This window comes from Ovis aries, chromosome 3 (assembly GCF_016772045.2).
Source record: "Ovis aries strain OAR_USU_Benz2616 breed Rambouillet chromosome 3, ARS-UI_Ramb_v3.0, whole genome shotgun sequence".
Lineage (NCBI taxonomy): Eukaryota > Metazoa > Chordata > Mammalia > Artiodactyla > Bovidae > Ovis > Ovis aries.
The window spans coordinates 23,425,972-23,498,060 of NC_056056.1; positions in this window are offsets into that span (position 1 = coordinate 23,425,972).

Below are 72,089 nucleotides of genomic sequence, written 5' to 3' on the forward strand. Positions count from 1 at the left end.
AAGAATATGAAAAAGAATATATATGTACATGTAGAAGTGAATCACTTTGCTGTACAGCATAAACTAACACAACATTGTAACTCAACTTTACTTCAGAAAAATAAATTTTTTAAAATCTGTGTATAATGTGTAAGTCAGCACATACAAAACCACACCAAAAATAAATGGGAGACACCCTCAGCAAAACAAACACTCAGCATGGAAAAAAAACAGTAGAATTATGAAATCTTTTAGGAGAGAGTCTGAAGGCTTTCTGTACTCTTCATGTAAAGATAAATAAAATTTCATTGGTACAAACTGACCCAGTGCCAACCAAACCTTACTTGGGTGTTTTTATCCTGCGCCTTTGAGGGAATTGGAATGGAGAATTGGGAGATTGAGAATGGAGAAAGAGAGCTTCCTTACTGGCTCAGTAGCAAAGAATGTGCCTGCCAATCCCAATACAAGAGACCCAAGTTCAATCCCCAATCAAGGGAGATCCCCCATGGCACAGAGAAACTAGGTGTGTGCACCACAGCTGCTGAATCTGTGCTAGAGCCTGGGAACGATGGGCCCCAGAGACCATGCTCAGCAACAAGAGAAACCACTACAATGAGATGCCCACACGCAGCAACTAGAGAGCCACCCCGGCTTCCCGAAACTAGAGAAAAACCCATGCAGCAATGAAGACCCAGCACAGTCAAAATTAAATAAATGAAGTTAAAATTATTTAAAAAGAAATAAAAAAGAATGGAGAAGGAAAGACATAAAAATTGTCATTACAGTTGAATTTACTGCTGACTTGAAGATTAGAGCATGTTCACACCTAAGCCAGATTTCTCCACCTTTCCTAAAACAGGTAGCGGCCAAAAAAGTTCATTTGGGTTTTGCCATATACTGTTATCAAAAACCCAAAAAAACTTTTGGTCAGCCCCAATATAAGGGCCGATTTGAGGCAGGACAAAGAAGGACTCTGTTTCAGGTGACATACAAGTCTATTCCATGGCAGTTCAGTTCAGTCGCTTAGTTGTGTCCAACACTTTGTGACCCCACGGACTGCAGCATGCCAGGCCTCCCTGTCCATCACCATCTCCTGGAGTTCACTCAAACTCATTTCCATTGAGTCGGTGATGCCATCCAGCCATCTCATCCTCTGTCGTCCCCTTCTCCTCCTGCCCCCAATCCCTCCCAGCATCAGGGTCTTTTCAAATGAGTCAGTTTTTCGCATCAGGTGGCCAAAACAGTCTTCTCCAAAAAGGAAGAAGAAAGAGTGTCATGGTAGGGGATTCACCTCATCTTAAAGCCACCTGTGACCGCACCAGGACTCAACAATACTGGCCACCAACCTGTTAAGGCAGGTGTGTCTATGTTCTTTTTGGCTCCCATCTTTAGCCACGACCTCTGGGGCAAATGCAAAGTTGTGATTAGGATGGTGAGTGGACAGGCGGGAAGGGACCTGCTGGAGAGAGACAAGGAAAAAAGAAAAGATGGTTCCAGAATGAAACCTGACCAGCCAGGGCCAAAACCAGTGTCCAGGGAATGTGGTCAGCCCTGAGGATGAGGAAGGAGAGGGTTCTGCTAGGAAGAGTATTTTCCAGAGAAATTAGGAATGCAATTTCAAGAGATTGTTGTCAAATGAATCTTAATGCAATGGGCAAAAAATCATAATTAAGTATTATAAAACACATGAATTAACTTTAAACAAAAAGCTACTAGCAATAGACAGACCCTCATCCATAGCAGATTTAGCATTAACAAAGAAAGGAAGTAAGGGAAGGAAAAGTAGCAAAACCACAGGCAGGGGTTCTCTGAGGGGTCACAGGGTACAGGCAGGGCAGAGAGGGGAGGGCATTTCTCTTTGAAGTTTGGATTTTTTAAACCCATAAGGAAATTGTGGTTGAAGGAAATTAGAAGACTTCACAACAGTTGCTGTCCTAGTGGGTGTCAGAATTTTGAAACCTGATCAGTTTCGTTCAAAGTAAGATTTTGAAATCTCCGTGCAACAACCAACATAAATAGTATGCAGAGAAAGAATGGCAAGATATTTCTCAAGAAGCTCAAATGTGATTTACATGGCTCAGACAGTAAAGAATCGGCCTGCAATGCAGGTGACCTGGATTCGATCCCTGGGTCAGGAAGATCCCTTGGAGAAGGGGAAATGGCTACCCACTCCAGTATTCTTGTCTGGAGAATCCCATTGACAGAGGAGCCTGGTGGGCTACAGTCCATGGGGCCCCAGGGAATCAGACATAACTGAAGTGACTTAGTGCACACACACACACCTAAGTGTGCAGAGGAACCTGAAAGCCTCAAACACATCTCTCCTGGCCTTTGACCCTGGGCTGTCTTGCAGATGAGCTTTCCAGGAAGGAGGAAGGCAGAGCAGATGGATGGTTTGCTGACAGGCTCAAAATACTTCCTGGAGCCCAGAAAGCAGGGTGATTGCTGTTCATTCTGCTCCCACAGAGGACTGCGCTCAATTAAGAGAATTTAAACCCAATTGTCATCAAGATAGATTATCTGATTGTGGAGATTTTCTGCTGATTTTGTCTTAGGACTTGGTCTCCTATTTTCAGCCATGATGGCTGTCAGACTGTGGATCTAGTATGTCCAGCCCCCTTGGCATTCTTGCTTATTCTGACCTCTGCTTCCTCTACTTAACCTTCAATATGCAAATGTAACACCCACAGAGAAAAGAGGCAAGACTCTCTACCAGTTTGAAGATGGGTGGCAATGGCCACTGCTTCTTTTATCCAACTGGCGAGATTGCTATTTTTCTCAGGCTGGTTGGAAATCTTTCCAGCAGCTTCTCAGATACTCCAGACCACAAACTACTGAATATCAAATTGTTTTCCAAACCCCTTACTTTCCCATACAGAAACAAGGCCCAGAAAGAGGTGACTTTTCCAAAAGTTTCTCAGACATTTGAATCTAAAACCAAAATGTCTTTCCCCCCCTACACAAAGCTCTTCTTTCTCCCAGTGCTCAGAAACAGCCAGCTGACCCTAAGGGACCCTGAGTCCCACTTTCCATGGGGAAATGTGGACTGTCCGAGCTGGAGTCCAAATCTTCTGCCGACACACAGAGAAATCGAAGACCGGAGAATGGAAACGATCACACAGTCTGGTCAGGCCTGTCCCAAGCATACAGCAGGGGCTCAACTCATGGCAGCCGAGTCTGAATCTACAGTGGGAAATGACACCCATTTATGCTGAAAGTGTGGTTAGAGATATGGCCCTTTTTTATGGAATCTCAAGCCCGGTTATGAATGGTAAAGACCTAGAAAAGACCCTGATGCTGGGAAAGATTGAGAGCAAGAGGAGAAGGGGCAACAGAGGATGAGATGGTTGGATGGCACCACTGACTCAATGGACATGAGTTAGAGCACACTCTGGGAGATAGTGAAGGACAGGGAAGGACTGGTGTGCTGCAGTCCATGGGGTGGCAAAGAATCAGACAGGACTTAGGGACTGAACAACAACAGAAAGCACAGAGCCAGGGGCCTCTCAGCAGAGCTGCCCTCTCCACTGGCTACACCAGACTCAAAGGAGCATCTCCTTACGAGTCTTCTGATGGCTAATGAATGCCGGGTTTCCTCCTTGCTCATTCTCGCCAGAAGGCTATTAGCATATTCACCAGGTTCTCGCCCTATAAACCTGAGTTGGAATGCATAAGTTATCAAATGAATCTCTCTACGGCAGAGCTTCTAGACACAGTCCTAATCAGACTCTCGCTTGCTCACAAAAACCTTTAGAATGAGGGGCTGCCAGATAACACTTATAACAAGCCTTACTATACCTGTATCAAAGAGACACGGAATTATTTCCTTAATTCCATGCATGAGCAGAGCTGAAAGAGCTAGTAACAATATAATTTCTTAGCAATTTAATGTATATTTTCACATTAGAGCCTAACTTTATCCCAGAGGCTAGAAACATTCTTTAGTGGCGAATAATGAGTGTATCTTCTATAAAATTAGCTACCCTTCCTAAGAGCAACAGGATTCTACTGCAGTGTCAACCTAGAGAATTCATAGAATTACAGCCTCCAACATTTGGAAGAAAACATTCAGAGTAATAATAATAATAATCTGGATTTATTAATTAATTTCCCCCAGTAATCAGTGTGGATCCTTATGCATAGTAAATGCTCAAGACATCTTCATGTAATTAGTCATTAATTAATTAGTTAATTAATGAATGATCCTCAACTCCATTTAACATCTGTGGAAACTGCATCTCCAGTATGAAGCGTGATTTCCCTAAGCTCATAAAATGTCAGAGCTGGAATTTAAACCTAGGTGTTCACATTCTTAGGAATTTACTTTTCTTACTCACTTTGTCTATCATACAGTCCCTCCTATTTTTTAAAAAAATAATTTTTCAAATATTCCAAGAATAGCCTCAAAGTAAGCTATTTTATTTCTTAATTTTTTTCAACTCATTGAGGTACAATTAACATATAACAATGTATAATAGACACAAGATATTCATCATGACGACTTGATGTATGTGTATATTACAAAATGATTATCACAATAAGGTTAGTTAACACATCTATCACCTCACATAATGACCTTTCATTGTGTGTATGGTAAGAGCTTTCTGGGCTTCCCTGGTGTCTCAAATGGTAAAGAACCTACCTGCAATGCAGGAGACCCAAATTTGATCCTTGGGTCAGGAAAATCCCCCAGGGAAGGGAATGGCTACTACTCTAGTATTTTTGCCTGGAAAATTCCAGGGACAGAGGAGCCTGGCGGGCTACAGTCCATGGGGTCACAAAGAGCCAGGCATGACTGGTGACTTTCCCTTTCTTTCAAGAGCTTTTAAGACCTACTCAACTTTCAAGTATATAGTCCACTATTCTAACCTGTAGTCACCATGAGGTGACATTTCAGAATATATCTGTCTTATAACTGGATATATACCAAGGTCTTCCTTGGTAGTTCAGTTGGTCAAGAATCCACCTATGAAACATGAAGGGCAGCTTCGGTCCCTGGGTCAGGAAGATCCCCTGGAGAAGGAAATGGCAACTCACTCCAGAATTCTTGCCTGGAAAATCCTATAGACAGAGGAGCCTGGTAGGCTACCATCCATGGGGCAGCAGGAGTCGGTCACAACTTAGCCACTAAACCACCAACTGGATGTAACAATTTTCAAATCCAGTTTGAGAAAGCGTCCTGTGTACACCTTTGTAAGCACAGCAAATAGACTGTAGAAGCCATTCAACCAACCAAGTTCCAAGGTGAGGAGCCTTCCTGTTATTAAAAAAACTCCTCCTTCAGGCAGCGGTGAGGATAAATTATCAATTCATTCAGCTGATAAAAGGTTCTAGTCCCATACTAAAAATCTCACACAGTACAAGTGTTTCAGAAACAGTATCTCATTTAGTTCTCACCCCAGCTCTGCAAGCCCAGCAATATCCTCTGTACTGCGCCATTGACAAAACTGGGCTCCAAGTAGTAAGGGAAGTGTGTGAAACCATGCAGCTAGTCACAGACAGAGCTGGATCTTGAAGCCAGGTCTGGGTGACTTTCAGAGATATGGGTTCACCTTCTATGAAGTTATGGAACAAGAGTGAAACGTTGCCCTGCCTGGGAGTTCTCTTCCTCTAGTGGGGAATATGCCAGCTAACATGTTGACAGCACAGCATGGTGGGCTCTACGATGGAGGTAAGAAGGAGCAGGGTGTGACTTGGAGGACAGATGGCACACCTAGATGAGGCTCCTTCCTAGGAAAGTAACACCTGACTTGGGTTTCCTACATGAAAATAAAAAGGGAAAGATATTGTTCCTTTAATTGCTGTCCTGATGAATATCCAGATGTAGTTTTCTGGACTTGGATGTCTTTGAGTTGTCACTAACTATTGAACAGCATGAGTTTTAAAAGCTTTGTTTCTGTAGAATTGAAGAAGCAGCTCTTCTTCCTGCCCAAGGTGCCTGAGGGCTTGGGAAAGGAAATTTGTTTTTGACTGGTATCTACCATAGCCAGAAGGACTTACCTTCAACCTAAGACGAATGCTCCACGTACAGCCTACAGGTCACGATCTTGATTTTGATTCTATTTCAGACTTAGATTTGTACCATTTTGTCTCCATCAATGAGTTTGAGTTTTATCCCATAGTTGACCTACTGACAGAGAAGAAAGGAAAGGAAATAGGTAGGAAAATGTTTCGCATTTGGCGGTAGAGCAGATGGAACAGGGAGGGATCCAGAAATGGCACAAAACATATATACCACTTTCTCTAGTCCTTTCCTGCCTTAAAGCCTCTTAGCACAACAAATCCCTGTTCAGTTGCTCCCCCCATCCCCTGCCGCTACCATCACCAACCCCCATGGACTTTGTAGTTGGGGCAATTTATCTGCTGTACATCTCTTGGAAAGGCATGATGGGTTTGTTTCCCCGTTTCTAAATTATGCCAGTAAAGCAAATCTGAGCTTGGGATCAGCCAGAAGTTCCAAGTGTAATACTCTCAGGGATCATGTCAGTCAAGTACAAGGAACCTCGACCTTTTTCTTAGTCTATCCAACTTATGATACTGGGGACTTACATTTTCTCCAAAGTTTGATCCTTATTCACTTAATATAAGAACTCTGAAATCCTCATTAGAGATAAGAATGAATCTTCCTTGTTGAACACTTCCTCTATGAAAGACACTATATAGTAAGTCTTGACATTTTTCATTGCATTTAATCCTCAAAGTCACCCTAGCAGGTAGTTATCATTAGTTCCATTTTACAGATGACATTAAGTCATTAGGTAACTGACCTTGAGGCTGGTAGAGAGTTGTGTATGTGTTAAACACCTCTATTGTCTGACAATGAAACGCTCACTCATTTATAACAATCTTCCTATCTGCCTGGACTCCCACATATCTTAGATGTCCATGGAATACAGTTGGGAGAAAAGTGTCTTCACTGCATAAGCGGAGAGGTGAAAATACTGATTAAATATTTTTATTATCTGGTTTTAACTCCAGATCGTAGAACAACTCCTCACTCTCTCTGCCTGCCTCTCAGAAAGGACCCTGCCTCTCTCAGGCATCCCCAGTGAGCCCAGCCCAGGGCATCCCACCAACTTCCTGCCTTGTTCCAGGAACCTGGCATCCCAACAGCAGCAGCACCTTAGCAGAGTTCAGAAATGTTTCATGAAGAGCCCATGAAGTGGTGGTCCCACCCCTGGGCTCCCAGAGTGGATTGCAACATGAAGTCAGCAGAGGGATCTGACAAGAGCCCTGAGGGCCACCAACTTCCTCGTTTCTTCCTCTTTCAGGTGACAGATGTGGATGGCGTATTAATCAGCTCAGATGCTACAGCAAAACATACCAGATAGACTAGGTGGCTTCCAAACAACAGGAAGTAATTTCTCACAGTTCTGGAGGCAAGAATCTGAGATTAGGGTGTCAGCATGTCAGATTATGGTAAGAACCCTTTTTTCAGTGGCGGATTGCCCACTTCCTTTGTGTGTGTGAAATATAGTAAGCTTTCATTGAGCGTTGTTCATATACTTTAACAGGGCTTCCCTGGTGGTTCAACAGTAAGGGATCTGCCTGCAATGCAGCAGCCGCAAGAGGCATAGGTTCAATCCCTGGGTCGGGAAGATCCCCTGGAGGAGGGCATGGCAACCTATTCCTGTATTGTTGCATAGAGAATCCTATGGACAGAGGCGCCTGGCCAGCTACAGTCCATGGGGTCACAAAGAGCTGGACACGACTGAAGGGACTTAGCATGCACACACACGCAGATACTTTAACACTCTTATTCATTTAATATTTACCGAATACCTGCCAAAGGGTCAATACATGTCACTCTCCTTCAAGTTTATCACTGCTTCCCGTCACTGCCCAGTGCGATGCTACTCAAAGTCTCACCTGTAGACCATCAACAGTGGCATCCCACCAACAGACTTCCACCACTTCCACCACGACAGGCTTCCACCAACAGACTTCCCACTTCTCACTGTGTCCTCACATGACAGAGAACAGAAGGGGGACACAACTGCCCTGTATAATATTTATAAGGGCACTAATTCCACTGTGGGGCTTCACCCTCATAACCTCATCTAATCCTAATCATCTACCCTGAAGTCCCACCACCTAATCACATGGGGGTGGGTAGGGTTTCCATCTGTGCATTTTGGGGAGGATGCAAACATTCAGTCCATAACAGGAGCACATAGATGGTTTTTCCCCTCTTCCTCTACCTTTGGCTGTTTGGAAATTTAATCATGCAAATATTTGTTTAGCACCCACTCAATTCTAAGCCCTGGGCTAAGCAAGAGTAACCCAATGAAGATTCAGGGTCTGGTCAAAGAAAATATAAAACAGAAAACACTAGGCTAATGGGATGAGCACCACAGTGAAGTCCTATGTAAAGGGCTCTGAGTACACAGGGGAGGAACTGGTTCATACCGCCTGCCCTCTCAGGGGCATTTCACATGCCACCCTGGTCTCCCCAGTGCCAGTAATGCAAGCTTTTAAGCTGAGAAGCAACATTGTCAATTGTGTTTTGAGATAAGCTTTCTGGCAGCTAGCACTTTGAAGGTCAGAAACACCCTGTGCCCAGCAGAGAATCTGGCAGAAAGTTCACCGATTCCAGTTAACACTGATGGAGTCCCTACAATATGCCAGGCTCTGGGCACATAATGTGCAGCAGTGAAGTCTCTTCCCTGAGCGAGGAAAACAGTCAAGTCAACAGGATATTAAGGGCAGGGAGATGCAGGCACTCAGGAGAAATGACTCACCCTGTTTGGAGAGTGTCAGCCCGGCTGCCCAGACAATATTTAAGCTGCATCAAGATGGGGAGGCAGGAGTTAACCAGGAAAAATGGGGCAACAGTAGGAGGAAGTGAGCAGGGACGAGTGTGCTGGGCAGAAGTAGTGTGAACAATTGCCTGGAGGCAGGAGAAAGCGTGTCTCGGTGACTCTGGTCCTGGTGAGCGTGGCCAGAGTGTCAGGTGAAGCTGAGACAAGGACAGCGCACCTTGATTTAACTGAACTACAGTGGCTACAGTGAGAACAAAGGTCTGGAGGAAATAGCACAGAGGCAGGGAGGCCATTTGGGCCAGAGCGAGGTGAATTATATGGAAGGAGGAAAATGAAAGTCAGGACTAAAGCAATAAGGGTAGAGATGGAGAGAGGGCGTAAGAAGAGAGCAACTGATTGAAGATGGGACCATCAGAAAGACGCAATAGACACAGGGAAAGGATCCACATTTATTTCAGTAAAGCACACAAGAATGGCCCTAAGAACACTGTACAGAGCAAGCATCCCAGCAGGACTGTCAACGTGGAAAAGGCAATGCACCTTTGGGCTTTCAGATTCCAACCATGGAATCTGCTAATCGTGGAGCTGTCTGATCTAGATGAAAAACTTTTAGTCCCACGGATTGGTGGCTGGAGGGTATGCTTTTGGCCAGCCCCAGCTTCCCCCAGCTTTGGCTACCCTGCCCCCTGCCTCCCCAAGTACAGAGAACCTGTAAGAACCCCTGCCCATTACTGAGACCAGTCTCTTAGGAGTGCCATTCCCTTACCAGATCCAGGCTGCAGGCCTGCCTGAAATCAAGCTCTGCAGGGAATAAGGTAAGGGAAAAACAGGCCAGACTCCCAGTATGGACTGTGCTGTGAGTAACAGAGATGGCAGGAAGAACAGGTCTAGTTGGAGATGGTGGTGGTAGACAGAGGGAGTGTAGAAGACAGAGAGACAAAATTGATCAAAAAGCAGACACCCCTGAAACTAACCATGGGAAGTGATGCTTCCTGCAAAGCAATGTGGTGCCATGGATAGGGTGGGTAGACAGGTGCCTGGGTCCCCAGGGTCAAACTCCCTGAACCTCAGAGCTCCAGCAGTAAAATGGGACCACAGTTCCTACTCAGTCTGGGGATCAGTTAGGGCTCCTACTCAGTTTGGGGATCCAGTTCTAAAATTATATGAATTGATGGACTGAAGATCAAGTTCTTCTGGGGGACCTTGAGTTCTTCCCCAATCCCACCTGCACCCATCTTTCCAGCCACGCTTCCCTTCTAGGAGCTCCTCTTCAATCAGGCTAGGCTCCTCCCTGGCTCCTCCCTACGTCCATGTCTTCTCAGCCCCACTGATTCCAGCCCTTATCCCTGCCTGTTGATTGTGAACCTCAGCAGATCACAGGAAAATAAAATTCAGCCCTTACACCTGTGGATTGAGCACCCAGTTCCAGAATATCTGTAACTTCACTTCTCCAGCACTCTGAGCAACTTGAAGGTCAGTGACATTAGAGGACGTGCCAAGTTCGCTCCATCAGTAGGTAGCAGATTTGTATCCAAACCCATGTCACATTGATTCTGGAGTCTGTGGCCAGTCTCCTCCAAGGTCATCTAACCTTCCACACCAGAGGCTATTCCTGACTCCCTAATAGATTCTCACCCATGATGACTGTGAAGCCAGGAACTGTACCTTACACACCTTGTGGTGGCCCAAGAGTCACATTTAATTTAAATTAATATTGTCTTTATAGAGACAGAAGCCAGGATCCCACAGTGGGAAAAGCTCAGACTGAGAGCAGCAGACCTGGGTTCCATCTCTCTCTAACAACCAACCTTTCCTGTGTCCTTGGAGGGTGACTTTCACTCTTGGAGTCTGTTTTCTCATCTGTGAAGGGTTGGATTTGATAGCTAACTTTGCTTTTGACATTTGATGCTAAATCAGCAGAACCTTTGAGAGCAAATGCTAAGGGGCATCAGAGCTGATCTGCTTACAGACAGGGAGGCTCCGAGGAACCGGCTGAGTAGTTTAACAACAGGAGGGGAGAAGCCAAGGGGGCCCAAGTGGCAATAATAGAGCAGATTTATCACTCGATTCCTGAGATTTATTTTAGAGGAATGAAAAATGAAGGGCGGAGACCTGAAAGAGGACAGAATCTTTTCGGAGCAACAGAACATGGATATCTGTTATAAATCTTCCACCTTTAATTACTCTTAAAGGTAGTCATGAATTTAATACTTCTATAGGGCTTGGCTTTTGAGAAAGTAGACAGTTATAAAGGGACTGATGATACATATAGAATGACTTCCAAAAGGAACATACAGGCTGCATGCCCTGTCCTTAAAATGGAGACAGGACCCCATCAAGGATATTATGGCCTCTTATATAGATCAATACATAGCAGGGCTCTGTGATCACAACTCAGAGGACCTAAAGCATTAGAAACTGAAAAGTAAGTTCCAAGGAAAATAAAATGGATCAGGAAAGAAGGAAGAGAAGAGATGGTAGAGGCCATGGAGGAAAGGTGAACTGACATGAAAGAGATTGGGTGGTCCAAGTTTAGGATTTCTGGTTCATGTCTTTCAGGATGATGAAGAAGAAAAGAACAGTGAATATAGGGCAAGAAGCATGGCGGTCAGGCTCCAGGTAACTGCTCTTGTCCATGCTCCACTACCGATTGGCTCTGTGACCTTGAACAAGTCACTTCACCTTAAAGAAATTGCTTCTTCATTTAAAAATGGAGCCATCACACTTATCTGCTCTAAGCAAGCTTCACTAGCAGCAGGCAAGGTCTATAACACACTAGGAAACTAAGATAGACTGTACAAATCCACAGTATCTTACAACAGAGAATCATCCTTTTCACCTTCTGGTGGCATCAAGCTCAACAGTTTACCAGTCTGCGCAGCATCTGCCCTGCTCCAGACCTCAGGATCTTCGCTTTGACCACTGCAACTGACTTCTGTTTTGCCATTTCAATCCATCATCAACTAGAGCAATCTTTTCAAATTGCAAGTGTGGTCAAGTCTCTCCCTTTCTCATAACCCTTCCCATCATTTCTAGATTACATTTTAAGAATGCAGATGACCTTCACAACTTGTCTTCCAAACTCCATTTCCAAGCATTGTTGACCACTTGCTGTCACAATCCCTATATTACAGCTAAGTTGAGCTATTTGAAATTACCTCAAGATGCCTTGATCTCTCGTGACTCCAGGCTATACTACAGGCTCATTTCTTTTTCTGGAGGCCTTTCCCATTTGACATGTTCCAACATATCCTTCAAGACCCACTTCAAATACTATTTTCCCTGAGAAGCTTTCTCCAACTCCCCCAGGCTGTCAATATTTCTGTTTTCTTTGATTTTTTAACCCAAACACTTATTTGTTAACACTGGAATTTCTGCCATTTCCCTTAGGAAAAAAATGTTCCATAAACTGCTTCTTGAGTTTGATTCTCTCCTTTTTCCTTTGTAGCCCTGAACATTCTACCTTATTGACAGTTCCAAGGTCAGTGCTTTGACCTTGTAAAAAACACAGTGTAAATTATGGGTTAAAAAAAAAAATTACAGCAGCTGCTAAAATCAAATGAATATGGGGTAAAATGAATATGATTTTTAGGTCACCATCTGCTATATGGAACATTTCTTTACCTATAAGCAATTTGATAGGGGAGAGCAAGGGGCAGTAAATTCACCTGCTTTGGTTAATTCTGGAGAGTCAGTACCTGATTGAAAATTCCCTTCTGTGCCCTCATGATGCTCTAAGCACAGCTCTAGCCAAGCTTTTATCTCCAGACTTCTCATCACTACTTACTTCTTAGCCTCCCAGAGAAGGTGCAGACATTGTATGGCCAGGATGATGGATCCCTCTCCGTATTCCCCAGCAGCCAGCCCTGTTTGTGAGACACGCTTGGGACTCAATTTAGAAATGTTCATTGAAAAAAAAAGAAAAGAAATGTTCATTGCATGAATAACAGTAGCTAACATTTGTGGATGGCTTATTATGTGCCTGACAGGCACTGTTCTAAACACCTTCTGTGTATCAACTCATCTAATTCTCAAAATAACCCTATAAGGGAGGAATTATAATTATCCCCATGTTAAAAATGAGCAAACAGAAACCCAAAATATGTGTAGAAGCTTGATTTAGAACTTGAGTTCTCGGCAAGAGAGCCATACCTCCACCACAACAACACGCTCATTTCAACAAAATACTGCCTCTCATGTTGAATAAACAAACCATTTGTGAGTTCCATTCTAATGGAGCAGTTCCTCCTTTTATCAGTTTTGAGAGGCAAGATAGGCTGGTCTAAATGCTCAGTAATTCCATTCAGTGTTCACTGAATGATCACTTTGTTACAAATATCTGTCCTGATTTCTTGGGGATCCAAGATGAGTCAACCCTGTCTCTGGAAGAAAAAAAAAAAAAAAAGAATGAAATCTGGCCTTCCTTCAAATCCATCACCAAAAGTATATTTCCCAATCAGGCTACCTGTTTTTGAGGTAGATAGAGGTTATCATCTATCATCCCAGAACCAGGTCTTAAAGAAGCAACAGTCTTAAAGAAGATGCCCCGAAGACCCTCATAAGGAGATTATTGATGCCCAGGGAAACAAGATGGAGAAAATATTCTCCCAACAGCTGGTCCAGAATTCCTCTTAAGAGAGTTTTTGTCAGAAGAGTTGAGTTCTTGTATGAGTTTCAGCTCTCCCATAGTTTCCATAAGGAAGAGAGGAGGAGGAGAATAAAAACTTGCTGCTTGCAGGAAAGCAATGTTGGAGGAAGGGGCATGAGGAGGGAAACTGAGAGAGGAAAGCAGAGAACCAGGATAATAATAAAAATTGTAATTTAGTTCTAACAGCCTTCTGACGTTGGCGCTATTATTTTTCCCATTTTACAATCGAGGAAACTGAAGGGTTAAGTTAGCAGAAGTATAAGTGATTAATTTTCTCTTTGAATTCCTTAATTTTCCCAAAACTTCACCAAAATCTTTCAAAAGGATAGGTGAGTACAATTCTGGGTATTTTTGTTGAAAGTGAATATCAGCGCTAAGTTCCACGTGTGGGTTGAATTAGAGTGAAGAGGAGGCTGAGGCATCAGCCTTGTAGATACAAGTCTGGGACCTGGGAGAACTGATGTGACAGCATACATTATGACTGCACTTATAGCCACCACCACACAACCCTGAGGAGAGAGTGTTACATGTGTGTGCTGTAATTGTGTGAATCAATGAGAAGCAAAAGGAGTGTTCTTCAAATCTGCAGGGATTCAAGCTAAAGCAACCCCAGCATGATGGGAGAACTTCCCATCATGTGTGTGAGCACAGAAAGTTTTTTCCAAAACAATGGAGGACTACAAGGATGGTTTATGCTGAATGCTTGCCTTCCTTCTAGGAATCTGAGGTTTTGGTAGGTTCTAAGGATGGTTGCCTACATGATCAGCCCTCAATTAAAACCTAGGCACTGAGTTTCAAATGAGCGTCCCTGTTGGCAGTGTTTCGCATATGTTGTCACAACCCCTTGATGAAAGAATTCAGTCAGTCAGGTGTGATTCCACTCAGCAAGGACTCTTGCTAGCTTGAGCCCAGTTTCCTTCACACTTCACTACATGTGGGGTTTTTTTCCCTTTGCAGATTTTGCTTTGAATGCTTCACGGTAACAAATCCTAAGAAGGATTGTTGAAGAAAATCTTGCTCATCATTTTTAAAATGGAGAATTCTGGCTATCAAATGCTGAGATATTTAGAATCCACCAGATACATTTAAAAGAGTGACATAAAGTTTTTGTTTTTTTTAAATGTCAGTATTTATAATTTAGTGAAGATTTAAATTTATAGAAAAGTTAGAAATGTATAAAGGAATATACGGATATATTTCTAAAATTTAGGGACATAAATAAAATTTAAGACCATATGAGGATTACTGTAAATGAGAGGTTCTTGTTCTTAAAGAGAGTCAAATACTCTTTAGAGAATCTCATGGAATCTATGGAATCTCTCATGAGAAAAAATGCGTATATACATACATCTCTAAAATTCTATATATGAGGACTTCTACTCAAAGTGGAATAACAGGGACCAGATTTATTCTAATGACAAAAACAAGAGAAAAATGAAGAATTATAAAACAACAGTTTGGGACTGTATATTAAGCAACAAAAGACAGTGGTCCATGAGATAGGAAACAAATGAGGTGAGCCCTACGATTGCCTCAGTTTGCTACCTCAAGAGAGTTTCCAGATGTAATGCAGAAAGGGAAAACCCAGGCAGACCCTCAACAATCCCTGAAGTTAAGGAGCTGGAGCCAAAAATCTAGGTAGACATGAGTGGCTAACACGCATAGAACAGAATTCCAGGGAAGAGAGAAATGCACAATAATATCTGGAAATTTGCAGATTCGTTCCCAAGAATTCAGCAGATCAGTACATCTGTATAAGGAAATAGCTTCAAGGAATGAACCATCAGAAAAGATAGAGGAAACAGTCCTCAGTGCTTGCAAGAAACAAAAAGAATACCCAATCCCACCAGCCAGATTGCAACACTTCATAATTCATGGAACACTGGGTAGACTATTCAGAAGAGTCTTGACTTGGTATTGGAGAATAACTGGCCCAGACTAAACACTGTTCTGTTACACCAAAAAGAATCTTAAAAGCAAGACCTGAAAAAATTCAACTGTTTCCAAGTAACTTAGGAAATTCCCACAATAAAAATCAAGAATATTTATAAGTGTACAATATCCAACACCCGAAAAGGTAAAATTTATGAAGATTAGCATCCAGTAAAAAATTACAAGGCATGCAAAGAAGCAAGAAATAGGATCTGTAATATAAAACAGATCAATGAATTGAAACCAGCCATAAATTACATGTTAGAATTATCAGACAAGGGCATCAGAATAATTATTATTATCACTGTATTCTGTACATCCAAAAACTTAAATGTAAACAGGGATAATATTAATAATATTCTAATCAAATTTCCAGAAATGAAAACTACATCTGAGATTTCAAAAATCCATTGATGGGCTTAAGGGCAGGCCAGATATTACAGAAGAAACTGTAATGACAGAGAAGCAGGAAAAACAGGAAAATGAGGACCCATTCATCAAGGAAGTGTAAGTGCTAGTCGCTCAGTCGTGTCTGACTCTTTGTGACCCCATGGACTGTAGCCACCAGGCTCCTTGGTCCATGGAGTTCTCAAGGCAGAAATACTGGAGTGGGTTGCCATTTTCTTCTCCAGGGGATATTCCCAAGCCAGGGATCAAACACAGCTATCCTGCACTGCAGACAGACTCTTTAACCACTGAGCCACTAGGGAAGCCCTTGCTATGCAGAAGAGTAATTATATCTTCATCCCTTGTCCTGAAGATCCCAGACGAGCCTCCAAGATGATAGCTCACAGTGAACGATGTCAGATTTGTGATCTCTGAAGAAGATTTAACTTCAGGACCAGGGACCAGGCTTGATCACTCAACAATTGTAAATGTTATGTACTTGATAACAGAGATTCAAAATACGTAAAGGAAAAACTGATAAAACTATAAGGACAAATAGACAAACATACACTTATAGTTGAATGTTTTCATACTCTATGTTAATAATTTGTTTAAAAAATTAAAAAATCAGGAAAAACAGAGATGACATGAAAATAATTCCAAATAGCTAGACCTAATTAACATTTCAACGACTCAATGGACGTGGGTTTGGGTGGACTCTGGGAGTTGGTGATGGACAGGAAGGCCTGGCATGCTGCGGTTCAAGGGGTCGCAAAGAGCTGGACACAACTGAACGACTGAACTGAAACTGCATTAACATTTGTGGAATATGCTACCCAATAATGTGATACACATACTTTTCAGGTGCACATGAAACATTGACCAAGATAGACCACATTGTGAGTGATAGAACAATTTCGATAAAGTTTTAAAAGATGCAAGTCATACAAAGGATTTCATTATAACAAATGGAATAAAATTAGAAATAAAAAACTGAGAGATCTCTTCAAAAATCACCAAATATTTGGAAATGAAACAACATACTTCTAAGTACCTTGGGCATCAAAGAATAAATCAAAAGGAAAATTAGAAAGTATTTTGAATGTAATAAAAACAGAAACACAAAATGTATGGTATGTTTGTATGGAATGCTGATAAAGCAGTATTTAGGGGGAATTTTATAGCACTAAATATATGTATCAGAAAAGAATAATGTCTCAAATCAATGACCTCAGCTTCCATCTTATAAAACTAAAAAAATAAGCAAATTAAACAGAAAAAGGCCGAGGAGATGAAAGAATAGCGATCAGAACGGAGCCAATGAAATCGAAAATGGAAAAGCAATAGAGCCAATCAATGTAATCAAAATCGAGTCCTTTAAGAAGACTAATAAAATTGATACTCTTACCCAGCCTAGTCAATTTTAAAAAATATAAATTACAATATCAAAAACTACTATAAATTCTATAGATATTAAAAGGATGATAAGAAAATGTTAAAATATTTTTATGCCAATAAATTTAATGATTAAGATGAAATGGATAAAGTCCTTGAAAGACACAACCAACCAACATCTACTCAAGAAGAAATATATCAACTAAATGACTTAACATCTATAAAATGAGTGAATTTGTAGTTAAAAACCTTTTCAAGAGGAAAACTTCATGGCCAAATGACTTAACTGGAGCATTCTGTCAAACATATAAAGAAGAAATATTACCAATTCTATGCAATGTATTGCAGCAATTAGAAGAGGGAGAAATACTTTGCAACTTATTCTGAGTCTAGCATTGCCTGGATAGCAAAACAAAACAAAAGAGCAGTTTTTTTAAGGAAAAAAAAAAAACTGTGAACAATATATCTCATGAATGTAAATGCAAAATTTAAAAAAAAAATTATCAAATTGATCCCAGTAATATTTTTTGATAATGCATCATGACTGCTGTGAGTAGGACTATATACCCCCTGACAAGATATGTTCGGGTTCTGGCCCCCAGTACCAGTAAAAGTGACCTTATTTGGAAATAAGCTCTGCAGATGGAACCAAGTTAAAATGAGTTCATGATGGATTTTTCTCTTTTTTTTAGTTAATCAGTTGTGTCTGATTCTTTGGGGACCACATGACTGTAGCCCACCAGGCTCCTCTGTCCATGGAATTTCCCAGGCAAGAATACCGGAATGGGTTGCCATTCGCTTCTCCAGGAGATCTTCCCAGCCCAGGGATTGAACCTTCATCTCCTGCACTGGCAGGTGGATTCTTTACCACTGAGCCACCAGGGAAGTCCCTCATGAAGGATTAAGGTGATCTTATTCCAATGAATGATTCCCTATAAGAAAATGGAAATTTGGACACAGTGACAGAAGATACACAGGCAGAACATCATAAGACAGTGGAGGCAAAGACTGAAGAGATGTACCAATAAGCCAAAGAACGCCTGGGATTGCAGCAATCACAAGTCCAGGAGGAAAACACACTCTCTAGAGGCTTCAGAGAGAGCCTGGCTCTTGACACCTTGACTTTAGACTCCTAGCCTCTAGGACAATGAAAGTAGGGCTCCAAATATAATAAGAACCAGGGACACTCATCAGCAGAATTTCTGAAACTTGCCCAAAGACAAGATTCATCTGAGTGACTTCCTAAAATAAACTTTTTAAGCATCATTAACCCATGCTCCTATTCAATCATCTTCTCTGTGGGAGAAATTTGAAAAAGCGAAAAAAAAAAAACCTGAAAGTTAGTCACACAGTCATGTCTGACTCTTTGTGATCCCATGGATTGTAGCTTGCCCAGCTCCTCTGTCCATGGAATTCTACAGGCAAGAGTAGTAGAGTGTGTTGGGAGAAATTTGGTCAACACCAATTTTATATGTATCCAATATAAGCCTTATCATCGAAGGAAGTTTAGGAAACACTGCCCTAATGGGTATATGTTTGCTTGAAAATGAATATAAAATAAAGTAAAAAAAATTTAAATGACCTATTTTGATCTGTAATGATTCCAATATATGGTATGAAACTCGTTTGTTTATGAAAGTCTCTACAGCATAGTGTTTAAGAACCCAGACTTCACATCTGGACTGCTGGAATTTTCACCCACATTCCACCGAGGGAAGTTAAATAGTCTGTCTTCATTAACATTATGGGAATAATAAAAGCATCTAACATGTTTGTGAGCAATGAAATGAAAAACATCTTCAAGAAAAGCATTTAACACAGCACCTGAGACATAGCTTCCCATAAACTGGAGCGCAGATCATTGTCACATAACAAAATCCACCCACTAAATTCTGTGTTTTAACTGCTCACAGCCTTCTATGAATGATGGAACCCTCATCAGCTTTCAGATACCTTTGATCAGTTTGGGTGTGCTATGCTAAATGTTTTATAATGAGGAGATTATGAAGAGACGAATCAGGCAGCTGAACCCGGCTGAAAAGGGGCAAAGGATATCCTACCCCCGATTTTTCTCATGCCTATAGGGTAGTCTGTCCAAGACAGGTCTCTGAGAAACAGAAATGTGTAGTGAATCATTTTACATTTTACTGGGGAATTATGATTTCAACTCACTCCTCTATCTTATCCATTAAAAATCTAAGTCGATCATTAAGATTTTCCTGAACATCTAATCTTTAAAAGAAACCATGAAAGAAGGGCCGCATTGATGGGCTTGACAGTATGAAACAGCAGCTCCAAGAAGCAGGTGACAAGTGGCACTGGCGCATAATAAAAATACTGAAATAAGCAGTTACTTATTACTATTTTAGCAATTACAGCTAAATAGCAGTTACAGCTACTATTTTAAAAATACATATTTTTTGGTAATATTGTAACACTGTACTGAAATTTGTTCCAGTGATAAAGCCTTACTCCTAGAGGCGGATGTAAGGCTCTCCTCTCAAGGGAAAAGGTGTTCCTGACTTAGTCTCCTGGGCCTGGATTCAAGGAATCTAACACTCTGCGAGCATTCCAAGTAGATGCAGGAAGATGAGGTTGGCCAGATGAAGGTGGCCTGGGAGCCTATAGATAGGAAGACCTCTGCTAGGAGGCTTCAAACTTGAAGACAAGTCACCATGTCTTGTGAGACTAAATATAGAGGCAGGTGCCATTCATTTCCAGTTTGTTACCATCACGCCCATAGTAAAACCTCATCCAGCTTCTCCCCAATGCCACGGGGCATTAAAGCAAGGATCTTTGTCCCCTCCTCCATATCATTATTTAAGGAAGAGCAAAGCCTCCTGGAAGCCACCAGGGTGGTGACAGTAATGGTACAAAAGTCCAAGAAACAGTGAATCTCCAGGAAGAATCACAGCAGAAGATCAACTGTCTAGTCTCTAGTTAGTCGCTCAGTCATGTCCAACTCTTTCAACCCCATGGACTGTAGCTCACCAGGCTCCTCTGTCCATAAAACTCTCCAGGCAAGAATACTGGAGTGGGTTGCCATCTCCTTCTCCAAGGGATCTTTCTGATCCAGGGGTCGAACCCCGGCACAGCAGGCAGATTCTTTAGCATCTGAGCCACCAGGAAAGCCTGGAAGATCCACTAGTCCTTTCCTATTTTCTCTTCATTGCCTAAAATGCGGGTTTAAATTATATTTGCTTCTCTCACGACTACAAATTTTAGCCCTTGCTGAACTGATGTCTTGAGTTGTTTTCTTAATTCTTCATAGAATTTGGTTCAGCTCAGTAATCAGTTGAAACTTATTAAAATTTAATAAATTAAAATTATCACCAAATTCATTGTTTGGATTACTTTATTGATCTGAAACTGCCAAAGAGGCATCGCTTCCTAAAATCCCTTCATTTTCTCTTTGTTTCCACCTCCACCAGCAACCCATTGGCCTTCTTTCTATCATGTGCCACAGAGAATATTTCACGCCATCACAAACTTGACTGCTCACCAGTAATGAGTAGGAAACGGCAACACGACTCTGAGATGTGGGTGCTGCCAAGCCAGTCAGGTCTACTTACGGCTCCACGGATTCATGAAATTCATGTTTGTGCTGAGCTAGACTACAAGTGACTACACGCAGGTCATGGGACTTATGTGTATCATGAGTCATGAACACTAAATCCTCAAATAACAAGACTGCACTGAAGAACACCTCCCTGTGGCAAGCTCGGGGTCCATCCCTATGGCTCTTATATCTCCATCCCCCAGACACGTCAGTCATCAGTGCTCATGATGATGCATGTGATGGGATATTTAAAGAAGCATAGAAACCGTTCTATTTCAACTCCACAGTTCTCACAGTGCCTAACACAGAGATCTGTACATAGAACAAATGTCAGTCAATACCTGTCAAATGCTATACTCTGCTAAATAAGGTAGATGAAAAGCAATGTCTTCTAAAATTTAAATTATCATTCTAATGAAATTAATCCAAACAGAAGTGGATATCTATTATACCTATTACATATCTTATATATATATGTATATGTATCAAATATATATCATATATATTAGATCTTATATAGATCTAATATATATCATTAGATCTGATATAGATCTAATATATATCATATATACGTATATGTATGTATATTATATCCATATAATAATATGGACCATTTAAACACAGGATATCTAATGTACACTTGTAGGCTAAAAGAACTTGCATGGTGGACATAAAGAACAGATTTGTGGTTGCCAAGGGGTAGGAGGGGCAGAGGAGGACTGGACTGAGAGATTGGGGTTAGCTGATGCCAGCTATCATGTATTATTTTCGGTCACTAAGTCTTGTCCAACTCTTCGCAACCCCATGGACTGTAGCAAACTAGCCTTTCCTAGTCCTTCACTATCTCCCCAAGTCTGCTTAAATTCATGACCTTTGAGTCAGTAATGCTATGTAACAATCTCATCCTGGTGCCCCATTCTCCTTTTGCCTTCTATCTTTTCTAGCATCAGGGTCTTTTCCAATGACTCAGCTCTTGACATGAAGTGGTGAAAGTATTGGAGTTTCAGCTTAGTATCAGTCCTAATGAATATTCACAGTTGATTTCCTTTAGGATTGATGGGCTTGATTTCCTTGCTGTCCAAACCACTCTCAAGAGTCTTCTCCAGCACCACAATTCAAAAGCATCAATTCTTTGGCTCTCAGCCTTCTTTATGATCCAGCTCTCACATCCATACATGACGACTGGAGAAACGATAGTTTTGACTATATGGACATTTGTCAGCAAAGTGATGTCTTTGCTTTTTAATGTGTTGTCTAGCTTTGTCATAGCTTTTCTACCAAAGAGCAAGCATCTTTTAATTTCATGGCTGCAGTCACCATCTGCAGTGATTTTTGGAGCCCAAGAAAATAAATTTGTCACTGCTTCTACTTTTTCCTCTTCTATTTGCCTGAAGTTTTGGGACCAGATGCCATGATCTTAGTTTTTGAATTCTGAGTTTTAAGCCAGCTTTCACTTTCCTCTTTCACCCTCATCAAAGGGCTCTTTAGTTACTCTTCACTTTCTCCCATTAGAGTGGTATCATATGCATATCTGAGGTTGCTGATATTTCTCCCAGCAATCTTGATTTCAGCTTATGATTCATCCAGCCTGGCATTTCACGTTATGTACTCTACATATAAGTTAAATAAACAGGGTGACAACATACAGCCTGATGTACCCCTTTCCTAATTTTGAACCAGTCCATTGTTCCATGTAAGGTTCTGCTGCTTCTTGACCTGCATACAGAGTTCTCAAGAGGCAGGTCAGGTGGTCTGGTATTCCCATCTTTTTAAGAATCTTCCACAGTTTTTTGTGATCCTCACAGTCAAAGGCGTAGTCTATGAAGCAGAAGTAGATGCCTTTCTGGAGTTCCCTTTCTTTCTCTATAATCCAGAGAATGTTGGCAACTTGATCTCTGGTTCCTCTGCCTTTTCTAAATCCTGCCTGTACATCTGAAAGTTTTCAGTTCACATATTGCTGAAGCCCAGCTTGAAGGATTTTGAGCATGACCTTGCTATAGCAGGCAAAGTGAGCATAATTGTCCAGTATAGTGAACATTCTATGGCACTGGCCTTCTTTGGGATTGGAATGAAAATTGCCCTTTTCCAGTCCTGTGGCCACTGCTGAGTATTTCAAATTTGCTGGTATATTGAGTGTAGCACTTTAACAGCATCCTCTTTTAGGATTTTAAATAGCTCAGCTGGAATTCCATCACCTCCACTAGCTTTTTAGTAATGCTTCCTAAGGCCCACTTGACTTCGCACTCCAGGATGTTAGACTCTAGGTGAGTGATCACACCATGATGGATATCTGGGTCATTAAGACCTCTTTTCTGTAGTTCTGTTGTATATTCTTGCCACCTCTTTTTAATCTCTTCTACTTCTGTCAGGTCCTTAGTGTTTCTGTCCTTTATCGTGCCCATCTTTGCGTGAAATGTTCCCTTGATATATCCAAATTTCTCAAAGAGATCTCTAGTCTTTCCCATCCTCTACTTCTTTGCATTCTCACTTAAGAAGGCTTTCTTGTCTCTCTTTGCTATTCTCTGAAGGTCTGCGTTCAGTTGGGTATTTCTTACTCTTTTTCCCTTGTTTTTCACTTCTCTTCTTTTCTCAACTATTTGCAAAGCCTCCTCAGACAACCACTTTGCCCTCTTGCGTTTCTTTCTCTTTGGGATGGTTTTGGTCACGGCCTCCTGCACAATGTTATGAACCCCTGTCCATAGTTCTTCAGACACTCTGTCCACCAGGTCTAATCCCTTGAACCTATCCAGTACATCTACTGTATAACCACAGGGGTTTGATTTAGGTCATACCTGAATGGGCTAGTGGTTTCTTTACTTTCTTCAATTTGAGCCTGAATTTGCAATGAGGAGCTGATGATATGAGCCACAGTCAGCTCCAGCTTTTGTTTTGTTTTGTTGTTTTGCTGACTATATAGAGCTTCTCCATCTTTGGCTGCAAAGAATATAATCAATCAGATTTTATTATTGATCATTTGGTGATGTCCATGTATAGAGCTATCTCTTGTTTTGTTGGAAAAGGGTGTTTGCTATGACCCATGTGTTCTCTTGACAAAATTCTGTTAGCCTTTGCCGTGCTTTATGTTGTACTCCAAGGCCAAACTTGCCTGTTACTCCGGGTATCTCTTGACTTCCTACTTTTGCATTCCAGTCCCCTATGATGAAAAGGACATCTTTTTTGACATTAGTTCTAGAAAGTCTTGTAGGTCTTCATAGAACTGGTCAGCTTGAGCATCTTTGGCATCGGTGGTTGGGAAATGTGTGGTATGGGCGTGTACTCAGTTGTGTCTGACTTTTCGTGGCCCCATGAACTGTAGCCTGCCTGGCTCCTCTGTCCATGGAATTTTCCAGTCAAGAATAGGGCTCCTATACCAGGGGATCTTCCTGACCCAGGGACTGAACCAGCATCTCCTACATCTCCTGCATTGATAGGCAGATTCTTTACCACTACCACCACTTGTGAATGTGGATTACTGTGATGTTGAATTGTTTGCCTTGGAAACTGAGATTATTCTGTCATTTTAGAGATTACACTATTATGGATAGAATGAATAAACAAAGTCCTACTGTGTAGCTCAGGGAACTATATTCAATATCTTGTTATAAACCACAATAGAAAAGAATATGAAAAAAATATATATATGTGTGTGTGTGTGTGTGTATCTGAATCATTTCACTGAACACCAGAAACTAACATAATATTGTAAATCAACTATATTTCAATTAAAACAAAGAAAAAAATAAGTTAGGTGGTTTTCTAACTTAGTTCCTCACATAGCTAGTGAGCTGTGGAACCAGATATAAATCTAGGTCTCTATAACTTTTAAGAATGGATTGCCTCTCAAACCATCTGGAAAGACCCTTCAAAGAAGAGGGAGACAGAAAGAGGAGGCTGGAGGTCTGAGAGGAGACACGTCTAGTAACCCAAGGTGATCAGTGGCCCACGTAGAAGCCCACACTGTCTTCCAAGACCTTGGCTGGCTCCAGAACTGGCATATGCTGAGTGACCAAGTGTTTTTGAGATTAGAAGTGATAGTCAAATGGTCATTGTAAATAACACTTGGCTACAACCATCAAATGTGCAATGAGGAAGGAGCCCCTCCCTGTGATGGTGCCTCTCCCGACATCCTTTGATGGAGCTCACCACCCTTCTGGGATCTCATGACACTCTTTCTTTTTTTTTTAATATAATTTTTTTTATTTTAATTGGAGGTTAATTACTTTACAATATTGTATTGGTTTTGCCATACATCAACATGAATCCGCCACAGGTATACACATGTTCCCCATCCTGAACCCCTCCTCCTCCCTCCCCATACCATCCCTCTGGGTCGTCTCAGTGCACCAGCCGCAAGCATCCAGTATCATGCATCAAACTTGGGCTCGCAGTTCATTTCATATATGATATTATACATGTTTCTACGCCATGACACTCTTTCTTAACCCCCTCCCCTATTGGTATTCTGGTTACTCTGAGTTGTCAATGGTTGCAAGGAGATCCAACCAGTCCATTCTAAAGGAGATCAGTCCTGGGTGTTCATTGGAAGGACTGATGCTGAAGCTGAAATTCCAATACTTTGGCCACCTCATGCGAAGAGTTGACTCATTGGAAAAGACCCTGATGATGGGAGGGATTGGGGGCAGGAGGAGAAGGGGACGACAGAGGATAAGATGGCTGGATGGCATCACTGACTCAACGGACTTGAGTTTGAGTGAACTCCGGGAGTTCGTGATGGACAAGGAGGCCTGGTGTGCTGCAATTCATGGGGTTGCAAAGAGCTGGACACGACTGAGCAACCGAACTGAACTGAACTGAATGCTAATAGGTGTGCGTGCTAAGTCATTTCAGTCATGTCTGACTCTTTGTGACCCTATGAACTGTAGCCCGTCAGGCTCCTCTGTCCATGGTATTTTCCAGGCAAGAATACTGGAGTGGGTTGCCATGCCCTGCTCCAGGGGATCTTCCCGACACAGGGATCAAACCCTCATCTCTTATATCTCCTGCACTGCAGACAGGTTGTTTCCCACTAGCGCTGCCCAGAAAGCCCTATAAAGGTTTTAACTGTCATGCACCTCAAGCCCAGACATGAGACCTTGAGAAGCATCAGTAGCCCTGGAGTCTACATGTGAAAATGAAGGATGAGCTGGAACCTTCCTAGGGGTCATGAAATAGCCACCTAATGATAGACACCTAGTCCTCAAAAGTTAGAAGCCCTGCTGTATCAAATAGACCCGAAATCTGTGCACCTGCTTTTGAATTATGGTGTATAAAACAAGCCTCTACAATCAAAGGAAAGACAACCTGGGAATACTTCAAGAAGTAAAATTGATTTGATTTTATTTTAAAAAGGAATTTTTTAAATGGCTTTGAATATGCGCATTCATCTGAACCAAAATATGCTTTTGACAGACGTAGGCTAAAGCAACTGAGGAGAAAAAAAAAAAAAAAAGTAGAATTTAAAATGGATCCAGGGCTTTCAAAGCTTTGCACAGACTTCATTGACAAACACAGAAAGAAGCTTCAAACTACAAAATAGGAACAATGAGAATCAAAGGCAAAGGAAAATGAACAAACGAGATAAAGCGAGGTGTTCTTTCTTCCCCAGGAATATTTTTAGTTTATTGCTTCTTGTTAAAGTTTACTTAGTGCCATTATAATCCTGGGCATGAGTTCTTTGTGAATATCTGAATTGCTTTGTTTCTGTTAAGTTTTTTGGGAGGAGGCAGGCGCATTGTTATATGCCTTCAGCAGAATGTTCCTTATGGTCTATTGAATCAAATTAAACTCCGTATCAAGACCTTACAAAATGACTCCAGCCTATTTCTCCAGCTTTGCCCCCACAGCTCCCTCTGTCGGAAATGTCCATTCCCCCTTTCTACATGCCCAAGCCCTTTCTATCTTTCAAGACCCAGATCAAAAGCCAACTCCACCCCAGAATACTTCTCAAGATTTCCCCAGGACAAAAGGAGGATTCCTCCCTTTTTCCAATTTCCACATCATTTTGTCCATGCTGGCCCACAACTGATTTATAAAAATATCACATTTGGTCTTAAATAACAGTTATTTGTGCACAACTTGTTTCCTCTAATACATGGTTTACTCCTTAGGAACAGATGTTATGTCTCCATGTCTCTGAAACCCTTGAATTATTTAGGAAGGAATTTGTCACATAGGATTTCAAAAAAATATCAATGAGTGAATGTAAGTTTTAGTGTCTATAAGCATCCTCAGTTCAGTTGCATGGAAAGGTAGAAGAGGTTTGTGGCAGACTACTGTGGTGTTGGGTAGAAGGAGCAGTTATGGGGTGTGGCCAGAGGGAATGACTCTCTCGGCGGGAAACAAGAGAAATATGGTGGGCTTAGCATTGTAACCAAGAATACTTGCCACAGTGCAAGTTTATTACTGAATATTAGAAGAGCAATGAAATTTTCTACTCTGGGTCACCCAGCTGGTGCAAGTGGTAAAGAATCTGCCTGCCAATGTAGGAGACCCAAGAGACACAGGTTCCATCTTTGAGTTGGGAAGGTCTCCTGGAGTAGGAAATGGCAACCAGCTCTAGTATTCTTGCCTGGAAAATCCCATGGACGAAGAAGCCTGGCAGACTGCAGTACACAGCATCGCAAGAGTGGGACACAACTTAGCGACTTAACATGCACACATGCTCTGGCTAAACATGCCCTCTGCTTCAGTCCCTGCTTTACTAAATGTTTTATTATGCATCCTATTTAAATAAAATACTCATAAAATCTCAGGACTGAAAAGGACACATTCTATGTTTGAGTAGCTTGAATGACATCCCTGTTAAGTAGTCATCCATTCTCTGTGGGGATATCTCCTATGGCAGACAGAATTCTAAAAATAGCCTCCCATATTCCATAGCCCTTAGTCCCCGAACCCTGTAAATGTAAGAAAACACTGCTCCCTTGATGATGTCATAAGACACGGTTAACCTTAAAAAGGAGAAGTTGTCTGAATGGACTGAATCTAATCACATGAGCCCTTAAAAGCTTTCTCAACTGGTAGCAAACGGAGGAGTCAGAGGGATTTGAAGCACAAGAAGGGCTCACTACTCCACTCGTGGCTTTGAAAATGCAGTGGACAAAATGCCAAGGAATCCAGGTGGCTTCTAGACGCTAAAAATGACCCCGAGCTAAGAGTCAGCAAGGAATGAAGACTTCAGTCCTACATCCTCAAAGAATTAATTTTGTCAACAATGTGGATGAAGCTAAAGCAGATTATCTCCCAGGCTACACAACATCTTGATTACCGGGTTTGTGAGACGCTAAGCAGAGTACTGAACTTTTATTTCTCCTGGTTTTCCATCACTGCTTAAGTGTTTAAGGTCTAATTTTATATCCTTTCTGCTCAGGGTCTTGTGATAGTAGCCCAAGGAAACTGTAAATTAGTAAATTATTTAATTTATAAGTGATACAAAGCCAAAATGATATCTAGAACTTTAATTGACAGAAACAATCAAAGAAAAACAGTGGGACAGACCAATGGACCAAATTTAACGATATAAAATGTCCTGGGTATGCAGTAGTCTCCCCTTATCTGCAGTTTTGCCTTCTGCAATTTCAGTTACACACAGTCAACCACAGTATGACAATGTTAAATGGAAAATTCCAGAAATAAGCAACTCAAAAGCTTTAAATGGTGCACCGTTCTGAATAACAACAATACACTGCTTCCTGCCCAAATGTGAATCATCTTTTTGTCTAGGATATCCACCTATTAGCCACTTAGTAGCCATCTCAGTTTTCAAATCAGCTGTGATACTACAGGGCTTGTGTTCAAGCCATCCTTATTTTACTTAATACTGACCCCAGTGCACTGGAGTGGTGATGCTGGCAATTTACATGCGTCAAGGAGAAGCTGTAAAGTGATTTCTTTAACGCATAGGTGAAAGTTCTCAACTTATTGATATTGGTAACATCTACAGTAAAAACGAATCTGTCTGAGATGCTGTAAAGAAGAAAAAGAATGTTTGTGCCAGTTTTGCTGTTGCTCCTCGGACTGCAAAAGTTATAGCCACAGCACAGCGTGTGGTATTTAATTAACATGGGGGAGGCTTTAAATTTGTACAGTGAGATATTTTGAGAAAGACTGCATTTATATAAGCTTTCTTACAATGTATTGTTATAATTGTGGATCTTATTAGTAGTTATTGTTAATCTTACTGTGCCAAATTTATAAATTAATCACTGTATATTCGTATAGGAAAAAAAATAGCATATATAGGGTTTGGTACGATGCACAGTTTCAGGCATCCACTGGGGGTCTTTGAACATGTCCCCCAAGGATAAGAAAGGCACCACTGTAAATAGGAAGTCATGCATGTAAACGCAAAACAACTATACCAACCCAGAGTGGAGAAGAGTGGACTTCGCTGGAGGCTCAGACTGAAAAGAATCCACCTGCAATGTGGGAGACCTGGGTTCGATCCCTGGGTTGGGAAGAATCCCTAGGTTAGGAAGATTCCCTGGAGAATAGAATGGCTACCCACTCTAGTATTCTGGCCTGGAGAATTCCCATGGACAGAGGAGCCTGGCAGGCTCCATACAGTCCATGGGGTCACAAAGAGTCAGATACAGCTGAACGACTTTCACTTTCACTTTCTTTCAGAGTGGAGAAGACCCTGCTTAACGGTAATTCCAATTATAAATAAAGCTGTGGTGGTTTTAATTCGGTTATTATCAGAAAGAAGGTTAAATAAGAGCCAAAGATTGCTCTGAGTTCTAGGAAACTAACCATGAAGTTTGAGTCAGACCCCAGATCATCACTTACTGACTGAATGGCGAGGGCAGGCTGTTTAACTTCACTGAATCTCAGTTTCCTCATCTGTAAAATGGGTATAGTAGCATCAGCCTTACAGGACTGTTGTGAAAATCAACCGTGTTAACGTTTGTGAAGCCTTAAAGCTGTGCCTGGCACCTAGTAGGTACTATATGATGATGATACAGATGATAGAAAATGGTTCTAGCAGTAGGGATTCCAAATTAAGGAAGTTGACAGTGCCAGTACTTGGCAAACATTGGATCCCACTGGGAACACTGAGATCTCATTAACGGAATCACTGACTTACAGGGCGTGCAGGCAGAGGGTGGCCCTGCTTGGGGAGGGGCTAGTGCAGTTTAGCAAATAGTCGTTGTGTATCTTTACTCACTAGAGAGTCTTTTTCTTCTGGGGATAGCTTTGTGGGAAAACCAGAATTCAGTGTGCTGGGGATAAAACCCTCATATCACAAATGTAATGTGGAATAAACTAAGGTTTACAGGGAGAGGCAGCCTGCATTAGGACAGAGAAGTATCACCAAGAGCATTTCTGTACTTTACTACAGAATCAGTATCTCTCAGTCTTGGGTTCTTTTTTTCTGTAAAGCAGATACTATATTGGCTGTGATGGAGAAGACAATGGCACCCCATTTCAGTACTCTTGCCTGGAAAATCCCATGGACAGAGGAGCCTGGTGGGCTGCAGTCCATGGGGTTGCTAGGAGTCGGACACAACTGAGCGACTTCACTTTCACTTTTCACTTTTATGCGTTGGAGAAGGAAATGACAACCCACTCCAGTGTTCTTGCCTTAAGAATCCCAGGGACGGGGGAGCCTGGTGGGCTGCCATCTCTGGGGTCGCACAGAGTCAGACACGACTGAAGCGACTTAGCAGCAGCAGCAGCAGCAAGCAGAGTATTCTTCTAAGCCTACCTAGAATTTTCACCAACATAACTGAGATAAAACTGGATATTGTTTTGAGCTGTTAAAGTTGTGGCAATTTGTGGGCACTTGGCTGCAGAAGAAAACTAATACACTTCCACTGACATAAAGTCACTCTCTCCAGTGACAGCTCCTTCTATCTTTGGAGAACCCTGGTTGATAGAAAGTTCTTTTTTCAATTGAACAAATGATTTCTCCCTGTAACACCCATTGATCCTGCTCCTAACATCTGGCTCACCTAGAACGAATTCAATTTTTTTTTCCACGTGACAGCCCTTCAAAAATTTTATCTCAGTGTAACACTATATTACATGTTCCATTTTAATCTCCATTAGTCTATGAGATGCTATGCTGCCACAGGAGAGTCTGATTTTCCAATTCCAGGTTTCTACTTGGCAGCCACCTAAATGTATGTGTGATCTACGAAGTTTATGAAGAAACATCCCTTCTGACAACGACGGAGTAACTGACACTGGACTAGTTCTCCTACTGTAAACAACTATAAAACTGGGGGAAATATAGTAAGTGACCCTCTTCAGACATGAAACAACAGATAGCACTCGACTGTGATCCTCGAGAGAAGGAAATAAAGGAGTTGTACAGTGAGGGCCCCAGCATCAAGGGAACGGATTTGGAGCTGAGAAGCAGTAACTGATGATCAAAGCATAGACTGAGCCTCCTGATTGCCTTGGTTTTCTGCCTGGAAACACTTCTCAGGTTGTAGTGCAGAAAGACAGAATACAGTCTGGCTGAGCTGAGGAGGCAGAAATCAGATTTGGGGATGAATGAGTTGGCCAGAATTTGCAGGTGAGGGTGGCATAGAGGAGGGAGTTGCATAGAGCAAGAGAACTTTAAACCTGGGTTTGGGGGCCCCTTAAGTTCTGGGGCTTCCCTGGTGTCTCAGACAGTAAACAATCTGTCTGCAATGCAGGAGACCCAGGTTCAGTCCCCGGGTTGGGAAGATCCCTTGGAGAAGGCAATGGCAACCCACTCCGGTATTCTTGCCTGGAGAATTCCCTGGACAGAGGAATCCAGTGGGATACAGAACAATGGGGTCACAAAGAGGTGGACATGACTGAACAGCTAACTTTAAGTCTTTGGCTGAATAGTAAGCTGTACATGTATAAGGGTAGCATTCCACAAGAATAGTTCTGAGAGACATCGGAGTCCATGTTGATCAGAGTGGATAAAGCTTGTTGAAAATTCCAGTCATTCAACTGAGATTTCAGAAAGCCCATACTTCAGAAATAGCATTATTCTACCTCTAGTATCTGAAATGTTTTATAAATTCCTAAATTTTACATTTAACATTATCTGATTGTCTGATTTTTCAATTCCAGGTTTCTACTTGGCAGCCACTGAAATGTATGTGTGATCTATGAAGTCTGTGAGTAAATATCCCTTCTGACAACGACGGAGTAACTGACACTGGACTAGCCCTCCTACTGTAAACAACTATAAAACTAATAGTTTTACATTTTACATCATCTAATTTTACGTTTTACATTATCTCATTTAAGAAGTAGAAGGATCCAGTGGAACTATCACAAGGCTTGGCATTCAAATTCTAGCCATGAAATTTAGGGCATGTTACCATAATATTGATACATAATATACATTTTTCTGACCTGAAAAGCATCCCACTTTTCCACCCTATTCTCCAGGGTTTGCTTTGTGTCCACACCATAAAGTGAAAAGTGAAAGTGAAGCCACTCAGTCGTGTCCGACCCTTTGTGACCCCCATGGACTGTAGCCCATCAGGCTCCTCTGTCCATGGGATTCTCCAGGCAAGAACACTGGAGTGGGTTACCATTTCCTTCTCCAGGGGATCTTCCCAATCCAGGGATCGAACCTGGGTCTCCTGCATTGCAGGCGGACTCTACCGTCTGAGCCACCTGGGAATCATAAACACCATAAACAAGGGTTCAAATTTAAGCAACTTTCTTCTTAGAAATCCCATATTCCATGCCAATAATCCTCCGTCTAGAGAAACAGTGACACCTGATACAAGCTGGGACAATTAGTGTCCTTCCCTTTGAATTTTTAAATAAAATTATAAAATAGAGTAAGTTTTCCCTCAGTCAGAGATTCTTCTATGTCTAATTAAGTGATGGTCTTCTCTCAGGGTTTCTGATTGGCTTTGCTCCAATTCTTCAATAGACAGTTTTTAAGCTGACCTACTTCTAGTTATCAAAATCATGAAGCTGTAAAATGTGAAGAGATCTTGATGTAAATGTTTTTATTTTCCCTCTTTTTGAAGGTGGGAATAGTAAAACATTCAAAGAATAAGTGGTCCTCTTCAGTCATCTCTTGTCATTCTTCTGTCAGACACTTTATAGTTCATGCATTATCCCCCCAAATGTTCATATCCTGTCATGCCTCTATGCCTTTTCCTTAAGCTAATGCCTCCACCTAGAACATCTTTTCTTCTCTCTTCCTTTCATCAAAATTCTATCTGTTCCTTTATTGCTCAGTTGCGAGACGTTCCCTGGTCCTTCTAAAGCTCTTCTTCATCTCTCTACTCTCAAGCCTTATAAATCTCTTGGAGAGCACACATCGTCACACAGCTTCTATTCAAGCTCATTCTGTTGATGTCTACCTTCTTGCTTGCAGTGTGGGCTTTGGGGAGGGGGAGAGGAGAGCATGAATTGGGTCTTTATTCATCTCTGAAACTCTCACTTATCCTGCCCATTGAAACTTCACATATATAATGATTAATCGATATTTACTGAATTCAATCAAGTTTTTCATTAGCAGAGACTAACTCATCTCAAAGAATTTTATCTACTTACATAATAAAACTATCAAGAAATCTTCAAAGAACTGGGATTTCTTTTCTGGGTAGAGAGGAAAAAATCAATACAGTGCTGGCTTTGAGTGTAACTGGCACACGGTAAATAGACAACTTTTGTTGTCGTTTAACCACTAAGTCATATCTGACTCTCTACCACTCCATGGACTAAAGCCAGCAGCTCCTCTGTCCATGGGATTTCCCAGGAAAGAATACTGGAGTGTTTTACCATTTCCTTCTCCAGGGATCTTCCTCACCAAGGGATCAAACACATGTCTCCTAAATTGGCAGGTGGATTCTCTACCACTGAGCCACCTAGGAAGCCTAAGTAGGCAATTAACACTTGTTAAATTCAATGGCATGACCAGATCACAGCTAGGAATCAGAAGAATCAAGACTCCGGAAGTCCTCTCTTTCTATGAGATACACTCTTCCCCATTTACCCTTATACCTTTGTACTCCAGTAAACAACAGTCTTTGCAACTTCATATTTCGGTGACACTCCCTCCAGCCCCTGTCTTTCCTTCCCCAGACTCCAGTCCCAGCATAACATCTGGTATCTCAATGAGAAGACTCTTTAGTCTCACCTTCCACACAGTCCCTTGGGGTACCAGGTAGGAGATTCAGATTGCAGAAATTGAATTTGAGATGCTTGGAGGTACATGGACAGCTATTTCCTGCCAAAGTCCATTAGTCATAGCCAAGGTTGGGGAGAAAGTTTTCATTTTTGTGAGTCACTGTTTATCTGTCTATAAATTTAGTAATGAAATGCTTATGCCACAGGGATGGGAAGAAATTTCATTTTTGCTTATAAAATCCTCGGGGCATGTTTGGATCCAAAGTGCAATAACACCATAAAATATTGCCCTGATACTGCTGTCTCCAGGCCTGGAACTCATTTCTGTATTATGAGAAGCAAAGAAGAAGATTTATGGGGAAGATAAGGAGATAGCTTTTCTCAAGTATTTAAATGAGGCTTTTCTTGAAATAGGCATTGTCTGCTGGTGTTGTGTTGTTTGGGATTGAGAAAGAATATTTGTCAGTAGCTCTAGAAACTTCTATTTATTGGAAGTCTGGGTAAGACTTTAGTCAGAGTAAAAACAGCTACAATTTATTAAGCATCATCACAAGCTCACTTTCTACCATCATTTCCTTAAATTCTCAATAGATCTTTGCTAGGTGTTAGATGTTAGTAATACCTTGTAGATAAGGAAACTGAGGTTCAGAAAGGTTGAGCAAATTTCCTTAAGTCACACAGTAATAGTGGCAAAACTGAGATGGACAACCAGATGCTTATAACTCCAAAATTTTTGCTTTCTCCATTACAGTATATGGGCTTCCCAGGCGGCACTCTTGGTAAAGAATCCGCTTGCCAGTGCAGGAGACACAAGAGATGTGGTTCGATTCCTGGGTCAGGAAGATCCCCTGGTGTAGAACCTGTTCCAGTATTCTTGCCTGGAAAATTCCATGGACAGAGGAGCCTGGAGGGCTACAGTCCAGGGGGCTGCAAAGAGTCAAACATGACTGAACGAACACACACACCCACATTACTAGTCTGTATAAGACCAAGTCACATAAAGCCCTACTGTTCATAATCTGATTTTCCATTCCTAACCATGAATACATCTGCAATTCTGCATTGTTTTTAGAAAAACAGCAAGTTTAAAATTTAATACAAATGGGAGAAGGTTGCTCCCACGACACAGTATAGATGTGTTGGAAGGCACGCCTAGCTTAGGCTTAAGTGCTTCGGGGGAAAAACCCTAGGACTGTCATTTTAATGCAAAAAGACAACCATAGGAACTAAGGGTGGGTCTCCCTTGTTGTTATAAAACCCTGCAGGCAATGGGATCACTCTCCCTGTTGTCCCTCTCAGAACCCTGCTAAATAAAGATAAAGGCATGAAAAAGCTACAGAATTATAGGGGCAAACTGAATAGGAAAGAAGATGTCAACAGATAAAATAGTTCACCGAACTGGGAGGTGCAGAGCAGGTTGAGGAGTGATAACTGGACATGGGTGGGGGAGGGGGGTGAACTGGGAGATTGGACTTGACACATATACACTAGTGTGTGTGGAAAGATACCTAGTGGGAACCTGCTGAGCTGAGCACAGGGAGCTCAGTTCGGTGTTCTAAGGTGACCTAGATGCGATGGGTGGGTGGGGGATGGAGATGCAAGAGGGAGGGGATGTATGCATACCTATAGCTGATGCACTCCACTGTACAGCAGAAACTAACACAGCAGTGTAAAGCAGCTTTATCCCAGTTAAAGAACAACAACAACCAAAAAACAAAAAAACAGAGTGAAGAAAGTAGCTAATACTGCAGGGAAAAAAAAACACACTAACAAGAGCATTGGAAGCGCCCGTACCGCCATAGGCCAGGGTGAAGCAACCGGATGTAATCACAGGGATCACCTTAAAGATCCCTGGTCAAGCCCCAAGTCACTCTTCTCACTTCTGAGCATCGAGACAATGGCCACCCACACCCCACATGACCCCCATGAGGAGGTTGGAAATGCATCTTCCAAGGAAATTAAACCATGAAAACTCTGTATTTGGAGACAACAGAGTGAAGGCAAGAATGAAGCACAAGGGCTGAAATTAGAAGCAATAAGAGGTAGCCACCACCTTAGCCCCCCTGTCCTTTCCTGCGCCTAAACCACCAGCAGCTGGCATGTGCACACCCCTATGGAGATTACTGTGTGGAGGAAACTGAATGTCCCCTGAGAAAAAACTCCCAAGAACTGCCTCTGGGCCAGAAGGAACAGCTTCCTGTCAAACTTCCTCATAGGGAAGCTCATCAGAGGGTATTATGCCCACTCAGGAGGTCAGCTTGGACTTTTCACCATTCAATTTTTAATGCTTTAATTCTTAATGGGGGGAAGGGGGGGGGCAAAGGGGGAAATCACTAGATATGGAAACATAATTTCTAATGAAAAAGATTGAGACCAAAGAAATGATACTAGGAATCTTGAAGACATAGAAGCAGCAAGAAATTTTTTTTAATATTTTTTAAGAAGCATGACAATATCATCAGAAAGATAAGAGAAGATGCATCCTATGGACAAGAACAAGATGCTCTAGAACGATAAAATCCAAAACACAAGAAAAATTATTTTTTGAACTTGACAGACCCCAATTTTTGATTTAATAAAAGTGTTCAAAGATAAAATTGGGGCAATCCCCCAGAAAGTATATATAAAAGAAACAGAAGGAAGGAAGATAAGAAAATTAGATAATCAACTCAAGATCGCCAATACTTAATTGGAATGAGAAAGGAAACAATAAGGGGGGAAAGTACGGAGGGAATAGAACAGAAAAACTTACAAGAAATAGCGCAGGAAACTTTCCTATACATGAAGCACATGAGTCTCTACCAAGTACAGAGAAAAGTGAATGAAAAACTAGGTTAAATTACAGCATAGGACTCTAATTCTCTAAGGGGATGCGGAGCTATGAGATGGAAGGGAAGAGAAGCGATATGTGAGTCAGAAATAACGTGGCATTGATTCAAGTCGCGGAAGAATTGATGCTTTTGAACTGCGGTGTTGGAGAAGACTCTTGAGAGTCCCTTGGACTGCAAGGAGATCCAACCAGTCCCTCCTAAAGGAAATCAGTCCTGAGTATTCATTGGAAGGACTGATGTTGAAGCTGAAACTCCAATACTTTGGCCACCTGATGCAAAGAGCTGACTCATTAGAAAAGACCCTGATGCTGGGAAAGGTTGAGGACAGGAGGAGAAGGGGACGACAGAGGATGAGATGGTTGGATGGCATCACCAACTCAATGGACGTGAGTTTGAGTACTCCGGGAGTTGGTGATGGACAGGGAGGCCTGGAGGGCTGCAGTTCATGGGGTTGCAAAGAGACGGACACGACTGAGCGTCGGAACTGAACTGATTCAAGTCACTGAAATGCTGGGGTTTATGACAGGAGCGTTAGTTAACCCATCATGTTAGCGAACTTCAAAGACGGCTGCCAATGGGACCGCCCCCTCTCTACACACATGCTGTTCCTGACATCAAGAGAAGATGTCTAACTCCCCTCCCTGGCTTCTGAGCTTGCCTTAGTGGCCTCTTTGAACAACAGAATGCAGCAAAAATGATGTTCTAGGACTTCCAAAGCTAGATACAAGACTTGAGGATTCTCTCTGGGCATCTGGAAAAACTCGTTCTTGGAATGCTTCCTCAGAGAAGTCAGCTACTATGCTATGAAAATCCCAAGCCACACAGAGAAGCCACGCACAGGCACTCTGATTGACTGCCCAAGCTGAGCCCCCAGCCAACTGGCAGCATAGACTGCCAACCGTGTGCATGTGGCACCTACACGTTGCAGAACAATCAAGCCCTAGAATGACTGCAGACACCCCTGTTCCCCCATCACTACCAAGTGGAGCGGAAAACTGCATTAACCCACTGAATGGTGGTGAGCATACACTGAGGACAGTGAGCTTTGATGTGGCTTATTATCCAGGAATGGATAAATAGAGCAGTTAGATAACACAGCAAGGGAGTAAATGAAGAAAAGGAAGACATGGAGTCCAAGAAGTAAGGGCAAGTGCTATCCACTGTCCCAGCATGAGAGCTGAGAGGCAGAGTTAGTAACAACTGGTCACTTTTAGAATGGGAGAGGGGATTTCAGGAAGGAGGGCTTTAGGAAAACCAGATTTGATGAGTTTTCTGATATATTTGAACATTTGGAAAAAAACAAATGGGTGACATGTGACTTTGGATTGAATGCACAAGAAAACATAAATATATAGAAAATGGGTGGTGACCCAGTAGCCTAATGGATAAGGCATCAGCCTCCAGAGCTAGGGATTGCAGGACTTCCTGGGTGGCTCAGACGGTAAAGCGCATGCCTATAATGCAGGAGACCTGGGTTCAATCCCTGGGTCAGGAAGATCTCCTGGAGAAGGAAATGGCAACCCATCCAATATTCTTGCCTGGAAAATCCCATGGATGGAGAGGCCTGGTAGGCCACAGACCGTGGGGTAACAAAGAGTCGGACACAACTGAGCGACTTCACTTTCTTTCTTTACATACATAATGAAGCGAATGAAAAATGAGGTGATTATCAAGAAAAATAAAAGTTAAGTTAGAAAGGAAATAGTTGTGAGAGGCTGAGAAGTCTTCAGAATTAATATATTTTGCAAAATCAAACAAAACAAAACCAAAAAGAATCTTATTTGGGGAAAGAACATGAGAACCAGAGGAAATAGATCTGGTTTTGAAAACAGATTTGGGTTCTATAATATATAGAGGTAGGCCCACACGTGATGAAGGAAAATGAGGACAACTACAGGACAAGGCAGAAATTTTTAAACTTATTTGGCACAGCCTGAAAAAAAAAAAAAGTACAGTAATAGGAGGGAAATCGTGCACTAGAAACATAACTCATCACTGCGAAAATAAAAATGATAAAAAGAAAAGCTTCTAACTAGCATTAAAGAATAAGACAAAGTCTGTGCAACTAAAAAGCTGAGGCAAGGGCAAGATCTTGGACAAAGGTGTGTAACAAGGATAGATTTTTCTCTCTGAGCCCCGGAGAGCTTCACAATGAAAACAACCTCCATTTCCATTAGAAAGCTATTGAGGACAGGAGTCTTTGTCTTAGAGGTCTTGCAACTATAATTGTTGGTTTAGATGTCTAGAAGTTAGTTATATACCTAAAATAAGGTATTCAAAGAATGCTTTGTTACATGAATAAATATTCTATGCATGGCTCCCATTTTGAATGTCTGGATCTTTCATATTTTAAATTGAGACCACCTGAATACAAAAAAAAAAAAAAATCAAATGCAGTTAACTGTATTTCTAATTCTGAAATAGTATGTGGAAATTAGTGTGTTTACATACCATAGAGCAGGGCACAAGTAGAAATCTCAAGTCTACTGGTGATCTAAAGCCAGTTTCTGACTTTGATCACACAATCTTGTATGATACTCTCTGGGTAAATACAAGTGAAACAACAGCCATTGCCACATTTGTTGAAATAATTAAAGATCCTTTTAAACACTATACATTTCGGTAGCATTCAGGTAAACTGTGGGTGTTAATTATTTTATTAACAAGATTCTATTTTGAGTGTGTGTTTTGGCTAGGAGTCATCTTCCGGATATCTCAGAGCAGAATAAAATTGCTCATCTCCAGAGGTTTAAATTTCTCATAGGTATATATTGGGGCAGCATATTTGGGGGAGGCAGATAAAAGCTATTTTCAACTTTCTAACTAAAAAGATATGGGTTGGAATGTTCCATTATAATTCCCATACTAATATCTCCTGCCAACATTTAGAATGGCCCATTAAATTCACAACAGTTCAAAGAGAGAATACATATAACAATACCAAGCAGAATGCTGTTAAAAAATTAATCTAACACATTGAGCTCTCCTCCCCTGAGGATATACTACATAAACATTGGTTTACAATATAATACCTGCAACTCATGGAAAGAAAAAGTGGTTTTCATACATAACACATTCCATTAGTCTCTTCAATTCCCCATTATTTCCTGGTTTTTTAAAAGGACTCTATCAAAAGTATTTCATATCAAGAATTTTCTTATATTTCACAGTAACAACTTTCATGCACTTTTGAAGAAACTGATAATAACCTGCTTCATTTGCAGAAAATATACCATAGCTTGTAACTTCAAGTTTATTTCCTTCAACTTGGCAATAACTTCAGTGCTTATACATTCAAGAATTCTTCCTCTAGAACAATCTATAGGAAAAGTTTTAGCACCTTTCCAAGCATTAGGAAAATCAAATATTAAATTTAGTTGATAAAGTGAAAATCTATTCACACACACACACACAAATGTACTCTAAACAAAACAGTTAATCAACACAGGAGCCCTCAAAGTCCATAGGATAAAATTTTATTGGTTTTAGGTGATTTTTCCTGTTATATTTTTTTTAACTTCTAAATTCTGAAAAACCTAAAATAGGGAAGAGTCTTTCAGAAGTTCATTAGTTCACCTCCCTCTCTCCTGGCAAGTCAGAGCCCTAATTATTCTATAAATATAGATCTAAAATTAGGTATGGGTTAATTTCAGGTAGTCAGTCAGTTATTTTTTAATCTAAGAGAATTCAGATTAAAAGATAATAATCACCTGGTCTGTGAAATATCTCCTTCAAAAGAGCAGATGCATTTTAAATGAAACAAAAATTTTATGAATAAAGGAATATTCGAATTCTTTATTTTGTTGTTGTTCATTTGTTCAGCCGACTCTTTGCGACCCCATGGACTGCAGCATACCAGGCTCCCCTGTCCATCACCATCTCCCGGACTCAGACTCATGTCCATTGAGTCAGTGATGCCATCCAGCCATCTCATCCTCTGTCATCCCCTTCTCCTCCTGCCTTCAATCTTTCCCAGCATCAGGGTCTTTTCTAATGAGTCAGCTCTTCACATTATGTGGCCAAAGTATTGTAGCTTCAGCATCAGTCCTTTCAGTGAATATTCAGGGTTGATTTCCTTTAAGATTGACTAGTTTGATCTTGCAATCCAAGGGATTCTTAACAGTCTTCTCCAACACCACAGTTCAAAAGCATCAGTTTTTCAGGGCTCAGCCTTCTTTATTTAGAACCAATTTATTTGACAAATATAAATTATGCCTGCCTAAGAAGTGTCTGAAAAATTTTAAGATCATTTAAAGCATTGCTTCAAAGTAACAGCATCTAAATTCACAGAATGAAATTGTTGATTTCTCAATGAACTCCCTGAGATACTAGTCTTTCTTTTTGTTTTTAATTAAAAATAACTTTCTTGATTTGTTGTGCAGAACTGCTAAATGAATGCCATTTGTTGTTTTATATTATACAAACACAGCATAACTTAATGCTAACATACATTCATTTTTATGACACATATGTATTATACAAAAATCATGAAATCGCAGATTATAGAGTCAGAAGGTACCTTTTAACATTATATTCCTATTAATATTGGGAGGGAAATTTCCTACCCTAAAAGATAATAATAATAAGGTTGCAATAAATGTAGTGAAGTACAATGCTTTGCTAAAACACCATATGAAAAAGGAACCACTAGTACTCATAATTTTAATATAACAATTTCACTTGATAATTAAAAATAAGATAGGATAATTACAAAAACTTGAAAAGCATAAAGGGAAAAAATGCTATATTACCCATAATCCCACCACACAGATTTTCTTTTATGCTTAGAGCTACAAGCCGCAATTCATCCAAATACTCAACAGTAGGCAAATGTTTAAATACATTTTGATATGTTTTCTTTTGCTTTATTTTCTATGCATTTCTTACTTTGCTATTTTTGTTTTTCAGTCACTAAGTTGTATTTGACTCTGCCACCCCATGGATGGTAGCACACCAGACTTCTCTGTTCATGGGGTTCTCCAGACAAGAATACTGGAGTGGGTTGGGATCTTCTTGGGCAAGGGATTGAACCCATGTCTCCTGCATTGGCAGGTAGATTGTTTATCACTGAACCACCAAGAAAGCACATTTCTTACTTAGTTGATATCTTACACCAGTAATCGAGTTTTGATGAACTTTAAGGTTGGTTTTCTAACCTCCTCCTCTCCTACCAGCCTCCCTCCCATTCTCAGTTCTCAAGTTGAGGAATTCCTCAAGTAATATGTAATTTTGAAAAGACAATATTATAACAGGACTCCAACCAGAAAAATATGAGTCTGTAGACATTTTTTCATTTACCAAACTCATTATAATATTAACTACATTTTTAAGAGAAAATATTTTTTTAATATATTATAGGAAAATTTTTGAATATCTATGGAAAGTGTAGATACCATCTTTCATTTGCATTAAGCAGAGATGGAGCTCACTTCAATAAGACACTGATATTTATATATTCCAGAATTATAAATTCTTGCAGTAGGGAGAGGCAGATAATAGTTGCCTGGGAAGTTTATATATTAAAAACTCCTTTTAAATCTCAGAAGAACCTCTAAACCCATGCTAAACATTTGATATTTATTCAAACTCCTTAGTAATAAGAGAAATGCAAATCAATGTGAAAGAACTTTTTTCACCTATCAAATTAACCACAACTGAAGATTTTATGATACCTGTTCTGGAAACAGGACAATGAAGTGATCACTCGCATACACTGCTTTTGGTGAATGAAAAGCATAAATTTGGAGGATTACTCCTTTGGAAACTGACCCCCCAAAGAGATCCTAAATTCAGAGAAATGCGTTTATCACAAGTCATCATTGTAGCATCATTTAACATAGATGAATACAAAAAGCACAATCTCAATGTCCAGTAGCTGGATAACTCCTATGTAAACTGTTGTCTATACATCCACAGTCTACATAGAGGTTATACAGTACACAGCCACTGAAAAAGATGCCTGGAAAAGAAAGAACAATTGGTGGGAATAAGTATGCTACAATGTTAAGTGAAAAAGAAAGACATAAAATGGAACACAAACAGCATCATTACAATTTTATTCTAGAAAATACAGTGTGAAAAGAACAGACTGGAAAGAAATATATCAAAATTTTACCAGTGTCTACTTGGGTGGTGAGATTATGGGTAACTTTTTTTCTTTTGTTCCCCATCTTGAGATTAACTTTAAATGACCCTTTTTCTCATCATATCCTTGAACTGTTGAAGACTTATTCAACCAATTGGAAATTTCAGGTACAAAAATGCATAAGTAGGTTTGCATCCTGGAAGGCTAAAATAAGATTAATAAACAACAATATTACTATGAATAATCATAGGAACATAATATCTTACATTGAACATCATGTTTTTAACTTGTAAGTCTTCCTAGTCATTATCATCTTAAAACATCTCTCCAAAGCAAATTAATTTTATCATTCTTTTTATTTAACATATTTACTGAGCACATCAGTATCAGACCCTGCAATGTGTGTAGGGAGTACAAGAAAATAAGACATGGCTTACTGAGTTGAAGATCTCACAGGCTAGAAGAAGTAAAAAAAGAAAGAGATAGCAGTGGTCACTAAAGAGGTGCATGTGAGAGAGATTACCATTGGCCAAGGGAAGCAGGGACCTCCAAGCCTAGTACTAAAGTGGGTATGGGAGTTTGACATCTGGAGAAGCGGGGAGCACAGGAGTGTGTTCATCCAAGGACCTAGAGGTGACACAGAGGAGCTGGCAGGACCCATTGTCCAGGAGGGCTGCCTGGGTGTCATGAGCATGGGGGAGGGCTTGGAACAGAGAACAAACATGAGGTCCAAAGTCAAGTGACCCGCAGCTCAACTGTCAGGGCTGGGATTTGACTTAACAACCCTGTTTTTTCCATTGACCTCAGAAAAAGAATAAATTTGAAGTTTTTTGTTTTTTTTTTTAAATACAAGTTTGATTCACATCTCTGCTTTTAAGGATCACCTTCCCCAATTCCTTGGTGGCTCAAAGGGTAGCATCTGCCTGCAATGCAGGAGACCCAAGTTCGATCCCTGGATCGGGAAGATCCCCTGGAGAAGGAAATGGCAACCCACTCCAGTATTCTTGCCTGGAGAATCCCAGGGACAAGAGGAGCCTTGTAGACTACAGTCCATGGGGTCTCAAAGAGTTGAACGTGACTAAATAACTTCACTTTCTTCCACTTTGCTGAGTCTGCTTCTCATATGAAAAAGCCTTCCTCCCAGGTTGTAAGGAACTAATGAAATAATGGATATACGCTTAAAGTGCTATGTGAACTCTGAATTTGTAAGGTACCATTAACACTCACCTTTCTAGGTTTATATGGAACCACACCCCTTCCCTTTGAAAGTTGTATAGTCATGGCAAATTTCCCTGTAGCATCCTGGTCAATCTCTGCTGTATACTTAGAAATATCTGGCAAACTATAAACATTCTTGATAACCAAGTGCACCCTTATCCATTAAATCAGAAAATCCAGAGGTGTGCTCTAGGCTTGGAGCAATCTAAAACTTTCCCAGGTGATTTAAGTGAACAATCGGGTTTAAATATTAGTGCCTGCACACCTACCCAAGCTATGGTCCAAGGACCTACAGCCTTAGCATCACCTGGGTGCTTGGTGGATATGCAGAGTCTCCAGCCCCACCCAGGGCTGCTCTTCAGGTGATTGAGAAGCACCAGTCAAGTCAGATTCATTTGTGTGTGTGTCTACGTGTGTGCTCAGTTGTGTCTGACTCTTCACAACCACATGGACTGTATCCCACTAGGCTCCTCTGTCCATGGCATTCTCCAGGCAAGAATACTGGAGTGGGTTGCCATTACCTCCTCCAGGGGATCTTCCTGAACCAGCGATCGAACCCATGTCTCTCATATCTTATGCATTGGCAGGTGGATTCTTGGGAAGAACCACCTGGGAAGCCCCAGTTCCATTTATTCAGCAACTATTCCCTGAGTTCCCTCTCTGAGTTGGTTCTTGGAATACAGCAGAGAACCAATCCCACTCCTTCCTCAAAGATGCACTCTCTAGTAAGCAAGGTAGACAAACACATAGGTTACTAAGGAGGGGCACCTTTTTTTGCGGGTAGGGATGATGCATTGAGATCAGGGAATGCTTCCTGGAGGAAGAGAAATAGGCATGGGACAGACAGACACTGCAGAGCTCAGTGAGGACTATGTTACATTTCAGAGACAGGAGGTTTGCTGTTTAGAGGTTTGAAATTTAGGGAGGAGGTCCAGATTGGTGACATAATGTGTGTGATAATACTCTGTAAACTGTAAATAATTATGCAAGTGGAAGTATTTATATTATTCTTCACAAATCCTAGTGGGTCTTTCTCATAATAAAGTCTTCAGAAAATTAAGTTCTTAATTGTAGCTAAAGGAAATCACCAAATCAAGATGGATATTCAGCTATGGGCTGAAGCCCTTGCAAAGACAATGAAGATAATTCCAGACAGAACAATCTAATACACACCCCTCTACCCAGGCTCTCTGATAAGGATGATCTTACATCCTGCTTTGGTCCGGGACAGTCTTAATTAGGCCTGTCATCCCAGCACAATTTCTATGATGCCCTCACTCTTTCTCAAAAGCATCCTGCTCTGGACAATGAAAATACATGGCCAGAATTCCCTGATGGCTCAGGAGTGAAGAATCCATCTGCCAGTGCAGGAGAAACATGGGCTCAGTCCCTGATCTGGGAAGATCCCACCTGCCCATGGAGCAACTAACATGCCCACATGTCCTACAGCCCATGTTCTGCAACAAGAGAAGCCAATTCAGTTAGAAGCCAGAGCATCACAACAGAGGGTAGCCCCCTGCTTGCTACAACTGTGAAAAAAGCCCACGTAGCACCGAAGATCCAGCACAACCAAAAATAAATTAAAAAATTTTTTAAATATATGGTCATCCCGTGTTGGACCCAAAGGTGCTTCAAATAAATAGGCATTTCTTCATTTTTCAAGGTATGGCCCAGGGCTGCTCACAGCAGGGACTGCACCCAGGTTTGTATGGAGTCACCTCTGAATCTGAGTATTTCCTTTGCCCGAAACAGTCCTAGGAGCCCCAGATATCATGCACACCCCACACCAGTGTCTGAAACACAACAAGCTTGAGTGAGGAGCTGCAAAGGCTTCCAGGAGAGTGATCTGCAGGTGGCAAAGGACCCCACCAATCACACTGGCCAAGAGTTCTTGCCCGATGAGAGAGGGAGTGATGCAAACCTCAACAGAGCACCATCCACACAAGGCTCAACTTGAACCCAGCATCTCAGTGCTGAAAGGTTGTTGCTGAGCCGTGAAGGATGCTGGGATTCTTGGCCTCCAGAAAAGAGGAATTCAATCTAGGGCTAGTGACAAGGCCAGTGATGAGGCTTGATTGCTCAGAGCTTTTGTGTGATAAAGTTTTATTAAGGTATAAAAGAAATAGACAAAGCTTCTGACATAGACATCAGAAGGGGGCAGAAAGAGTGCCCCCCTGCTAGCCTTTAGCAGTATGTTATATACCTATCAGCAAGCTGTTAATTAGAGAAAGGAGATGTCTCAAAATTCAGAGTGGCACCAGGCCCCTCACCCACATCATGCATTTTGAGACAACATTGGCACCAGATGAGTCATCCGGGCCATAAAATGACTGACATGAATCTTGAAGAAGAGCAGGTTTCCGAGTAAATATATGGTTTCATTAGCATAGATTAGGAGAACAGTATATGAATAAAGCATACTGGTTTGTTGAACCCTTATTGTTGAGATTCTTAAGTGGAACCAACTTGAAGAACGACAGTCTAGGGTAAATACATAGTTCATTAACATAGCTTAAGAAAACCATTTCCATAAGAAAAACGCATTGGTTAGCTCAAGGTTTGAGAAAAGGTAAGTTCAGGTGGATCTAGGTGTCGTCATGGCAACACAGAATTTTAAGAGACATCTCCTTTTAATTTTGTATAGAGAAGGGAAAAAAAATCGGACACTTGTTTGTTTTCTCCTGCCGCTTAAGAGGGAGAGAAAAACGTCTGACACTTACAGCCTATTTCCTCCATCTGAAGACCCCTAGCCTTCCTGCCTGTTACCCCTTCAGTCCCATTTTGCTTCCCTGCCCCAGCTGCCCACATGCACACAAGACCAGCGCCATCTTCACGTCTCCAAGCTCGGCTTCTGAGAATACCAGTGACGCTGCTTATGGCATTAAAGAACAATCGTTTAACATTTGTGAGAACACAGTCCTCATTTCTGAACTGCCACTAAGCTCCCCACAGTTATCTCAAGGAAAGGACCTGAAAGGGAAGGTCCATTTACTGAACTACAGGTAAGGGACTCTGCAGGGGTCTTTACATTTCTTATCTCATTGGATCACTTGCAGCAGCTCTGGAGATCACCTACCATTTTATACATGGGAAAACTGGCATTAGATAGGCTAAATTGCCTAATGTAACAATTTTGCGCACTTATAACTCTCTGTTTAACTCAAACTCAGATTTCTCTCTCTCTCTCTCTCTCTCTTTTTTTTTGGCCATGAGGGATCCTAGTTCCCAGACCAGGGATCGAACCCTCACCCCACTATACATGGAAGCAGAGTCTTAAGCACTGGGCTACCAGGGAAGTCCCACATGCTTGTTCATGTCCCAAAGTGAAGACAAATTACTTCATTAGTAGGAAACAGAAGGGAAAGATTAGAATATTTATCTTTATTTGATATTTTCACTTCTTTTCTCCTGCTCTCTAATCCCTGTTGTTTTCTAAGACAATCTCTGGCCATGGCTCTCTCACCTGGCATTTGGAGACAGTACTTTCTAGAATGACACCTTGCCCTAGTGAAAATGATCCCATTCAATTTCATCAATCCTCTAATTGGTCCAAATAATTTTGTGTCACAATTTGCCTTTTCAAAGTGCTGGCAAATTCTTCTTGTTCAGAGTTATCTAAAAATATCCAAACTATATTTTATCTTGACTCCTTGGGTTTATTAAAAACCTAGTCACCACCAGAAATAAGACAAATCCAACTCAAATCTTCTCAAATCTGTCTTAGCTAGACCAACATTATATAATATGTTTACAAACACTTTTAAATCAAATAATAAATTTATTTAAAAAAAAAAAAACCAGTGCCAGGTAGAATTCAATTTAAACCAGACCAACAAAGACCTATTGAATACCAGCCATGTTCCATTCACTGTCTCAGAGGGAGGAAATTACAAAAATGAATGGGACGTGTCCCTTGCCTTCTATAAAGATGAGTCAGGTGGAGGAGATAAAACATGCACAGAAACAACTCTTATACAGGCTTTTTGAAAATTGGAATTTATTCTTATCATAGTACCTGGCACATGAAATGACATTGTTGACCTGCATTTTTTTTCTTACCCTGCACTGAGCTCTGTAAGAACTGAAAATATGTCCTAATTTTTCTTGTACATTCCAGGATCAGATTCAGGGATTGAATCATAATTTGTACTCAAGAAGTATATGTTTCACTAGATCAAATTGCCTTAAACTTGAAACTGATGATAATTTAAAAAAAAAAAAATTTGGCAACCTATGAAAGATCACCATTTTAAGTAAACTTGGAGAAAAGTTAGGCTTCCAACTATTAAAGATGGTGAGAGATGGTGAAGGGATTATTTCCAGTAGGGGAGATAGATAAAAGATAAGGCGGATGATCTTTATTGCTAGGGTTCAGACCTGCTGAAATTCTCTGACACCCTCATGCCCAGCGGCAGCCTCAGCCTGTAACAGCTCACAGTTCAGAGATGCTGCCCAGCAATTGCCGGGAGGCAGTCCGGGGAGCACAGGTAGAGGACATATGGGGTTCCAGCTCCCCCCAGCACCTTTGAGGTAGGTGATGCTCCCCAGTTCCCTTCTAACAAGGATCCCAGAGAGTCATAGCCCAGAGTAGCCGAATTGCCACTTGCCCCCACTACAGGGAGGTGTACCTGCCAGGCACGCCTGCACCCTGGGTAGCTGTGGTCCTGAGGCCACTCCTTGTTCTGTCTCATCTTCCCCACCTGATCCTGCTGCTGGTCCTTCCTGAATGAGGAGTTCTGGCCTTGCCTCCCTAAACCCATCCCCAGCACAGGCTGCATCCCTTTCAGCCCTAAGAACTGGGCATGTATCTCAGCATCTGGGAACCCCTCAGCAGGGACCTGCCTCCTCCCTCATTCATTCCCTGATGGGTTAAACCAGTGACAACTAAACCATCATCCTTGGAGCCCAGGGCCAGCTTGCTGCATGACAATACCCAGGGAGTTTGCTAGAACTCTGTGGTTCTGTTAGGGGAAGAACACTGCTTGAAACCGCCCACCCTTGCCAGGCACCATAGTAACCATTTGCATGAGTTGTTTTATGACAGGAGATCCTGATAAGGACTATGGAACTAATAAGCCACCACCAACCGGAAGAGTTTGGGAAAGGTCTAAAGGAGACACCGCGTGTCCATCCACTTCCCAGAATCCCTCTCGCTAGCATCCATCTTGGCTGAGCGATGCGTGTGCCACCAGGAAAGACGCTGAATTAGAATGATTGGCCAAAGACCACCCGGAAACTAATCGCATCACCATAAAAGCCAAGACTATGAGCCACGCGGCAGAGCAATTCTCCTGGGTTCCCTTACCCTACTGCTCTCCACCCGGGTGCCCTTTCCCAATAAAATCTCTTGCTTTGTCAGCACATGTGTCTCCTCGGACAATTCATTTCTGAGTGTTAGACAAGAGCCCAGTTTCGGGCCCTGGAAGGGGTCTGTCTTCCTGCAACAATTCCAGGTCCTAATCCCAGAAAATTGGATCCATTGGGCAAATGTATGGTAGAGGAATGTGCTTTGTTTTAACAAGCTCCCAGGAGATTCGAGAAGCAGCTGGTTTGGGAGCCCATCATTCCTGCCATGGCTGCAGCCTGTTTCAGCCCTTCAGCTGGATCAGAAACACTTCTCCCCACCAGAATCCTAACATCACGGTGAAGAGGCTGCCCCTACCCTGCCAGGCACCCTGGCCTCAGTGCTCTGCAAATACAGACTGGGGCCCCAGCCTGAACTAAAGTCATCCCAGACACATCATTCCCTGGCCTTCTGCTATTCTGCAGTTGATGGGGGCTGAGCTGTGCCCCCGCCCTCAGAACCTCCCTTGTATCTCCTGATGCCCACCCTGGCAGCACCAGGCCCACCACCTCTTTCTCCCCTCTTCCATGCCTCCCCCACCCAAGTTCATGCACAAGTCTGGACCCATGCCAGTTCCTCCCAGCAGTCAACTCAGACCCATTAGGCTGTGACATTCTCTGTTGACCTCTTCTGAGGTTGAAAAAGATACGCATAAGTCACCGTCACTGTCCTGAGCACAGAGTAGACCACCAATAAATGTCATGTGATTCTGAACCTAGAGAACAGAAGAGAGACCTCACTGGATCACAGTGACAGTGAGAATCACCAGGACACTGATAGCAAGAGTAGCTGCTAATATTTATGTCTGTGTGCCATGTGCCAGGCATCAACCTTTCAAGACTTTTACATGTATTACCTTGTTTTTTAATTAATTAATTATTAATTTATTTATCTTTGCTTGCTCTAAGTCTTCGTTGCTACACTCAAACTTTCTCTAGTTGAGCCTTCTCTTATTTCAGAGCACAGGTTCTAGCCTCCTGGGCTTCAGTAGCTATGGCACAGGAACTTAGTTCCTCCAAGGCATGTGGGATCTTCCCAGACCAGGGATTGAACCCAAGTTCCCTGCATGGGCAGCTGGATTCCTGTACCATCATGGAAGTCTTAGCTTATTTAATCCTAATGACTCTCTCGGCCTTCCCTGGTGGCTCAGTTGGTAAAGAAACGTCCTGCAATGCAGGAGACCTGGGTTCCCGATCCCTGGGTTGGGAAGATTCCCTGGAAAAGGAAATGGCAACCCACTCCAGTATTCTTGCCTAGGGAATCCCATAAACAGAGAAGCCTGGAGAGCTACAGTCCATGAGGTCACACAGAGTCAGACACACCTAAGCAACTAAACCACCACCATTACCACAAAAGACTCTCTCAGCTAAGAACAAATAGTATTGCTATTCCAATTTACAAATGGGGAAATGGAAGCCCAGAGAGGTGACACAATTTATCCAAGGTCACAAAGCAAAGGCTTGGTGGAGTCCAGATTCCAACACAGAGAGTCTCAACACCAAACTGCCGGCGTCACTACTTGAGTTGCTGTCCACCAAGGTCAAAGGCCCCTCCAAGAGAGGGGACATCTGCTCTTGCCTTGTCCACCTGCTCTTATCACAGCCCAGAGGGAAATACTTCCAAGATAATTGCTCTGGGCTGTCGGAAGATTCTGTTGCCTCTCCAAGATGACAGACGCCCTCAGGTGCTGAGAACACTGTTCCCAACCTTGACTTGATGAGGCTGAATTTAATATTGTGGGAAGGAGCCGTCTGCCGGAGGACCCCAGAGCTCTGCCTGCCTTCCAAAGGGCAGAGTAGCAGATGCTGATATTAGGAGAAAATCACTCCTTAGATAAGCCAAGTACAAAATGTTTCAAGGGCACCGAAGAAAAAAGTTCCCGTCACCCCCTCAATTTTCTCTCCGGCAAAGCTGTGTGCAAAGTAAAGATCCCTCCTCTTTGTCCCAAGTCACCCAGCAGAGACTCACTTTCAGAAAGACTCATATCCAAACAACAACAGGAAAAGTAGAAGATTTTTTTTTTTAAGCCTCTATTTGAATACACCAAGTCCAAGTTTCTGACCTTATCACAGTGATTTCCTGCTTTTGTTTATAAAAATAAATGGATGCCAAATACTTGAATAAATTATGAGTTGCATCTCTTCACTCTCTGGTCTGGCCCATGAACTTGCTTCTCTGCCAAATAAACTAGGTCAGATTCAGCTCAGCTCAGCTTTTTCCCAGCACTGACCAAGCCACCTGACGCTGAACTTGGTCTTGGGTCCCTGAAATGAGCCCGAAGTTGCTGGGCTCGAGGTGCTCACAGAAGAGACATGTGCAAGATACACAGAGGAACAAGCCCAATTCATCTTGCATTTGCCCCCTTTCCTTTCTCCTTATGGTTCCCTTCCAGAAAGCCTCCTCTCTGTTTGCTGGAATATTCTTGACATGTTAGCTGTAACCAGCAAATATTACAACCTTCCAAGTCATGGTGACCTCCAGTTAAACAGTGCAACCCCAACCAGGTGGATTTCTCACTTTCCTGCCAGTCCCTGAAAAGAAATAAAGCATGGAAATAAAGTCTTTGTCTTCTAACTTCCTCCCAGGGTGATGCTACACTGGACAAGTTTATTTATTTTCCCTTTGATTGGTTTGAAAAATAAACAAGACAAACAAATAAAAAATGCTCTGCTTAGTCAAGAGATGGGTCCAAGTTCACAGAGCTGATTAGTGAAAGCTGTACTTGACCCAGGCTGTCTGCCCACAAAGCCCCTACTCCCACCACATTCATGGATCAGGTGATGGAACCCTCTCCAAAAACAAAGGCGGGCATGCAGCAGACCTATTACAGGACCCTGCCTCTTATAAGCCTGTGGCTTTGTCCTCACAGTGTCCTTGTGCAAGGTGGCTTCATGAAGCCAAGGAAAGAAAAGAGAGAGGGGAGTGTAGTTGGTTGTTGCCATGTGGAAGAGAACATGTACAAGCAGGAAATGCAGCATCACACTACTGCGGGCCCTAGCCTTTCCTCCCTTTCCAGTTTCATATTCTAGCCTCACGCATGAAGATGAGCTGCTATTTCTCTTCTAATACATATATTAAATACACATCCCACACACACACACACACACATATGCACTGCAGTTGCTATGGGAACCATCCCTGAGCATCTCCTGTTTTTTATTCAATTAAAATTTCACCCTCACATCCTCTTGAAGTGGAATACACTTTCCTTCACAAGAGGACAGTACTGTGATGGGGCTGACTTCCAATGAGCAGGCTGAATTTCTCCATGTCTGATCATCTTTCCAGAGATCACAGCACAGCTCGCTGGCAATGGATGGATCCATCCTAATTAAGGTTTGGGCAAGCACACAAGCTCAGGCACTAGACCTGTGGGTGGGTGGGGTGGGGGTGGGGGGTGGTTTGGGACTACAGCTTTGGGAGTCACATAACCCTCCGAACTCCAGGCCCTCCCAGAGTCAGTAACCTTCCCAAGTCCCTACCAGCCATCTGTGGCAACTCGGAAGAAAGAGGCAGTGAAAATCCATTAATTCAGAGCTGCAGGAATTGTGGAATTCTGTCCTGATTTTCAGAGGGCTTCTACTCCAGTTTACCTCCCTGCTCTCCATGGAGAGCAAATGAATCTTGTAAATATCAATACAGTCACCAAGGAGCCATTAGCCATTATAAGACAGACAGCTATTGTTCTGAAGGACCTCAGAGGAGCCCATTTACAGTTTTACCCGGTAATTGATAAGTAAGCAGGTACGAGGAATGCTTGGGCTGATGTGCAGATGTGATCGTTTAAAATCATTTTTATCTGTTCATCACGTCACTGAGCTGGAAGCCAGTAGACCTCGGTTCCTACCTCATTTCCAACATCTACTCTCTATCTCTCTATGTGTTCCAGCAAATGACTTCAATTCTTTGAGCCACAAACTTCTCATACAGACAACAGGACTCATTATGCATATGGTAGAAATCAGATGACAAAATAAATGACAAATAAGAACTGTGAGAACCCTGCAAATTGCAGACATGCAGGTTAGTTGGTTTTATGCTAGTTCTCATTGCCTGCAAGGCAACTGTATACAACTTGCTTGCCGAAGTGAAAGGGAGGAATCACAGTTCTTTTTATTCTTTTTATAACTTTGATGACTTTTAAAAATGTTTTTAAACATGAATCGAACAGTGAATGACTTAGATCAGGGCGTATTTACACATGGGCAGTGAAATCGGCTAAGAGTAGAGACCATGCTGGCTTAAACAGGGCTGGATTAAGCCCTTCTTATCAGTTCACTAGAGCAGGGTATCTGCCCAGGAATAACTGTTAGCTTTCACCCAGTATTGCCCATATCTGAAAGTAAAGCACTTAGACTGAATTGAAAAAAGAAAAGCTGACAATCCCAGGATACACTAACTCCTGGGTTCTTCTCTAGACTAGTCAATGCTGAATATATAAAACCAATCTTCCTGCTTCTGATCCTAACCCTGCACACTGGCCCAAAATGAGACAATGTCTTAAAAAAGATGGGAGATGCCGCTTTTGAGAAGGTAGGAGCCCAGGTTATGTAAGGAAAGAGAATGTACATAAAATCCTTGGTACAGCACCTAAGAGTCTAGTACCAATGATTGCAATCATTTTAACATAAACCAAAAGAGATCCTTTTCCAGGGTTTATAACTCTCAGGTAATATGACTATAATGAATGTTACAGAGAAACTGAGGGAGCTGGTGACAAAAGCTAAATAATCAGTGGTGAAGCATAATAAATAAACAACACTTCTAATTTCCTTACAGACAAAAATGTTCAGTGAAGGCAAGAGCAGGAGGCCTCTGGAATAGCCCTGATTCTATAACAAAGGAGATCAGGGCAATTGCTTGCTGAGAGCCTGTGATGTGCCAGGCACACCTGGGCACTTGACAATCATTTTCTCACTTCACCATCAAAAGGGCCTAGTGAGGTGAGAATTCCTCTCCCCATTTTGCAAATGAAGTAACTGAGGCTCAGCTAGCAAAGGATGGGAACAACTCTTGAGTACAAGTGTGCCTGACTCCATTACAGCACAGCATCCCTCCCAGCTGAGTGGGGTTGGAGAGAAAAGAGTATCTTAGAGGCCACGGTATCTTAGAGGCCTCAAACAAAAAATGGCTGTATAACATAGAGTGAATTGATGTCTTTACAAGGAGTACAAGGTTGATGGAAGATTCCTTGAGTAATCTCTCTGCTAATGACCTGTCCACGCTCCAGATCTTTCTTACAGGATTTTCATATATATTCTATCATAATTAGCTTAGTCCAAAATAATTTATGGAATATTTACCATATATTATGCAAGATTTTAGGAGACAAAAAAAAATGATTGCAATTCAATTCTTAACTTTATGGAGTTCTAACAGGAGAAAAATACACATAGTTATGTTATACATATATTACAATATAATATTGTATAATTATACAGCATAAAACAATATTAAATCAAATTATGGTTGTTATATAATATATAGAGCCCAACGTAGTATAAAGTATTGTGGAATGCTCAAGCTGTTCGAAGCAAGCAGAAATTAACTTCCAGAGCAGAGGTCAATATAGGCACTTCGGGGATATAGGATGAATGAATATTTATACTGGATATTTGAAAGGAGGAAAGTCCAGGGAATACAGCTGATTCTGTATTCATTGCCTTTTGAATGATCAAAGAAACCTAGAGGATGGTTTGGGAGCGATTTGTTTTGTTGTATTCATTCAGTCTCCCATTCTTGCAACCCATACTCAGAATGGTTTAGTGTGTGGGTACAGTTTTAGATACTCTCAATACAGTCAAGGCTATGGTTTTTCCAGTGGTCATGTATGGATGTGAGAGTTAGACTCTAAAGAAAGATGAGCTCCAAAGAATTGATGCTTTTGAACTGTGGTGTTGGAGAAGACTCTTGAGAGACCCTTGGACTGCAAGGAGATCCAACCAGTCCATCCTAAAGGAGATCAGTCCTCGGTGTTCACTGGAAGGACTCATGCTGAAGCTGAAACTCCAATACTTTGGCCACCTGATGCAAAGAGCTGACTCATTGGAAAAGACCCTGATGCTGGGAAAGATTGAAGGCAGGAGGAGAAGGGGACAACAGAGGATGAGATGGTTGGATGGCATCACTGACTCGATGGACATTGGTTTGGGTGGACTCCGGGAGTTGGTGATGGACAGGGAGGCCTGGTGTGCTGCAGTTCATGGGGTCACAAAGAGCCAGACACGACTGAGTGACTGAACTGAACTGAATACAGTCGCAAACAAAACCGACAATTTCTTGTACTCACAAAGCTTACTTTCTAGCACAGGGACAACAGATAAGACACACATTCTGTTTGCATCACCCAGTGATCAATGCTACAAATTAGAATCAACAGGGGAAGGGTGAGCTGTGCTCTTCTACGTGGATGGGCTGAGGAAGCCTTTCTCCCTTTAAAGACAAGGCACTCGTGTAGACCCTATTGACTGATTTCCTGCAGCCCTGGTTTCTCCAGTGAGGGAACAGAGACCCCCATGACTCTCTCTCCAAGCCCGAGATTTCTCTCCCACTGAGAAATCTCCAAACTCTTCAGACAGAACCTAAGACTCCAGCTTCCCCAGCTGTCATCACCACTTTGCCACTTCTTTGAATTAATTTCTTTCTAACCAACCAGAGGCAAAATATTTATGGCAAAATAGTCTTGATCATTAAAAAGCAAATCACATTCAAGTACCTGATATTTCAAGTTCGTGACTGGATTCATTTTAATTGGAATGTTCTCCCATTCCTGAAAGATAAAACACAGGACACGGTATCAGAAAACCGGCTCTACTCTTGTGACTCGTGAAAGATAAATCAAACTTGAGACATTTCCAGTTGCTTCCAGACATCTAGTTTTTTTAATGCCATAAAAAATTGAGACACATTAAATTATTTTTAGGCCACTGGAATCTCTAACATTTAGGAGAGTGTTTCAGAGCCAAGGATTCATATGTACAATCTCCAGTTATCTTCCCAAATTGAATTCCTGGCCTCCGGTCACTAATAAACTTGGTCTCCTTCAAAGGAGAAAATAGTTTCTTTAATATCCAGTTCAGTTAGCACAGCACTGACTTCTGTACTACTTTGTATTTGTATTTTCTGATTTGATGCCAAAATTTCAAAATAAAATGATTTCTAGATCTGCAAATATATACAATTTACAGTTTCAGAGAGTTTTTTTTTTAATTCACTTGAAGATGAAGAAAAAGTTTTGCTCACAAATCATCTTTTTAATATTTTTGTCACTAGCTGCTGATTTTTCATTTATTTCAAATTTTAAGTAATCCTTGAGACTTTCCCCAAACTGACATTTGGTAATGTATCACTTGCCAAACTGAGTGAGAAGACTCTGTTATTTTCATTATTTTTATTAGTTTTAAAAAATGTTTTTTAGGGATCAAACAGTGAGTGACAAATACCAGCCTTTGTTGTATGATGAAGTTTATATTTTCAACAGTAAAATGATACTAATCAGACAGCTTGGACATGGATTCTCCTGGAAAAGCTATGAGAACTGCCTGCCAGTTAAGGAGTGACCTTAACCCCAGAAGTGACAACAATTCAACATTGTTTTACTTCAACTTGCTACAACCCATGCTGTGAATTTTGGCAAGTCTAAGTTTCTTGAGTTTATAAAAATAAAATCCTGAGAATTAAATTATTTACAATTTTATTGTATTGGGGTAAGACAAGTCTGTATATTGTCACTTTGCTTATTTTACTTATATACTGAGTACATCATACAAAATTCCAGACTGGATGAATCACAAGCTGGAATCAAGATTGCTGGGAGAAATATCAATACCCTCAGATATACAGATGATACCACTGTAATGGCAGAAAGTGAAGAGAAACTAAAGAGCTTCTCGATGAAGGTGAAAGAGGAGAGTGAAAAAGCTGGCTTAAAGCTCAACATTCAAAAAATTAAGATCATGGTCTCTGGTCCCATCACTTCATGGCAAATAGAAAGGGAAAAAGTAGGAACAGTAACAAATTTTATTTTCTTGGGCTCCAAAATCACTGCAGATGGTGACTGCAGCCACAAAATTAAAAGACACTTGCTCCTAGGAAGAAAGGCTATGACAATCCTAAAGAGCATGAAAGTGAAAATGAAGCAGCTCCGTCATGTCCAACTCTTTGTGACCCCATGGACTGTAGCCTACCAGGCTCCTCCATCCATGGGATTTTCCAGGCAAGAATACTGGGGTGAATTGTTATTTCCTTCTCCAGGAGATCTTCCCAACCCAGGGACTGAACCCAGATCTCCTACATTGTAGGCAGATGCTTTACCATCTGAGCCACCAGGGAAGATACTAAAGAGCATATTAAAAAGCAAAGACATCACTTTCCCAACAAAGGTGCCTATGGATATGAGAGTCAGACCATAAAGAAGGCTGAGTGCCCAAGAATTGATCCTCTCAAATTATGTTGCTGGAAAAGACTATTGAGAGTCCTTTAGACTGCAGGAAGATCAAACCAGTCAATCCTGAAGGACATCAACCCTGAATATTCATTGGAAAGACTGATACTGAACCTGAAACTCCAGTACTTTGACCACACGATACCAAGAGCAGACTCACTGGAAAAGACCCTGATGCTGGGAAGACTGAAGGCAAAAGAAGAAGGAGGTAGCAGAGGATAAGATGATTAGATAGCATCACTGATGCAATGGACATGATTTTGAGCAGACTCCAGGAGATAATGGAGGACAGAGGAGCCTAGCATGCTACAGTCTGTGGGTCACAAAGAGTTGGACAGGACTTAGCAACTATACAGCAACAATTATACTTCAACAGAGTAGCACCTCGATTTAGAAGAGTTTTCATTCCCTAACACACTAGTGTGCAGAACACACTTCATCATTTCATTTCATCCTCTAAACAACTCCAAGAGGTGGGCATGATTGCTGGGGAGGTTAAAGAAATGCTCCAGGGAATAGCCAGATAACTGACAGAGGCTGGATTGGAGCCTAAATCCAAAAACAGTCTTGGGTTTCCTGTTAGGAATATGAAGGTGAGATATGGACCATCCTTGTGGTTCTCTCATCCGTATGCTCTTATCATGGAGACAATGACTGCCTACCTGCTAGAATTAAGACAATATATGACCCGAGGTGAATCTCTCATTGCACAACTCTCAGGAGCTATATTTTAATATTTAATTCCATATTTACCAAAGCAGGTGCTCAGAGTCAGGCAGGAAATATTGCAGCCTGGACCACATTGTGGCTTTCCATGCAGAGATGAGTTTACCTGAGAAGCCATAGGCAATGTTTGACAGATCTGAAGAAGTGGTAATGTGATGAGGGTATTGATTTTAGGAACAATTCTAGCAACATGTAGAGACTGGAAGAGAGGATGTTTAGACCTGAGACAGGGAGACCAGTCTAAAGCCAATTCAAGATAAATGGGCAAATAACATTTTAAAAAGCAAATAGCATCAAGATATACATTTGGCAACTGACTTGGGAAAATATTCTATTTTAATACTAATCCAATAACTTTAAATGAAACAAATACATACTTTTTAAATTTAAATTGAGTTCAAAAATAAGAACACCTAGTATTAATGAGCATATATTACAGTATTAATAGACAAAACCACAAAGTTCTTTCAGGAAACAAATTGTCAGCTTGTATCAAGAGCTTATCAAATTTTTTGATCCAGAAATTCTGTTTTTGGAAATCAATCCAAAGGAATCCCTTGGAAGCCAGGAAATAAATTTCATACATAAAGATGTTCATCGTGGCATTTTTTACGGCAATGAAAAATTAAAACAAAAAAATAAACTAGATAATAATAGAGACCTGGTTTGCTATGGTACTTTTGTTCAAGAAGTAATCTATTAAAATATATAAGTATGAAGATGGTTTTTTTTTTAAAGCAAATGCTTGTTAAGTAATAATACCTGAAAGTGTGATATAAGTTGTACTCACAATATAATTACAATTGTGCTTTAAAAAATAAAATCTTGGGGTCTGGGGAAAAAAAATAAAAAAAAAATAAAAAAAAAATAAAATCTCCACTAGATTGATAGGAAGGATTCACATGATAAGATTAAAGGTGATTTTTTGTTTCATGATCAGGCTTTCCTCATGGCTTCAATGGTAAAGAGTCTGCCTGCTGTGCAGGAGACCTGGGTTCAGTCCCTGTGATGGGAAGATCCCCTGGAGAAGGGCATGGCAACCCACTCCAGTATTCTTGCCTGGAAAATCCCATGGACAGAGGAACCTGGTGGGCTATAGTCCATGCGGTGGCAAAAAGTTGGACACCCTCTGAGCAATTAACACTTTCACTTGTTTGGTGATGAGACGAAAGTCAATTCTTTATTCTTCTTTTTCAGAACAGAGTGTTCTTATGAAAACACAAACATCCTTTAATAAATATCTATTTATATTTAGAAAACACCATCTCTTAAATGTCTTTTTCAGCTTTCCAAGCATCTTCTTTGCAAACTCGGATATCCACCAAAGCCACACGGTTAAGCATATCCAGGCTTGTACTTGCTGGCTGGTCAGATGATCTCTCTGAGTATTATTAATCCTGGCTGCAGCAGAAGGTTGTGGTTATTGCTCTGTTTCAGGCCTTCATTTGTATTTTCTCTACTCTCCAATGTTGGTCATGAGCTTCTACTTAGGATCTACTTAAAACATCATTAAACACTATTCAGTCCTTCTTTGTCACCATTAAAGCAGACATTAAGCCAGTCAGGAATTCTCAGCCACCCTAGGGGCACCTTGGACATGATACCAAGCGAAGACACAGGACCATTGATCATTTCACTTTGCTTTCTTCCAAGGGCACTTGTAATACATGTGCTGATTTTCATTGTCATAGAATTTGAACTAATTTTGAAACTAATTTATCGGGAGACCCTAGGTGAGCCAATTAACTAAGACCAGCCACAAAGTGCTGCCACGATCTTTCTTCCCCGCATAATGGGTAATTCCACTTAGAAGCCAGCAGTGGATGCTGAGACTCATTCAGGCACATGCTGTTTGATAGGTAGGAGGCCAATTCTATCAATGTTTTTGATTTTCTCTCTTTCATATGTGTCTCATTTATTCATGATTCTAAAATTCAAACATATCATATAATTTCCCATCTTTTGCCATCATTATTTTTAAACTTAGACTATTTACTTAAACGAGGTAGAGAGGTTATTTTTCTTTTTTTTTCTCTTGTTGAAGTGTTTATTTATTATATTTTTTCCTGTGAACTATGTGTTTTGCTCCAAAATATTAATAGCAAAAGTAAAATGTCCCTGTTAATAGTGAAAGTGAAGTCACTTAAGTCGTGCCTGACTCTTAGCGACCCTATGGAGGGAGGAGCCTGGTAGGCTCCTCCAATATAGAGACTAGCTATAGATAAATACTAAAGTGTTGACAACAGTCACTTCTGGGGGATAGCATGGGAAGAAAGAACATTTTTTCACTCATTCTTCACATACTTCTGAATCATCTGAAATTTTCATGAGCATTATTACTCTTGAATTATGGAATTACAAAGGATTAAAACCAAAACCAAAATGGTATTCAGAGCTCATTCTGCTTCAATACTTAAAGTATGCCCTTTTGCATTTTAATAATTATATATCTTCTATTTGTGTGTGTGTGTGTTAATTGCTTAGTCGTGTCTGACTCTTTGCAACCCCATAGACTGCAGCCCCACAGGCTCCTCTGTCCATGGGATTCTCCACTGGACACTGGAGTGGGTTGCCATTTTCTTCTCCAAAAGGAACTATAGAAAGAAAGAAAGTGAAGTCGCTCAGTCTCCCAATAATGAATTCTTGAAGTATTTTGAAATTTCATTGTTTCAAATGTATCACGACTTCAGGTGGATGTTAACTCTTTTCCTCCCTTTTGCTGGAGAAGAGCAGGTTGTACCAGCTGGTTTTCTGGGATGTTCTGCAGAGATTGATGAATATTTCCTTCAAATAGAGGTCCCCAGCACTGTTTATGACTGTTCTCCAATTATAGATGGGTTCCTCTGCAGGCTGCAGACCATAGCTGTTGGAATTTCCTCTGATATGAGAATGGTGGTTGATAAAAGCCAGGTAATTTTTGTAATCTGAGGAGTACTGAAAGTCTCCAGTTGAATGCTACCTCAGTACTTCAAAAGCATCTTCAAATGCTTGACTCAGCTTATCTTGTTCAGCACAAGCCATGCTTCATTAAAAAAATTGACAATTCTGTCCATCAGAGGCCAATCCAATGTTTTCAAGTGCTCCAGGTGGAAACAACTTTCCCCTCTGAAGCACAGGTCTGGGACCATATTGCAGAGTTTCTGAGCTTCCAACCTCATCAGATTTTCTGATGGGAAATCGTGACTCTTCCTATTTGGTAGAGAGTGCATTAAAGACAAAAATGTCTCTTCCCAACTCCAGGTATCAAATACGATTCTCACTGGGATGCTAGTAGAGGCTGAAGAATATTAAGTGACAAAATGTATTGAAAGTAAAAACAGCACAGGTTTTTGCATTCAATCTAAGTTTAAATCTGAGCTCCACAATTTATTATATGCATGACTTCAGTCAAGTTGCTTAGACTTTTCGAGCGTCAGTTCCCTCCTTGGTCAAGTGCAAATAATAACACCTGAATTACAGAACTACCATGAAGATTCACAAAGTAAAGTTTACAGAGTGCAGAAATATAACAGGGAGTTTCAAATGACATGATTTGATCTCTCCAGCTTAATGAGATATCCCGGTGTGATAGATGTCCCAACAATAACTCCCCTGTGGATGCTTTCCCTGTTAGTTGTGGCAATACTTCTAAAAATTAGGACTCCCAAGGGCCACTCCCAAAAAGCAACAATAACAGCAGAGGTGGCCACCACAGCCCACAGCAGTGACAACTCCAAACAACCTCCGCCACTAGAGGGGTTCCCTGGGGCTCCACCCTCTGTATCCAGAGCAGGTAGATGCCCGCAGCCTAAGGTCTTCTTTCCCGTGTCCCTTCCAGCAGGGCACCATCTCCTTGGTAGAAATTGTGCCTTGGAATTCAGTCTGGATGCTCCTGCTGTCCCAAGGTATATACGCCTCTAATAAGGCTGCTCGCTTTCCTGTGTAAACATGATTATACTTTAATAATATATTTACTTGAATGTCTTCCTGAAACTTATAAAGAGAATAGAAAATGAATGAAATCAGGCACACATTTTGCTATTTTCCTCTCCTTGCCCTGAAGTACATCAAGAAGGAATACACCAGCATATCAGCCATTTTAAGTATTATATAGCATAATTTTGGGCTCCAAAATCACTGTGGACAGTGACTGCAGTCATGAGATTAAAAGACACTTGCTCCTTGGAAGGAAAGCTATGACAAACCTAGACAGCATATTAAAAAGCAGAGACATGTTACCAATGAAAGTCTATATAGTCAAAGCTAAGGTTTTTCCAGTAATCTTATATGGGTTTGAGAGCTGGACCATAAAGAAGGCTGAGCAACAAAGAACTGATGCTTTGGTGCTGGAGAAGTCTCTTGAGAGACCCTTGAACTGCAAAGAGATCAAACCAGTTGATCCTAAGGGAAATCAACCCCAAACATTCATTGGAAGGACTGATGCTGAAGCTGAAGCTCCAATATGTTGGCCACATGATGTAAAGAGCTGACTCACTGGGAAAGACCCTGATGCTGAGAAAGACTGAAGACAAAAGGAGAAGCGGATGACAGATGATAAGATGGTTAAATAGCATCACTGGTTCAATGGACATGAATTTGAGCAGACTCTGGGAGATAATGGAGGACAAAGGAACCTGGTGAGCTGCAGTCCATGGTGTTGCAAAATGTCAGACATGATTTAGCAACTGAACAGCAACAACAAATAGCATAATTAAAATAAATTTTTAATTAAAGAAAATTTAAAACCCTTCACCTCCTAGGTTAGAAAATATATTTCACCCATGGTCTATTTGATCTTCATAAAATTCCTTTTAAATAGCTCAGTTATCCCAATTTAAGTGAAGAAATTGAGGATTAGCAAATTGAAATGATTTTGCCAAGGCCATCAAATTAGTAACAGTCAGAACCAGAAGCCAGCTCTGATGCAAATCTGGCCTTCAGTCCAGTGCTCACCCCAGTGCACCAGTTGCTGTGGGAATGTTAAACTATTAATACATCAAGTATGACCTTTGGTTACTGACAAATGTCATAACTGCCAGCAAGTAAAAATCTCGTCCCTTGTTTCCCTAAGGTTTGGAGACACAGACAAAAATCTATGAATAGCCACTCTCTTAGCCAGTATCCAGCCATCCCAAACACACACAGTAATCTAGCTCCAAGGAAATTCTACATTGGCGACATCAAGGACTCAGACTAACAAGTAAGAAGTGCAAATTACTCTTTTGATGCACTAGACACTCATCAGGAAAAGACTTGCCTGTTTCCTTTTACAGGCTGTTTTAAAAGTCTTCAGCCCTCAGTCAAAACCTGAACCTCAGTTCCTAAACCTGAACTACTAAGAATAAATCTACCAAGATAGTCACGGTAGAGCCCGAGCTGAAGGTCTGTGTGGTTGTTACTCTGTAGGCTCAGAAAATGATGCAGAAACTCACTGTTAATGCCATAGCTGTGAAGGATGGAAGATGGTCCCTCACCTGGGTGACGGTCAGATGCCCCAGAACATGTAGCAGCTTGTTCTACAGGAGAAGAACCCCCAAAATCACACAACTCAGTTTATATAGTAACATAGCCAGACGTGGCACACTTCCCAAACCTCACTTCTGGGGGAGAGAGAGACAGCTTATAATTTACTCCAGAATGCACTCTCATGGGGAAAGAGGTGAAAGTCTCTAATTCAGAATATAAACAACAGTCCCTGGGGGAGACGAAAAGACGTTATTGTTAAAATTACCCTTAGAATGGGGGCAAATGGCGGAGGAGAAGAGGCATCTATTCTTTCGCTTCATAGTTGGTCGGTTTCTAAGGCAGAGAAGGCCTGAAACATGCATGAACACCAAGAAATCCAGAGGCAGTTGTGTTCCAGCACTAATTAGCCTAGCAAGGGATCCCAAACCCAGGATACATATGACATGGGGGGCACTTGTCTCTCCAGCCTGAAAAAACAGAGAGAATAAAAGGTCCTTGATGCGGGGATCTTCTGACTCAGAGGGGTTTTCCCTCTATGCGGGCTACTGAGACCCTCACGTTTCTGAGACACCTTCTACTACAGGTGGAAGTTCCAGCTCCAGCTCCATCTCAGGGACATCCTGTGCGTGGCCTGAGAGCTGAAATGTCATAGTTGTTCTCAAATTGGAAGCCACCTTTGAGCTCTGGCCTAGCTCAGCTGACTGCCCAATAACAGTGCTAACCCCCGCTGTTTTATGGTGTCACAACTTGACAACAAACTCATATCCACCATCTAGTTTGATACTCAATACTGTCAGACTTGTACAGTAGGAGCCGTAATGATCCCTAGTCTCTAGATGAATGTAAAATATATCCCCAAAGGAAAAACTAACTGGAAAGATTGCACATAGTTGGTGAATGGCAGAAACAGAATATAAACCAGACTCCTGTGTGCAGATTCTGTGATCTGACACTGATACCACGCTGCCTCCTCATGCCTGCTCTAGACCAATGTAACCATGAGACCCTAAAAGCTAATAAATAATTTTGGCTCCTTTTCAGATCCTTCAAAACATTAAATGACAAATATGATTATTTCCCAAACCATTGGTTTGCTTTATTATTGTTGTTTCTACTGTTTAAATAAAAATTTCAGTATTATACAATAATTTTGGTATTGTGAAGCTTGAGAAATTCACCTCGACCTATGCCTAAAAGGCTTGAGTTATTCTTTCTTAATCAAGGAAATTAATCAATTAATTAATAATGTTAGTTGCTATGCAGGAGTATTCCTAAACTTTGTTCCTAAGTTTGCAGGATTGACAATTATTTCTACACGTGATAATTTATATTCATACCCAAATAGGTCAATCTTAGTTTCTGAGAGTCAGACAAAAACTCTTTTCTGAGACTAAAAAGTCATTTTGTAATTGTTTGGCATGGTTTGTTTTTTACTGAAATGCATCTGACTCTTTGTCATTCTGGGCAAAATTTCATGCATGCACAGCAAAGTATTTCATGAAAAAAGCTTCAGCTTTTGAGTGCTGTGTGTTTGTCCATCAACTACTATTTTGCACAGAAAAGAATGAATGTACTTGCTGCATGTCAATAAGCCACAGAGTAGTCTGTGTTCAAAACACACAGTTTAATGAAATGGTAATGATTTCATTAATATATCAAGCCATGTCTAATTCCTATCAAGGAACATAAGACAATTTGCATTCATTCTGAATACACAATAAATAAACAGTCTGATTGGCAATAGATTAAATGTATTCTCTACCATCAGAGTCCTGGATATAGACATTGTTGCAATATCTTTAGAGATAATTGTAAAGGAACATGAATTGAAGTATAATGTTGAAATGGCAGAAAAAACTTTTTCTGGCTATATTATGCATGAGGTGAATAAATAAGCCAAAAGTCAAGGACTTAATTCTTTCAGTTTTATATTTATAACTTCCTATCTGATCCTTATCAAAAGGTCAAATTACTCCCTTTATATCTCTTCATTCGTTGTCTCTTGGGGACATCTTTGTTCTAGTGTGGGCAGAGGAAAGGGAGCTGCAGTTAGAAAAAGAGAAAGAGAACAAATATTGTGCATAGGCATGAAACTCAAGAGAAATTGATAAGGCAGTGATATGCTCTGAGGGCCTCTAGGCCATGCAAGCCGTAACATATCGTCTTATTTTAAGCTTATGACCACTCTATATGGTCTTTACAAGTATCTTCCCATTTTACAGATAAGGAAGTCAAGGCTTAGAGAAGTTAAGGAAGCTGCCATACAGCTACTCTTACAGTACTAGAAAGTGAATTCCCTTGTGCTTCACTCCCATTTTTCCTTTTTTTATTATGTGTTATTTTTTATTGAAGAATAGTTGATTTACATTGTAAATGCGATACAACAGTGGTGGAAGAATAGTTATTCAGTTATAGATCAAGTTATTCAGTTTTAGATAGATACATATACATATATTCTCTTTCAGATTCTTTTCCCTGACAGTTTATTACAAAGTATTGAGTAGAGTTCCCCATGCTATATAGGAGGCCCTTGTCAGTTATCTATTTTTATACCTAGTGGTATGTGTATGTTAATCCCATACTCCTAATATACCCCTCCCTACCCTTCTCTGCTTGGTAACCATAAGTTCATTTTCTGTGAGTCTATTTCTGTTCTGTAAATAAGTTCATCTGTATCATTTTTTAAGATTGCACATATAAGCGATATCATATGATTTGTCTTTGTCTGGCTTATCTCACATTATTTTCCACTCAATCTCACTACTGGAGATTTCTCTAAAGGAAGTAGTGTCCAAAGGGAGAGAGGACCAACAGTTTTAAGTGTCCCAAAGTGGTTAAAGAAAACGAAGGCAAGACTTGATTTGAAAGCTACAATGTTCTTGATAGGATTTTTAAGAGCTGGTACATAGTCCATCCTAAAGGAAATCAGTCCTGAATATTCATTGAAAGGACTGATGCTGAAGCTGAAGCTCCAATGCTCTGGCCACCTGATGCAAAGAACTGACTCATTTGGAAAAACCCTGATGCTGGGAAAGATTGAAGGAGGGAGGAGAAGGAGATGACAGAGGATGAGATGGTTGGATGGTATCACGGACTCAATGGACATGAGTTTGGGTGAACTCTGGAAGTTGGTGATGGACAGGGAGGCCTGGCGTGCTGCGGTTCATGGGGTCGCAAAGAGTTGGCCACGACTGAGTGATTGAACTGAACTGAACTGAACTGACATAGAGCTTTTGAGTGAGGAAAATGTCCTGCCAAGGGTGATATGAGGAATACATGGAAGCAAACACTCAAGTTATTCTTTCAAGAAGGATAGTGGAAGGTGAGAAAGATGCACTGAGAGGTGGAGATGGTAGCTGGGTTGAAAGAAGCCTGCTTCAGGACGGGAGTATGAAGGCTGAAGGAGGGATTAAAGATGAAAGCAGGAGGCCATAGATGGAACCGGATTCCAGCCAAAGGGTGAAAGAGGTTGTCCTCTCCTCTGGTTTTCCTTGAAGATAGGAGAAGCTGGGCAGAAACACCAAGTCAATTAAAGCAGAGAGAATTTGGGATGGAGGGAAAGACAGAGACAGGATTCCTTCCCTGAGAGCAAGGATGAAGATTGGAAACAAAAAGGGAATATACACTTTGTTAATCGTAAAGTCCTCGGACCTAAGACATGAGAAAAGGCCTTTATGAGTACAACGGCTGCTACTACATGGTGTCTCTTTTATTCTGAGACATCTAAAACAAAGTTTGTTGACATGGGTGGAGGAAAGAGCTTGATAATCCTGCTAGCATTAAGTTCTGAAACTATGGAAGTTTGAAGCAAAAGGTGAGTTTAAAGCCACTGATAGATTAAAATCAATTATTCTGTACCAGACACTATACAGAAAGCTTGCCATACAGAGCTAAGAGGGTGACCTTGGGAGAGCACAGAATCCAGTGAAAAGACCAAGGTTTAAACAGTTGTCACCTGTGATGAATGCCCTAGAAGAGGCAACACCAAGAGGAATGAACACAGAGGAGTCATTCCCGGGCCTGCCACATAGTAGGATCTGCATTGCTATGGGTGTTGATTGAATTAATGAATTCTGCCCAAGGAAATGGAGAAGGAAATGGCAACCTACTCCAGTATTCTTGCCTGGAGAATCCCAGGGACAGAGGAGCCTGGTGGGCTACAGTCTATGGGGTCGCACAGAGTAGGACACGACTGAAGCGACTTAGCAGCAGCAGCAGCGGCCGGAGGAAAGGTGTTAAAGAGGAAAAGCCAAGTGGCTTAGACCTTGAAGGATGCACAGCATATATTGAGTCTGGTTGGGTCAGCCTTTCAGGGCCCAACCTAGAGCTAATTTAAGCTTTCTCCCTCCTTGGCCCTGATTGAAGGGACACCAAGATTTGTGAGAACAAGTGATGAGCTAGACTCCCAGATGTAGGGATGCAGGAAAACAGGCTGTGTTTCAGCTCTCCCTGTCAGCACTGGCTTTAAGGCTCTGGGCAGCCCACCATTGGTAAGAAACACCAAGTTCCATTTATTATTTAATTATAATTCTCTGAGTTGGCAATGTATGCCTTTTATTCATTTTATTAATTTTTTTTCTTCTTGTCAACTTGTAAGATATCTTGGGATGTTAAAAATATTCATGCTGGGGCTTCCCTGGTGGTCCAGTGGCTAGGACCTTGTGCTCCAATGCAATGGGCCTGGGTTTGATCCCTGATGGGTGAACTAGATCCCACAGACTGCAGTTAAGACCTGGCACAGTTAAATAAATAAATTAAATATAGTTTTTAATATTCATGCTTTGTTCATTATCAGCATTACCTTTGATAATTGGCTATTTGTGGAGTCTTTTTGTATACACAGAAATTTAAATTTTCATATATTCAAATAGCCCTTGACATTCTTATTTTGGGGTTTACCTTTTCAATTAACCAGACAGTCCAAACTCCTATGTTGTACATGTGGTTTTTCACATGTGTCTACATTTACCTCTTTAATTCATCTGGGATGTATTTTTATATATGACATAGAATTAAACAAGACTTGAGAGCATCTCTGGTGGTCTAATAGTTAAGAATCTGCCTGCCAAGGCAGGGGACATGGGTCTGATCCCTGGTCCGGGAAGCTGCTACATGCTGTGCAACAGCTAACCCCATGTGCACTTCAACTACTGAAGCCAGCGTGCCCTAGGGCTGGTTAGCATTTTTATGCTACAGTATTCTTAAATCTTCATTCTTCTTAAATTTTCATTCCAATCCTAAAGAAAAGCAATGCCAAAGAATGTTCAAACTACCACACAATTGTACTCATCTCACACACTAGCAAGGTAATGCTCAAAAATTCTCCAAGCCAAGCTTCAACAGTATGTGAACCAAGAACTTCCAGATGTTCAAACTGGATTTAGACAAGGCAAAGGAACCAGAGATCAAATTGCCAACATTCACTGGATCATAGAAAAAGCAAGAGAGTTTCAAAAAAAACATCTATTTCTGCTTTATTGACTATACCAAAGCCTTTGACTGTGTGGATCACAACAAACTGTGGGAAATTCTGAAAGAGATGGGAATACCAGACCACCTGACCTGCCTCCTGAGAAACCTTGTAGGTCAAGAAGCAACAGTTAGGACCAGTCATGGAACAACAGACTGGTTCCAAACTGGGAAAGGAGTATGTCAAGGCTGTATATTATCACCCTGCTTATTTAGCTTATATGCAGACTATATCATGAGAAATCCTGAGCTGGAAGAAGCATAAGCTGAAATCAAGTTTGCCAGGAGAAATATCAATAACCTCAGATACGCAGATGACACCACCCTTATGGCAGAAAGTGAAGAACTAAAGAGTCTCTTGATGAAAGTGAAAGAGGAGAGTGAAAAAATTGGCTTAAAACTCAACATTCAGAAAACGAAGATCAAGGCATTTGGTCCCATCACTTTATGTCAAATAGGAGAACAATAGAAATAGTGACAGACTTTATTTTCTTGGGCTCCAAAATCATTGCATATGGTGATTGCAGCCATGAAATTAAAAGATGCTTGCTCCTTGGAAGAAAAGCTATGATCAACCTAGACAGCATATTAAAAAGCAGAAAGATTACTCTGACGACAAAGGTCCATTTGTCAAAGCTGTGGTTTTTCCAGTAGTCATGTACAGAGGTGAGAGTTGGACCATAAAGAAACCTGAGCACTGATGAATTGATGCTTTTGAACTGTGGTGTTGGAGAAGACTCTTGAGAGTCCCTTGGACTGCAAGGAGATCCAACCAATCCATCCTAAAGGAAATCAGTCCTAAATATTCATTGGAAGGACTGATGCTGAAGCTGAAGCTCTAATACTTTGGCCACCTGATGTGAAGAGCTGACTCATTTGAAAAGACCCTGATGTTTGGCAAGATTGAGGGCAGGAGGAGAAGGGGACGACAGAGGATGAGGTGGTTTGATGGTATCATCGACTCAATGGACATGAGTCTGAGTAAATTCCAGGAGTTGGTGATGGACAGGGAGGCCTGGCATGCTGCAGTTCATGGGGTCACAAATAATCAGACATGACTGAGTGATTGAACTGAACTATTCTTAAATTAAGGTATGTTCACTGACTTTTATACACAGTACTATTACACAGTATACACCATCCCATAGTGTAAGCATAATTTTTATATGCATTTGAATACCAAAAAATTAATGCACTCACTTTACTGTAATATTCACTTTATTACAGTGGTGTCGAACGTAAACCACAATATTTCTGATGTCTTCTTGCATTATAGCTTCCTTTATATAGATTCATTGTGCTTCTTGTTTTATGACTCTTCAGTACTCCACATTTTTTACTATCGTAAATGAGTTATTTTCATATCAAATGAGAAGGGAAAAGTCATTAATAATTTTGTAGATAGCTCCTATATCCAGCCACCTTAACATATCCTCTTAATGATTGTAACAATTTTATAAGAGTCACTTGGATTTTCAAACATGAAATAAATCACAAGCTCAAAGATACAGCTTTATTTCTTCTTTCCAAATGCTTACAGCAGTTACTTTATTTTCTTATATTTTTGTATTTACTAAAACCTCTCAAACATTAATAATAAAAGGAATAGTATCCAAGCTAAATCGTCCCTGATTTTAACTGAAACAGTTTTTTCCACTTAAAATAATACTTGCTATCAGTTTTTAGTAATTGGTATTATTATCTTATCCTTTACCATATTCAATAATTTCACTTGGTTTCCACTTTTTGAGTTGCTATTAGGAATTACTGCTGAATTTCATCAAATGTCTTCTCAGCATTTCCTATTATGACTATAAAGGTTTTCTCCTCCAGTTTGTTGATATAATGGATGGTGTTTACATGTTTCCTTGATGTTGAACTTCAGTTGACTGGGTAACAACTCTGCCTCATCATGCCATCTTACTCTTTTGATACATTGCTGGACTCTGTTGACTGATATTTTGAACATTTTCTTTTATATTCTTGAGTGCAATTGTTTTATAGTTCTGTTGACTAGATCAATAGCACAGAAAGTGAAAGTGAAGTCGCTTAGTCGCGATTGACTCTTTGCGACCCCATGGGCTGTAGCCTACCAGGCTCCTCCATCCATAGGATTTTCCAGGCAAGAGTACTGGAGTGGGTTGCCATTTCCTTCTCCAAATAGCACAGAAGAAACCTGAAATATGATTAAGGGACTGCCATTGAAAAACTCATCTGGAACCTCTGAGCTTACATCTGCATTTTTATCTAACTTTTAAATAACAGATAATTGCATTGTTTTCTGGTCTAGTGATTTCCAAACTTTGGTATGAATACAATCACCTAGGAAACTTGGTGGAGGCCAAAAAAAAAAAAAAAAAAAAAACAGAGGCTCAGACCCTTACAGACTTCAGCAAGTTTAGGTTCTGTTGTTCAGTTACTAAGTCCTATCTGACTCTTTGGGACCCAATGAACTGCAGCACACCAGACTTCCCTGTGCTTCACTATCTCCCAGAGCTGCTCAAACTCATGTCCGTTGAGTTGGTGATGCCATCTAACCATCTCATTCTCTGTCACCTCCTTCTCCTCCCGCCCTCAACCTTTCCCAGCATCAGGGTCTTTTCTAATGAGTTGGCTCTTCACATCAGGTGGCCAAAGTATTGGAACTTCAGCTTCAGCATCCATCCTTCCAATGAATATTCAGGACTGATCTCCTTTAGGATAGACCCGTGGGATCTCGTTGGATCTCATTGCAGTCCAAGGAACTCTCAAGAGTCTTCTCCAACACTACAGTTCAAAAGCAT